The sequence below is a fragment of the Anarhichas minor genome, unplaced genomic scaffold (genome assembly GCF_050575085.1).
Source record: "Anarhichas minor isolate MPS153535 unplaced genomic scaffold, ASM5057508v1 ptg000004l, whole genome shotgun sequence".
Lineage (NCBI taxonomy): Eukaryota > Metazoa > Chordata > Actinopteri > Perciformes > Anarhichadidae > Anarhichas > Anarhichas minor.
In genome coordinates, this window is record NW_027466450.1 from 6566817 (window position 1) to 6622500 (window position 55684).

The window sequence follows — 55684 nt, forward strand, 5'->3', positions numbered from 1 at the left end:
ACAAAATAAATAAATAGGATGCCCGTGAGGAGAATGAGATCCTACAAAACAAACGAAAATTTCCCTACAAAAGTCCTTCCCTCTAAAGATGAGCGTCTACTTTCGTGATACAAGACTTACCTTCAAGTAACGGCATGAAATATTCAGTCAAAATTTGCGCATTGCACTTGAGAAATAAACAAAGAGAAGGAACAACTGACAACCAGGCTATTCTGCCTCTACGCATCCCCAAATATTCAACAGAAATGGACAAAGCTGCATTATTCAGAAAATAATTACACAATAGCATTAATAGTAATATCAATAATACTGTAATAATACACACGACTCTCTTGGAGTGTAGTTATTAGACTAGTGAGGTAATAAAAAGAGCGCAACATAATTTTGGCACACATACACGCACGCACGCGCGCGCACACACTCTCACACACACACACACACACACACACACACACACACACACACACACACACACACACACACACACACACAGAAACCACATATTACAAATGCGTGAGTTTAGGCGCTTCCTGAATCCTTCCCTGAGACGCTTGGTGAGAGGTGAGGTCTGTGTATGTGGGATGGGGATCACAGGGTCCATGATGGTGGTTTCCTGGGATCTGAGCGGCACAGCTGTAGTCCACACTCGTGGATGAGGGGTGGGGAAGGTGGCCGAGGTTGAACATGGGGCCAGAGGCTGGCATGGAATCAACAAAATTCCCACCCACATAAACGGGGCTGCCTTGCAAATTGGCGTTGGCAAAGCTGCCGTTGCTCTGCATGCCGTGGTGCTCATACTCGGAGCCCGGGTACCTCTTCTGTTGCGGGATGCAGCCACCCAAGGGTGCCGTGTACGCGGCCAACCCGTACATGTTTTGCTGGGGTTTGGCGAAGGACGGGGGCGAGGGCGCGTCATAGCTGAGGCTGTTCACGCTTTGGAGCTGGCCAGAGTATCCAATGTGATTTGGGCCACTCAGCGGCGGGCTTCTATCCGGGGAGTGTCCCAGGGGAGAGTGCGCGAGCCCTTTAGACTTCTGGTCCTTTTTGTATTTCATCCTCCTGTTTTGAAACCAGATCTTTATTTGACGCTCGGTGAGATTCAACAGATTTGCCATTTCCACTCTCCGAGGTCGACACAGATAACGGTTAAAGTGAAACTCCTTCTCCAGCTCCACAAGTTGTGCGCTGGTGTAAGCAGTTCTGACCCGTTTGGAGGCAGGTCCTGGTGGGCTCTTCTCGTCACTCAACTCGCCACCTGTAAAGGAACCACAGCATCATCTTAGCCACTTTTCAGCCATGTTACTACCAATGCAATCATAAACAAGGCCCAGTCCACCCCCCTACCCCTTCCCCCACACGCACCATCATGATCTCTACCTGCACTGGTGCAGTTGTTGCCCTTCTGCTTTGAGTTCTGTCGGGTCTCCTTCATCCAGGGGAATATTTGCTTTGTGAGGGTTGGTGTGGCAGTACTGGAAGCGCTGCTTGAAGGGGATTTCTTCTTCTGGGGTGCAGAGCTGTTGGAGCTGGGAGAGGATGCGGACAGTGGTGGTGCCTGCTGCTCCCCAATACTCGTAGCTTGGCTGCTGCTGTTGCTTATACTGCTGCTTTGTCGCATGCAGTCTCCGTTCAGGTCACTGTCTTTGATGGTTGGTGGCCGGACAGCAGAGGTCTGGGTGGGACACACGGAGCCATGGTAGTCATTCTCAATGCTTGAAGCAGCGTAGGGCTGATGAGCGGGGCCGTAGTTGTAAGAGTCTGGTTTGGGGAAGGTGTAGCCTCCAAAAAGTCCAGAGTTATCGTAGTATGTTGCTTTCTGCATTTTGTGGATTCAAAGACAATAAGCCAGTGCAACTCTATCCAGTGGCATGGATGTTGTTTATTCACGTGATAGGTGTTTCCCACCGTTGCTCCAGTCTGTGACCTACAAAGAGAATTATATCAGACTCATCTGGGTTCACATGCATAAGGCCCACACTCATAGCTGCAACGTCTGTGCAAGATTCAGGGTTTAAATTCACAATAAAGCAGACAAATAACTCTGCTTGGCTCAGGACTCGTGCTGCAGCAGCTATTGAATTAGAAATCACAAACTGTCTCTAACTGTGATACATCCCCCAGCCCCAGATTCATTTCTGGCACAACAACAGTTAAAGATTAACTTGCGATAAAAGGACCCTCTGAGGGGCTTTAGGAGTCCCTCAGAAATAAGCTGAATCAGCATTTGACACACACGTACACACAATACCCTTTTCACTAATCACAAGGCTTGACAAAGCCCGTCATGCATTGTTCCCTGCAGCAGAAATATATCGCCCACCAAGGCCGCGCACATGCGTTTGGATCACACGTTTACGCACACAAGAAGCTCCATGTTAATCTCCTCCACTGTTATTAATGTTAATATAAAACTGTAGGTGAGTAACTATGTGTGTGTGTGTGTGTGTGTGTGTGTGTGTGTGTGTGTGTGTGTGTGTGTGTGTGTGTGTGTGTGAGTGAGTGAGTGAGGGAGGGAGTGAGTGAGTGAGTGAGTGAGTGAGAGAGTTGTTGGTAGGGGGGGTAGATATGATATTTGATTAGCCTCTACACATGCCTTAACCCACATATTTTGGTTGGTTGGTTGGTTTTCTGCCTCTAACCCATTCATGCAAAAATGTACCTTTAATTGTAGAAAAGAAAAAAATCATTCTGAGAAAATGTATCAAATATTCTGAATATTTTTAAAAGCAGCAACATTTGTTTTCAGAATATAACAGAGAAACGCACGCCAGCGCACATGAACTATAAGTTGAAACACAAATATCAAAGGGCCCTGTACTGTATGTTGGTGGCTTGAGGAGGTGCAGCCTGCGCCGTGCATAACAATTGCACCTGTCAGTGTGGACCGCGGCAAAATTTATGACCACGAATGTTATGGTTGTAAATGGCCTCAGAGAGGAATGAAAAGCAAAACAGTCCTCAAGACTCGCAGCCCTCAGAAGTGTAAAACTAAGCGTAGGAGGAAGGCAAGGGAAAGAATTTCATACTCGGCGACTTCTCCCATACAGAGGCTCGGTTTATAAACGATGCCCCCATTCTGGCTGTGCGCGAGTCTGCAGCCAAACACCGAGGTGAAAGACTGGAGAGAGTTTGCTGCTTAAAAAGAGACAGGGGATATTGGCGATTACGCATCGGTTAACGTGTGGCAATCGTGGGAGGAAATGGTGAAATTCTCCTTGATTTTACGTTTTATAATTTGCATGTTTTTGAGTAATGTTCGAGAAGAATGTAAACATAATTAATGCTATTTTATATTTGAATGTATTGTGGAAAACAATAGTATTAAGTGCGCTGTATAGTTGTTTTTGTTCATGCAGCGTTGGACATGTTGGAATGGGGCTCTGGCCTGCGCAAATAATTACCCGTACAGGCGAAGTTAAAGCCATCCCTCATTGTCTGTGTTCGTGATTTAAGCCTCCTGTGAAACACTGTGAGCGTTAATATGTAGTCTAATAACAAATCACCCTTTCACCTTGTTAGCAGTTGGACTGTGCTGTCCACTCCCTTCATTAAAGAAATGTTACTCACCGAAATCTGCACAAATCTCTTTTATATCCCTCACGCATTCATCACTGCTCCCACCTCGACCTGAAAGAGAAATTAAATAAATGTTTCTTCACATTAGATCTAATCACATTCAAATATGAGCTTCAAATTCGAGGCTATATGCAGACATATTTTATACAAAAATGAAGATTAATATCATCAAGCCCAGCCTTCTTTCAGAAAATACATGAAATTATATTCATTGAATTTTAACAGCTCCAATTAAAAACACATTTTAATTCAAATAATTCCTGAAGAATTAATAAATACATTTTTGGCCTGTTTAATTTTGACTGAATTGCTTCTGCAATGACCACATATGACGCTTTTTTTTTTCCAAGTCTCTGCTTGAGAGTAAAAAAGTCTTACATGTGCACTTTTTACACAAAGAGCCAGCCCAAATATTTTGCAGTCATAAGCTTTTTTTTCAGGTGACCTTTGGGTCACTCAGCATCAAGCCAAAGTTTAATGAACAACTAGCAGTTTGGCTACAAGTAGACTCAACTCTTAACTAAATTCAAAGCAGCTTTTCAGCGGTGACTGAAACGGAGGAGAAGATGCTCGACCGACGGCAAGAAATCAGAAATTAAAAAGGAAATTTCAGTGAATAGTTTTTGACTGAGTGTGAAACCACGTCTGTTTCCCTGCTTGCGCTGGAGGATAATTACTTCAAATATTATCGTGGAGATTTAAGATTCCTTCGATGTGGAATATGTGTTAAAGCTGGTCGATAATCGCCTGAAGTGCTTTTTGAGCACACTGGGCTACTAGTAGCAGACATGGTCCTCTTTTCAAACAACAGTGTTCTTCGCCTACGCGTTGTTACGGTAAGTTTGGTTCACACAATGGGCCGGACTCAATGTGGAGTGTTATTATCCCAGTTAGTCTTTTCTTCTGGTTAGCGGCTCAAACTCTGTTCATATCAAGTTAAACACCACGTGAGAGGCGTTTTGTTATTGTTTTGAAATGTTTGTTACATGCAAAGAAATAACTGCATTTGATGCAGTGTGGCATTGTTGTCTCTACTCGCTGCTGTTTGTGGAGAAAGCTGTTCAAATAATTCGAAATAACCAGTTGCAGCTGAAGGTTTTGCTATAATGCTGCTTTTTGTAGATTTCGGTAGAAATTCAGCAGCTGTTGTGCACAGACGCACAGTTACTAGAATAAAGATGAAGTGCACATAAATGAAAGCCTAATCCATTGTAAAACAGTTAAATCTGTTAGCATAATATGGAGAATAATCAACTAAAATATACAATTAATACGTTTATATTGTGAGATGGGCCTAATTTCAATTCCCAACACCAAAGAAAAAATATATAAATAATCACATGAGTTAGAATTAACCGCATACAAGTGAACCAAAAAAGTATCCAAATAGTAGGAAAATTAAGTATTTGCCTCAATCCTTGTTCACTATCCAGCCCGGTAATCCTTCAAAACATCCAATATGAATTCATGTATAATATAACGTTGCAGGTTAACAAAGCCATATAGTTGAAACCACATAAATCACGGCAAACGCCACTGTGACGATAAGACAACAAATTAATGTGATTTACGATCCAAGAGTCAAAAAGAAAAGTTCCTCTCCTACTTCTTCCCTCCGAGCCGGTTTTCATCGAAACGTGAAATCAGCTGAAAAGCAGCTGGGCAGCTCGAGCTCAATCTGTCGATAATATTTGAACGGACTTTCTCGAAAAAGAAAGAAAATATACGAATCCGCCTTTGAGGAGAAGCAGTGGACTCCATATCCGCACGGTCGCCGGCGAGAGCGACATTAACAAGCATCACCTCCTTGAGTGGAATAAATCATATATATTTCCTTGCATTATATTAACCCGTGGTTAAAGGTTGCTTTCTGCCATGCGATTGCTTACCTGCGAATCAATTCATCATAAACCAGCTTCCCTCTCAGTCTCAGTTGATTTCCATGCAGTCTCTAGAATAAATCCTTCACCCTTTGTCTGTAGACAATGCTGTCCTAAACCTGATCTTGCTGTTTTTCAGACATTTCCATATACCAATGGAGACAGTATTCCCGAAAGAATGGAAGGACTCGCATTCAACTACCAATAAAAAGCGAACAAGGTATCCTTATTCCAGAAAAAAAAATCCCTGGCAATCAATCACCCATTGAAATATACAGGAATTCACAAACGGATAGGCCTGTACACATTTGGAGCTAAGATTTGGATTTTTTGGGGGGTGTTTCGGAAGCTTTGTGATGACAAATAAAGGCGCTGCCTTAAGATACAAGCATATTTGTTCACGTGATTGTTCTCTTCTACAACCGAGCCTTACCTCACCAATCCATTTTGATAAAGGGTGGCGTTTATTTCCTCATCTGAACTGTGTGAAAATGTTCCACTGCCTATTTCTTTTCATCTCCCCCTGAATTGCAACTCGCCTGCACTTCGGCATTTAAACATAAGCATTATATTATATGCCGTTGCTAAGGTATTAATAATCAAGATATGAACATTCTCCTGCGCCATCAGAGCAATGTTTACAACATATAGGGAAGTGGGTTTGCGGACGTTATTATAATTAATTTCTGAGTATTTAATGTTACAGCAGCTTTGGTATTTCCAGCCTTTTGTAGATTTTCTCTTCATTTGTTTTAAATAAATTTCACAATGAAACTTTCAAAGTGGGCCATAAACGCACCACAGTTAAGTATTTTGAATAATATTACTATCCTATACTTATATTCCACTCCCTATCGATGTCCTATTTTAGTCACACAGTTGCTGCGATGATGTGGGACATGCATTTTGAAAAGGATTTATGAAATAAACGACATGTGGGGATTTTCTTCCAGCTGGGGCTGGATTGTATTCAAATAAACCACATTATCATCTTTTGTTTGTTGTTTCTGCCTTCGCACACAGCTCAAACACAAAGAGTGAGAGAGCCTTGTCTTCTCCTGCATTGTTTTCAGTATCAATCACAGAGACATTTATTTTTTTTTTTAAAGAATAAAAATGGCAGGGTTTGATAACCAATAAATAAATATATTGGAAAAGACTAGAATGGATTGGAAGAGGACGATTTGGAGCCGCGGGGAGCGTCGGCTGTTTCAGCGGTAGGTTATCTTTGCTGAGAAGAAGAAGAAGAAAAAGAAGAAATGCAGGACTGGTAGCGTCGCAGCATATGTTCAGAGGGTAATAAAAGTGAAAGATTTACAGTTTTCGCGCGGCCCCCCAACAGCCTCGAACCCTTTCAGGAATTACTGAGAATGATTTACAAGGCGGCAGAACTGTCAGCCTGCCCAAACTTCCACGACTTCTTAGAAATCAAAATCAAATCACCCCCCACTAACAATAAAAACTGTAGAAATCCAGCTCTGTCCTCTCAAGCAAAAAAAGGAAATATAACCTTTTATTCATCTTATGATGAAAACTTTAACTACATAAATCATGACATGTTCAAACAAATTGTAATTCAACCGCTGTTTCTTAACTATCTAAAGTACCTTTTTTTTTATTTTTGCACTAAAGTGGTATAAATCTGAACAAGGCATTAAATAAAGAGTCAGTGGGCCCTGTGGAGGGGCCACAATGAGCTATGTCCGAAAGAGCATTTATTCAGAGCGACCACCCATAAATACATGTCACTGCCCTTTAGTTTCTACCATTTGCCCTATCAATCCAGCAAGCCAGAACATTCTACCTTTCCTAATATATGATATAAAAAAGAAGACATGCGTACAGCGACAAACCACAGCATGCAATCCTGCTCAGAGCGCACAGATCAAAAGGCAACAATTTATCAAATATCATGACATTTGATATCGTCATTTACCAGCTATGGCAACATGAAAAAAATGCTGAAATATTTACCTACCCAAGCATCCATCGGTTAGGATGTGTTGCTAAAGTGCGGGGCTACGGTTGCGCCGGGTATCGGATATTATTTTCTTGGGGGATCTCTTCAGTTTTCAAGTCTGATAGAGTCCTTGCGATTAATGACGACGCCGTGTTTCTAGGGGGACGTGCTGCATTAATTATTTAGACAATCACGTGGTCGAGAATAGAGAGCGGAGCGGTATAGTCTCTGGATTATATCTCTGAATGCAGACAGCGCACTTTAATATATCTTAGGGGGGTTGTCTGGCTCGGAGAGGCTTCTGCGAAAAAACAGCTGGAAATCAAATATGGCCGGATGGAGAGCGACGACGTTGTATTCCTGCACTGGGTGCAGTGTCATTGAAAATGGCACTGCCTTTGGCTCCCATTTATTGCTGTTCAGACATGTAGGTCAGTGTGGCTGCACACTGTACGTGGTAGTAGGCTGCTCTCACCTGGTAATTGCTGTAGGGAACTGTGTTGCGATATGTTTCATTTCAATTCACGTTTTAATACCAGCAGGTCAGACTCCATATTAAATAGCTTTTAAATAATAAATACACTTTTATGGAATATATAAACAGCACTAGTGATCTCAAATAGTTATGTATTAGGTAGATCAGTTTTCCAATATTGCTAATAGCCCCCCCCCCCCCCCCCCCCCCCTACCCCCCACACTCCCCCTCCCCTCCCCCTCTCTCTCTCGCTCATCCTCTCTTCAGCATCTATGTGCAGATCATTTATGGCAGGATGGTGGATCGGTAGCATCACTTTGTCTCAGCTTCTCTCTGAATCTATATGACACACGCGTATATTTTACACGTACACAAATATATAAGCGCCATGTGCACGCCTGTAGCCCCACGTGCGCTCAGCGGGGATGAGACAGTGGTCACTGGGGATGAAAACCCTGCCGAGTGACTGAAGATTGTCTTTCCTCATGTCCGTTTATGACCACTTTTGTTTGTATCAGCACTGGTTTTGCACTGTAGAGGGTCGGAGGTCAGTGTAGTGGGTCGTATGGGTCTTATTCAATAAAAGGCACAGCCCGTGAAGCACAAGGGGGAAATATCAAATACATAGGCCTATTAGCCCATTTCATATAATAGTTCATCATGTGTGTATGTTTACTTATCGTTATCTGGATTTGCTCATAAAAAGTTTGTATATGTCAGTTTGAATCAGGCAAGTGTATCTCATGTGTGTTTCTATTCTGTGATTACAGACTTGTGTAAATCTGTGCAATAAAGACACGTCAAAATCTTCTAACAACCCAGTTTTCATTGAATAAAATCCCCTTGAAAAGCTCCACTAAGAGCCCATGAGGATGTTTCAGCGCAATCGCTCCTTTCGATAAGAGCTCATAAGTGGAAACTAAGATAAACTCGTTCTTTAACACGTTTTTTTTTAAAGATATGCCACACTCATGTAGACCAATGATATATTTATGCTCATTAGTTTCATGCTTGACACGAGAAGAGGCGGAATTTGCCCATGCAGCGCACATTTGGTGCATTTGTGGCTGTTTTGTAAAAGGGTGCTAAATGTCCAAATGGCTCCACACGCGTGTTACCACCGAAGAAACATTCTGCCCACTAAAAGTGATCCTTTTGAAATTGGCACCAAACGAATGGCACTAAATAACCCCATGAAAATAAATGAAATAAATAAATAAACTTTTGAGCAATGAGCTCATTATAAAATACATACTTCTCAAATGGAGAAAATATATTTTTTAAATCGCGACAAAGTGCTCTCTGCAATTATTTAAATGCATATTCAGTAGAAATCTTTATTTTTCCAATATACTTCTCGCATCTCAATGCACAATACAAGGTAAAAAGCATGTACAAAAATAAAACCAAAAAATTGCATATTGACATAAGGAGACAAATGCACAAATCAGAAGCTTTTAAATAGGCCTGCTGTTGAAACACGTGTAAAAACTATGGAATTCACGCACTGACTCTTGCTTTGAATGCTTTGGCTTTTTAAGTGTGGAAAAAAACCTCCAAACCAAAGCGAACAGCGCCTGGGAGAGAAAATGCCCCTTGTCCGGCGGGTCAGGGGTGTTGGGGTCAGTCCTTGCGGCTGAAATGTGTCCCCTGGATGAACCTGCCACTGCTGCTTTGTCGACCTTCGGTTGAAATACCTTTTCAAGCCTCTCATCGCAAAGGCTTCACAGAGAAGATCTCTTCGTACTGGGAGAGCTTCTGTGCTTTTTTTTTTGTCCGAAGACAATGACGGTATAAAACAAGAAATATCTGTCTTGAAACGTGACGTGAAAGCCCCCCTCGGTTAGCTCGGTGCAAATGAAAAACTAGAAGATTCCCACATTAACTAAAGACTAAAACTTTGCATAAAGCCATGCTAATAATCCACAAGAGTTCAAACATATTTTAGATTAATTAAAGTTGAACGAATACTTTTAATTAAAATTGTATGTGTGCTATACGAAAATGTACACGTTTTTAAACAAATAAATAATGACGTAAACAAATCATATTTTTTAAAAAAAATAAACAATTATACTCCTAAATATTCTGAATTCGATTTTTTCCGATGAGAAACATCCAATATCAATTTGATGCCATGCTGGAACAAATGATCTTTCATATAAGTCTTTCAATGGCACGAGAGAGCCTCTGAAAATGTACACTGTTTACAAAGATGTCAGGAGAGATTTATAAGGGCACTCCGAATAGTATGCACACAGGAATGTCTTGCTTTTAGGAATAATATTTAGGCTAAAACAAATCTAAGCTTTATTGTACAAAATAAGTTAAAACATACTAGTCACAAATAAACGTAGAACAAAAAATTCAACGGGGTTTTTTGCAACTCACGAAAGTAGGTTGTGTTTGGCGTGCTCTTTGCAAATATTGGTTCCTTCAAGTATATTTGTATATATTGTGCATTTAAAGTGAGAATTAAATCGGAAGATAATCGGAAATAATCTCTCTGTGTCTGTGTAATTTGAACCAAAGGTTTTCCTGTTCTGAATAAAGATATTTCAATCTTTAAACCAACGTGAATCCACGTGGGCAGAGCTGCAACACTTTGTTTAAATCCATGAAACCAGCCGAGGTTGATCATTAAATGTCCTCAGGTGGGTAACGTCCAAAAAAAAAAAATGAAAAGTTTCTTTCGATGCTTTTGTGTCTCTTTGAAGAAATTAAAACAATGAAGAACTTTCAAACCTTTCACTCTCACAAAGACTGATTGGTTTTCTGACTCTTGAGTCAACACTGCTGGGGTCTTTGTTAAATTAAAAAAAAAGGCTAAAAACAACATCAGTCCATGCAAAAGTCAGATGCAACCTCTGCCTTTTATATGTACAGTTTATTTCTAAAGGTGTGACACCTTCCTCCTCTCTTATAATGAAGTGATATCAGTCTGGTTATCCTTCTGGATGCTTTGCAGATGGCTGGCTGGTGCGGATCTGCCCTTGGTGTTGGGTAGTTTGTGGTCTTTCTTCCATTTCATCCGTCTGTTTTGAAACCAGATTTTGATCTGCCTTTCGGAGAGACAAAGAGTGTGGGCAATCTCAATCCGTCGCCGCCTAGTCAGATACCTGTTAAAATGAAACTCCTTTTCAAGCTCCAAAACCTGCTGCCGGGTGTAAGCTGTTCTGGACCGTTTGGGCTCAGGTCCTGTGTAATCCGGGTTCACTAGGAGAAAGAAAACAAACAGGAGAAAAAGTCACCAAATGTGGCCAATGCAGCATGCAGGAAAACAACAACAACAATACAACGAGAGGAGTCTCTCTATACCCGGGGCGCTCAAACTTTAAGAACATTCACGTGGAAGCGAGAGCAGGAAATAAGGAGTGATTTTTAACTGAATTTCAGCAGATTTAACCACTATTACAACCGGTCAATACGCGTTTTCCGGAGCTTTCAGGCGCTCACCTAGTGGCCTATTTCCTGAGCTATAAAAATTTATGACTTGTGTAATTGGCGAGGCCTTTCAAAGACTCTCATAAATATTACACTGAATGATTTCTAAAGTACAGGTCTCAGTTGGTCCTTAAGAGAAGAAGAAGCTGAAAACTTACCGTTAGTAATGTGGACTTTCTTCATCCAGGGGTAAACTACTGCAGGCTGCTTGGACTGTATCCCATTTTGGCTCTTTGTGTTTTGCTGCTGTCCACAAGTCCGGGGTCCAGCCACTTGGACCGGGGGGCCGGGTACTTGGACCGGGGACCCGGGCACTTGGACCGGGGCCCCCGGCTCAGTCTCTGCGCTAAAAGAACTCGAGCGGCTGGATCTCGCGTGCACATGACCCCGTGGCTGCACTGTGGAGTCCTGCACAGTGTTGCAGCTGAAGGGCTGCTCCGTGTAGTTTGACCGTGGGTAGATCCCTGGATGCTGAAAGTCTGTGTCCTGCGTTGGACTGAAGTAGCCCGAGCCCTGTTCAGGTATATAGTTATTTTGTGAATATTCCTCGCAGGGAGGAAATTTGGGATCCACATACTTAGAGTTCACCATATACGAACTCATGGCCATTAATTTCTGAAGGTAGAAAATACTAATTTTTCTCGAGTTGTCTTTTTTTTCCTCCCTCCATAAAGCCCTCCTACTTGGTGTCAACTGAATAAAGTTAGCGAACCATGTGACCAGATCGGCCAATAGAGGTGATGCTGTTCCATAAACGGGTAAACATACAACTAAAAGCAATTTTATATGACTTAAGATGTACCACAATTAGACCCCGGGGGCGAAAAAACACAGAAACATCTGCGTGTACATTTGGAAAATAAAAATACATGCTGGGAAAATAAAAATAAAATCACACATAATTCTAACCTTATATTTAACTAAAATTAAAATTGATATATTATGAAGACATAGGAAACACTGACTGTAGGGTTGCTGCAGATATAAAAAATATATCAGTTTCTACGGTCTGACTTGAAGGCATGGTGTTCAACAGAGAAACCAACAAAAGATACAAAAAGCCCCTCGGCATAAAAGCAGCGAATAATGACTGAGGACAATTGATGGACACTGTCTTTGTCAAGAAGGGGTCATCGAAAAGTTACACGACTCTCATCACTTCATCTGCTCCCATCCCTTTGAAAAAAAAAAATCTGTCTCGGGAGCCTATTGGCCAGCAGCAGCAGCCTTTGGGAATCAATAATGTATAGAGACACAAGCGACCCACAGGAGGAAGACGCTACAGCTGGAGTGTGCTGTGGTTTTTTTCTTTCTTTCTTGGAGTAAATCCATGTGGTATTTCATTCCAACATACTGAGCTAAATAGAAATGACTCCTCATTACGTTTGTTTTCATGTGAAACGCTTTGCGTCGGATTTCCTTTAAGCCTCTAGAGTTTCAATATGCCCTGAGCGCTTCTTGTGAAGTGTTGTCAGATTTACTCTCATTCATAAACCAAACACTGTCACTGTAGCATCGGAGAGCACGCCAGGCACCAAACGCCTGATAATAAGATGGCAATGAGTCATTTAGTCGAAGTTTTTTCATCGACCATATACTCCCCTAGAATCGAATCTGTGATTGTGGTTTCATCACACAAATTCGGTTCTACAGGGTATATATAGACGACGGCAAGCGACACTGCCACTGTTAGCAACCAGACCACAGCACTGTATTTATGGAGCACTTCAGCCAAACAAAATGAGCGTGGCTCGCAGAAGCAATGTTACAGAAGGGATAAGAGATATGCACAAGAGGTAAAACACTGTGAAGAAGTCCTATTATAATAATATCTGTAATAATATCAGTCTCAACACATAACATTATTTCTCTCAGTAATGCAGCCTTTTCTTTCGTTTTGATGTGTTTCTTTAAATGTGTTTCTTTGGTACAATTATCTTCTAGAGTTCAGGTCAAAAGCCATGTCAGAGCAGCTTCTGTAAAAAAGAAAAAAAAATGAAACGGTAGGCCTACAGGCTTCCTCCATCAAAGGACAGTCATGTCCATTTAAGCACCAGATGACAAGCCGAAGACACCGAGCATATCAGGCAGTATCTCAGGTCAACCCCTGTTTCTGTGCAGTGGGTCCTCTTCATCATATCTCAAGTTCATGATTAAAACACCTTCCTTTAAATAACGTAAATAACTTTTCACTTTAGTAAGCTGTCACCTCATAATCAAAGATAAGCATTGGTCAAATAAGGCAGTATAAACTCATCAACAGATAACCATTATGCTACTTTGTGGCTAATATAGAGCAGCTTATCAGCACTGCTTCTAAAGATGGCTAGAGGCCAAGGAGGTCAAACTAAATCATTTACAAACTTATCAAAAAGTTCAATTATTTTCGGTCCTGCTGACAGCTCAAAGGGTGCAAAAGTTTACCAATTCCCCTTCAGCCATTAACTAAACCGTCAAGGCGGCTATACTGCAGGATATCTTACAAATGAATTAAAGCTGAGAATGGTGACGATCGGCTGGTTATTTTCCTACAAGACCAGAATCAGCTAAAAATAAATAAATACATAAATAAATAAAAAAAATCCAAGCACACAAAGTCAATATTGTACGAATTAAATTACATCTAAATATTTAGCCTATATCAATCTGAGAGTTTATAACAAAATATGTACATTTTTATGGCACCTATATACGTGACGCTTTGAGTCTGTCAGTTTCAAACAATGAAATAATTATTAAATATTTGATTTGAATGTTTGGTCAAACGTGAGACATGGGTTCACGTGACACTTATTGAAAAGCGTGATTAAAGATTGGGCCAGACATTCAGCCCATGTGTTCTGCTTCAATAAGAAGAAAATAAGCGTGTAACGTTTAACTGATTAGGCCTTTTCACTGGATGGGGCATTAAGTCCTTTTGTTTAATGTAACGTGTTGGTTACGATTTCAGCTTGACTCGTGTTGACAAGTTGAACGTTTCACTACAGGCCTTCAAAACGTGGGAAACAGAAAACAGAAAACAGAAAAAGTAACTTATTTCTACATCTCTTAATACGAAGTAAAGAGTATTGTTATACCGCAGACATTAAATATTCCTGTCGACCACAGTTAAAAGATAAATGATAAAGTCTTTAAAAAATGGTTCTTGCACTTCACATTTCAGCATTAGTTAGACAGCCTGACCTGTCTTTCACCTTCCCCTGCTAGTCTTCAGACGGGTCAAAGCCGAGAATCACAACAAAAGAATGATAAAGTCAGCGTTTTCTGGCAGCTTGTGTTAAACGAAAGACCATCTAGTTCAGCTGGACTCTTTTTTACTCACAAGAACAAGGTTTTGCTACTAAAAAGTTCCATATTAAGTGATTAGTACCAAGAGAAAACATGAGGCCTATTTAATCTAATTTCCGGGTGAAGTAAGGGAGCATGTTTTCAATGATTAAAGAAAAAGAAGAAGCTTAAATGTCCTCTCAACTTTGCTTTAAATATTATTTAACCATTATTAGGTAAATTAACAATGATTGAAGAAATTAATAATTTGAAAGGCTGCATATAAAAAGCATTAAGGCCTACAGTGAATAAAGCAGCAGCCACATAATGTGAAAAATATTTAAAAATATATATTTCATTGTTGTAACCTGTATTGTTGTAATCAATGTTTTTTTTAGCTGTTTACATATTTCAATATTATTAACACTTTAGCGAATATTGCACAAACGAATTGTGAATTATTCAAATTGCTACAATACAATTGTTATACAATGAGATTTAAAAAAAAAAAACTTGTATGGTCCTTGAAACTATTTCCCCAAATTCTTTAGGAATCTTTAAAAACTTTGGTGACAACAGGTTGATCCCTCCGCCTCCAAGTGAATAAGAATCCTAAAGCTATCAAATAACGACATAATAAGGCAGTGAATCAGACCAACAACATGAATAGCACCATCCGAAAAAGCATCGATTGAGTCTTAAGAGGTTTAACTTAAACCCAAACCAGGCTCAGTAATGAGATTAAACACGATTTCCTTCCAGCATTATAGCTATCTCTGGTCGTCTGAGCGCGCGCTGCAGCCGCTTTTAGAGGCAGGAAACAGTACAGCCGAAGTACTATGCGTGTGACATCACACGCCCATACCACGAGCATAATGATAAAACACAGCTTACCACAGAGACCGAAACACATGGCACGCCGCGGAACAAACACATCCACGTTGAAGGAAAAAGCAGCCTGGTACGAGCTCCCTTCCAATTCCAGCTGCAATCCAACCCATCTGCACGCTCTTTCTAATACACAATGAGAATTATATTTTGGCTTGTCAAGTCCCGGGCCATAAAACAAACTTTAATGGCATCACGTGTTTCCTCACAGCCACTCACAACACCGCGCAGGCCCATAAATAATCCTCAAAGTTGCACTTACTCAATAACGGTGATTACACTGATGTGCACTGAGGAAAAGTCGTAGAAAGGAGGAAGCTGGGAGGTTGTAGACTAACCGCCATGATAGAAATGGGAACAGAGGTGCACTGCGACAAAATAGAAAATACTTTATTTGATATTGTAACTATTTGCAGGCCTAAAAGTCTCATGTGCAATTCTTAAACAAACAAGAAAGTCTGATAACTGGGTCTCTGACTATTAATATGAATAACCTTATGACCTGTTTTCCATTTATTTAAGTAAATAATTTCATTTATTGTCGCTCCTCACTGGACATACCTGATGATACCGTTTTACTGGAGCCTCTTGACCTCTAAAGTGTTAAGAAAATTGAACCTGACACGACACGTCTGATGTCATTCATTCTTCCCGGCCAATCCCAGAGTGCGGAGCAGCTTTGCTCCTCCTCTCCTCTTCCTGTGAGCTGCATGAGGGCTGATGGTGTTGAGGTGTGGACGGCTGCCACTGTGGGGCAGGTATGATGAATGGAGGGGGCATCAAATCAGAGGCTTGTCACTTTTTACATGCATGTCCTCATAAAAAGTTATTTCCCTGACGATAATTCGAGGGTGAAACTAGTATATGACCTGGTGTTCGAGCTGCGCTCACACATTTCCTGCTGGTTTAATGGCTTGCATGCAGTTTTATGCATAACAACTAAGTAATTCATTTCCAGCTCCATCAACTTTCTCAAAGACCGTTTCCTTCATCATCGGCATCATCACCATTACCATCACGAGGAGGATGTCATGCACTACTTTCTTGACGCCCAATTATCACGTGTGAAAGTGCACAGTTCATTGACTCAAGTGGTCTCTGGTTACAAAGCATCCACTGTGCTGTCGTATACATTAATGGAAATAAACAAGTGGTTTTGCTGTAATTCACGTGATGGCTTTGAAGATACAAATACAAATCCGACACAGCACCAGATGCAGCATCAAAGCAGCGGATCTCACTTGATAATACGGATCTTTTTTATGGCCAAATATGGCGAGTTGTCTTACATACAATTCTCCAAAACCACTTTCAAAAAACGAACCACATCACATGACCACGTGTCCGGGCCAATCACTGTGCACGGGAACCTGCTAGCAAGAGACTGAATGGGAGCAGAGAGGCTCACTGTTGGGCAACAGCGCCTTCTGCTGGCATTTTAATGGCCTCCCCCCCCCTTTCCCACGGCAAAATATATTCATCAATACTTACAGGTCATTTCACCTAATCATGTGTTTGATGAAGCTATATGCATACAGATGTGCAAGAACGAGGAAGAAATTGCACTTTCCAAATGCAAATTAGTTTATTCCAATTTGTGTCTCCTAAAATAAATTGGCTGATGCAACTGTGGCTAAGTGGATGGCAGGGCCGTCTTTCAATCAGAGGGTCGGCGGTTCAATCCCCTGCTCCGGCTCTGCTAGTCGCATGTCGATGTCTCCTTGAGCAAGACACTTAACCCCAAAATTGCTCCCGTAGTTGTGCCTAAGGTGTAGAAATGTGATAGACTCTGAATTGTAAATCGCTTTGGATAAAAGCGTCTGCTAAATGACTGTAATGTAATGTAACTTGATTCAAGACTTTGATTTAATTGAATTCTTGAAACAAAATGAAATTGCATTTGGTACACTTAGAATCGACTTTGGCAAATTGGCCTTGATTTTCGAAATAGATGTAGACGTGTAGCCTGCATATGAAACGAGGCCATGCAGATAAGGACACGGTATCCAGTGTAGAAGTTATTACTTGTGAAGCAGGTAAACCAAAATAAACTTGCTGCACATGATGACGGTGATAATAAATATATTTGTTGCTAGTGCAAAACCAAAAACTTACAGCTATACCCTTGAGCTTTCATATAACTTGATATAAAGAAACAGTTGTTACAATAATCCAAAAGAATGCAGTGTTGAACTACATCTCCGGGGAGATTTAAATAAGGGTGAAAAGGGAAAACCAGACCCAGGAAACTGCTATTGGTTTTAAATGTGTGCAGGGCTTGCAGTCAGACATTATACATAATTATATATAACAAACTCAGAAACGATGTAAGCTATGCACATTGTCAAATTGGAAAAACACAGAGTGAACCCTGTCTAATTTGCAGGCTTCTACTTGTGCCTGTCTTCCAGGGTCCATTTTGCCGCATTGCAGTAAGGCTGTAAATACTTTCGCAGCTGCCTGTCAGCCAACAGTGAAATACTGTCTTTGTTCATGATGGCCCCATCTCCAGGCAGCTGAAGACAGCAATGAAAACTCTGCTTCTCAAGCCAGGCTTGCATATGTGAAATATAGCAAAGCAGTCTTGTTCTTTGTCGCATTTTTAGCAAATGAAAAACATATTAAAACATAGTGGGGTTTGTCAGATCAATGCAGATTCTCTGGTCGCTAAAGATATGCAAAATGATAGAGCTTTGGCTTCATACACAGGTGGATATATATATATATATAGATATATTTTTAAAGGCTTGTCGATGTGAATAAAGCTACTTCCAACTGAAAACGAAATTTGCAATGTTTGGTTCCATAATCTTTTTTCTAAGTCGTGGGACTGCACTCAGTGATGAGCATCAACAAATACTCCTCTGACATCATCATCGCTGACTTTAAACACGAGCTGCTTTTCTGCAGAATAATCTCGAAGTAGAAGGTGTGAAAACATTTCTAAGAAACATTTAATAATCCAGGTGTTTATTTCTTAAAATACCACTCCTTGATTCGTGCAGCATAACCGCAGTAATGTCACATTTTTCATTAATACTAACACCATTACCCACATTTTCTGCGTTTAAATTGTATAAAACAATTTATTCTAACATGTGAAACAAGTAAATGGCATGAGAGCCATTACCCTGCTGCTAATTTACATGAATAATGACACCGGAAGCTGTCAAACTTCACATGCAGACACATGGGCGTTAATAAAGCCCATTATCACACAGAAGGCTTACCTATAGCCGGGAGGTAATCCATGTTTATTCTTAGAGGTTTACCTATGCAGAGCATTTCGATAACGCAGTGAAGAGCCGGTGCTGCTGTGTGTATGAAGAGGTCAGATGTGTAGAAAGTTGAAACGCTCCTCGTGTCATCCTGGAGAATGAGCAGCGCAGTGCCGCAAATATGTGCTGATCAGACGTTTATGAAACGAATGCAATTTTTAAGAAAGCCGACCGTGGCGTATCGGTTAGAGCGCCATTGACGCAGAATGCAGTGGGAAAAAAAATCGCCTGGGAAATCAAGAAAAGAGCCATGAAGACGTTTGCCTCTCACACATGACCAGTGGCATCCAATGACAGGCGATGGAGGCACATAAAAAGGTCTATTACCAAGTTGTAAATTGTCCTCTCACAAAAAGGAATTTCGACTGCAGCAGTTGTGCATATAATAGCAGAAGCCCCTCCACGTCCTTTGGAGACAAACAAGTGGCTTTCCCCCCTGTGCTTTTTGTTTCTATCACTCGACCAGGAAATATTGTATCTTAAAGTGCAAAAGAGCAATTAGACTAGTTTTAGCTTCATCATAATACAAATTCGTTAATACAAACAAATAAAACATATTAGTATACAAAATGGTTCCCTTTTTCTTGGATATGTGGAAAAATCATGTTGACGCAATGTTTGAATTGATAAAAACAAAACATAATTTCAAATTATATTTTGTTATATATATATATTAAGTATATTTTAAGTGAAATGAGTCTGATCGTTTTTTGCGCATATGAAAGGACGACATCAAGTATATTTATTTTCTTTCCTTTTTAGTTTTTTTAGTAAGCAGCCTCTATATGCAAATGTTGACAAACGTCACGTTATAAAGCAAGCTGTCTTATTAGGCTTAACTGTAGCTAACATAGTTTTGCAAATTAAGAAAAATAAATGTAAATAAAAAATATCATCCTAAAAAATAGGCTATGACATTGTCCTTATGTGTGGACGTTCAATTATTATTCAAGACGACGAAATATGTTTTGAATTGTGTGGCTAAATATTGTTAAACTGTTGTCACGTCCCAACACGTCCATGCACAATTCTGCAGCAAAAAAATATTTTTTTCCATGTCATTCTTGTTCTTCTGGTGGCATGCCAGACTCACTGTGCGATTTATAGTCAAGCTATAGCTCGGCCTCTGGTTTCCTGTGTGTGTGTGTGTGTGTGTGTGTGTGTGTATGTGTGTGTGTGTGTGTGTGTGTGTGTGTGTGTGTGTGTGTGTGTGTGTGCGTGTGCGTGTGCGTGTGCTGCAAGAGATCAGGATGTGTTGCACAACTATGACTTGGACATTATTGTAACTCTAGTCCAGTCAATTGGTCATTCAGATGTGGATTATTATCGCTTTAGTTTCGGTGCAGAGATACAGGACTGTTTGTTTGCTCATTCCGCCTTTTTCCCGAGGTCCCTGCTGGTAAGAGAGTCGCCTCGTTGGTAGTGGACCAATGCACACTAAATGAATGATGGAGAACCAAAGACAAATCTAGCTCCCTCACATTGGCCATTTCTTTTGATTAGGGAGAACAAATGGTGCCTGCCGGTCCGTTAGATAGCCTAATAAGAGCGGCACACATCGAATAGTTAAACCTGCACAAATACAAGCCGACTAGTTAGTAAGTTGGTAGTTAGTTAGATAACCTTTATTAGTGTCATAAGAAAGGAAACTAGACGTCAGTATTGCCCTCCACTGCTTTAGTTTTAAACTCCTGACTGATGTTATTGAAAAAAAGGAAACCTATAAAGCATGGGGTCATCATGGATGGTGATGATGAGGTTGTGAGCTAGGCCTTACATGCAGCTGCAACATTGTTAGACACTAATAAAAGGACTAATAAAGATGTGGCAACCACCAGGACAGCACATCTCACAGAGTAGCAAGTATCCATGTCTGCATATTAACTGAGTCTCCTACAGTATTCCATGCGGTTTAAGAATAGAAAGCCAAAGCAGCGTCTCTTTATATAAGAAAGCTAAGCATCCAAGTAAATCGTCCAGCTCAGTAAATTCGCTATATGTGAGTTGAAATTGCCTCCTAAGGCTTGTTTTGAATTTAAAAAATATTTAAATTAAAAAACTGATTGTTGCGAAAAAAAATGTTTGAAAGGTGTTTAAAGAGAGAGGTCCCTAACAGGAAAGTATAGGTTCCGGTAATGCGACATTATTCACTAAATATATGGTTTACTTTTATTACAGAGCATATTGGCCTAATTTCTGCGTGGCCTGATTCAAACGAAATCAACCCAAATATACAGAGGCTGTTTTATGTTTACACCATGTTGGTTCCACTGACAATCTCAGTGTTTGCGATGATCTGGGACTGTGAACGAATTCAGAATCGGTCATAAAAACGGATCCTATCATCATAGTCTGCTTAATGATGACACAAGTGTGCACACGTGAGTATTAAAGGCTCTGCAGCCATGATTCAACATGCATTCCTAACGCTATTTGTTGCGTTGATGTTTCATTCTGTGTTCCTCCTCTTTGTCTCCAACAGAACATCACCCACACACACACACACACACGTACACACGCACACACACACAGGTCGGGGGCTTCAGAACGTGAGACATCACACAATTCACTCTAGAATACCTGTCAAACTGCGTCATACCTCAACTGTTTCACGGTTATTGTTATTGTTTGTGGATTGGATAGGAGACAATATGACGTAGTATATGTGATGGGATGTATACTATACACTTATTCAAGTACAAGTACAAATTTGAAGTACTTGTGGCGTATACTTTACTTGATTTCATGCTGCTACAATATGCTAAAAAAGTGCAATATTTTCAGAGGGAAATATTTGACTTTGTACTCCACTGCCTTTACCTGACAGCTTTGGTTATTTTGCAGCATAGATTTTACGTCATGCATATCATGTTTTAATAGTTAAATCATGTGTTTTGGAGCCTATATGTGAAATTTAAAAAAACTGCCCAGAATATAAAATACTTCAAATCAGCTCCACCTCGGGCAACTGCAAAGTAAAGTGCTAATTACACAGATGCCTCAGTTTTAATTAATGAAAATAATGCAAATCCCTGGATCACATGGATCATTTTTCAACATTATGAGTACTTTCACTTTTGATGCATTTCGCTGATAACACGTACTCGTTGCCTGCTTATATTTTCAATGCAGGACTTTTACTTATAATGGAAAATCCTAAAAGCCACTTAAAGATATACAGGATCTGTCTATAGCTTTGACAAGAGATATATGAAGGTGAAACAGCCTCACTTCCTTATTCTCTCTCTCTCTCTCTCTCTCTCTCTCTCTCTCTCTCTCTCTCTCTCTCTCACACACACACACACACACACACGCACACACACACACATAACCCTCATACTTGTTTACTTTCACATGTGTTCCCTATCGGTCAGAAACAGCTAATTTCCACAGCTCTTATTTGCATACAGCCTCCACACTCCATACGACTGCACATTTAATGTGTGACTCCGAAGCAACACGGCCTCTGCTATAAGATGACTGTAGCTAATGACAAGAGTGAAGTTGAGTGTATAGCTGACACTCACTCATGACCTATATGGAGAGAAACATATAACGGCAAATGAAGGAAATTGCTTGAGGCGCTTATTGCCTGCGTGTGAACAGCGTGTAATCAAATAATCATATATATATATATTTTAAATAAAGAAGCTGAACATCGTCATTCTGGGGTCAGGTTATCAGCCGTGACAGTCGTCAGTCTACTGGATTCATCACATGTAGCACAATGCACAAAGACGCAAACAATCAATTCAACATTTCCTCGAACTGCTTCAATGTTTTCTGTCTTGTTTCTCTCTGAGCGCTGCAGATACACAAAATAGCAAATAGCAAATGCCTCAGCACTGACGCTTGATGCAGTTGGTTTATATATATATATATATATATATATATATATATATATATATATATATATATATATATATATATATATATATATAAATGCTATTTTCCTCCAAAGGCCCAATACGAACCATGATTGCATTTTGTGACTATTTCCCAAACGGTCATCACTATTTCAGTGATTTAACAAAACAAAACATGGAAGTTCAATTTGAGCGTTGTTAGGGGTAAAATCACAGGGCACAGTGTCGCTGTTACAGCTCCAGAGTCACTATTGAGTTTCAATAAAATATTTGTTTATCATCAATATTTTCACCAGCTCACTACAAGGACAACAAAAGACTAATCGCTGCTATATGACATGCAACATGCTAAAGAGGAAGATGGCCTTTGAATGGAAAATGTAGAGGAACACATTTCCTAAAGTTGTCTGCAATACTTCCTGTTGTTTTTATCTGTAAATTATGACCACCTAAGGCTGCTCCTATTTGCTCTATAGATTAAAACTGGCTGCTCTGTTATGCAAATGTTTATGTGTCGCTGAGATGTTGGGTCTTTCAATTATGCAACTGTTGAAAGAAACCTGCTATTTTCAGTGTTTTAAAAAAAGAAACAGCTCTTAATTAAGGACAGAAAGTATTTTTTTAAAACCGACCCCTGGACTTTTAGATGACATGTGTTGTCTTGCCAACTTGCTCTAGCTGTGAATGAATTGCTGTAACTGAGACTAAAAGACCAATATCGCCCTCTAGCGCTCTCATTACTTTTACAATGAAGCATACTGCTCCAGCAGATTGTGTTTAGTTCTGCATACTTCAGGGGTTTTCCATTTGATTTTAAATAGTGCAGTTACAAAAATGTTATTTATTAATTTGCTCAAATTTAAGAACAATTTAAAATTACCAAGACGTATTTTGTTTCATGTAGTGCAGCCTGTATGAGGTCAAATTAGGACACATTGGTTTTACATTTCGATATAAAATAAATAAGAAGTTACAACTGCACCGGACACCACTCAAAGTTAAGTTATTTTTCTCACCAGTGGGAAGTGCAGTATAGGAATAAACGTGACCATTAAGGTGGGGGTGATTTCCTCTAAAACAATTCATCGGCCAGACACCCTGTGGAAAAGTGTCTGTTGGTCAGCAACAGACACAAACGCCCCAGAAAAAGGGGGTTTCAAAGGAGAGCGTAATTACTGGCCAGGGCCATAAACTCATTTAGGCCAGACGTCTAGCCATTTCTATGGCTTTATTGGACCGCGTCTCTTCCTGCTTTAAAGTAATTATTCGTACAAGTTGGACAATAAATTGGAAATCCACCGCAACACCTCTCGCAATCGTAAATACTTTATGACTTGTTCTTCTATTCAAATCCACCGTTTAAAAAAAAAGAAGTGAAATTCAACACGCAGAATGTAACCTGTTAGAATTATAGAGCGATTTGAATCAATTAAATCTCTCTCAATCAATTTGTTGGCTGCAAAAAGAGAAAATGGTAAATACAGTGGCACACTGACTAGGGTTAAATTGTGTAGGCTACATGTTCAAATTGTGCGGCTAAAATAAATTGGGATTCAGTAGCAGCCGTACTAAAAACTAAGGTTTGGGGGATTTTTTTATTTTGTATTAATAAAACGAATTACGTAAAGGAAATAAACCAACAGTATGCAACGTACAGAGACACGTGTTAAATGCATTAAAGGAAAAATGCTGATCAACACATTTGTGTTTGGTTTTCGAGAAAGCAAAATGCACGCCTATGTTTTTCCTTCACACTTATTAGGGCGACAATTTCAAGGTAAAAGTATTTGCGAAGAATTGGGTCAATGCAGGATTTAGTGATGCAGTATCTCCATGTGTGTGTGCCGACAACAGACAGCAGTCGTGCAGCTGTGAAAATGTTTTATATACAACTCCAAATTCTTAACAACTATAAGCATTACACATAGACACGTTTCCAACTGACAAGGGAGGCTCAACAAATCTGACAAACTTGCTTTTGCGGTTGAGTGAAATGCAAAACAGGGGGAAATATCAGATGAATCTGTATTTTGACGGATCCAGTCTGAATGTCACAAAGACAAACTCCTGCATATGCGATTTCGAGGCAAACACTGTATGACACAGACACGCAATATTACTCTAGAGGTTCTAAAAAAATAAAATGGCTACCGATGCTCCTACCAAAATGAATTTAATTGTTCAGATGGCTTCCAAATGTGTCAAAGGGCAGTGATTTCATAGCAGCTCTCTGCCGCTCCTCTCTCTGTTCATCTTCTTCATTTTCATCCTCCTGTTCTGGAACCAGATCTTCACTTGTCTCTCGGTTAAACTGAGTATGCGGGCCACTTCATAGCGTCGGTCTCTTGTCAAATACATGTTGAAGAGGAACTCCTTCTCCAGCTCTAAAGTCTGATATTTCGTGTACGGGCATCGCTTCTTTCTCGTGGAGCGTGCGTGAATCCAGTTCGCTGCAGGGTTGTCTGAAAAAACAGATACAAGTAAAACACACGTGATGAGGATGTTTATCGTTTTAAACTTCATTAGTTGTTATCAAATTGGGGTTCGGGAAGCTGTGAGACACATGCTGTCTAGGAAATGAAAAGCAATATCAGAAATTGTTTAACAACGTGTTGGGGGACACGGTGTTGTTCAGACAATGCGCAAAGATTGATATATATGGCCTACATGTTTTCCTGTTATTACTAGGTAGAATAAGGAAGAAAATAACACCCAGACATATCTGTAAAGTCCATCTCGGGTAAAAATCTCATCAAAAAGGAGCAACGTGTTTCTATTTTGGGTCCTGTGACATGAAAAACTTTAGGATCCGCTGTAATAACCCGAGCAGGGCGGGTTTTCCCCTTCCCTAGCCAAGCTATAGCAGCCATACGAGACACTTTTATAGGTTAGTAAAACCTCCGGTTTTACACACCCAGCTCGTACAGTTCTTACGGTTGTAAATCAGGAGTAGCTATTTCGTTTACTTACTTGGGTCAAGTTGTTGTTTCTCCTCTTTGGGCTCGCTGTGGATCGAAAGTTCACTTCCACTGTGCTCTTTGGTCGCTTTTTCCTGACACTCCGATACTCCGCATGCGAATTCACCGGCGAGCGGCCGAGCCTCTGCCTCCAACGCGTCGCACTCTGTAGCTTTCGGTGGCAAGACCTCGGGCTTTGTTCCGTACGAGCGACTGCTGGAGTGAAATCCGGCGAACGAAACGTGGTTGGAGATGGGGTCCATCCAGGAGCGGACGCCCACATATCTGCCGTCCGAGGCGGGGAGATGAGACTGGTGGTGGTGGTGGTGGTGGTGCATGTACGGATGATAAATTCCCTGCGGGTGAACCGAGGACCACGACGACGAGAAAACGGCGGACTTTGGTGCAAAATGGCAAGAGGCGAAGTCTGCGTTGTCCCCGGCACCTGACGGCCTCGGGGTCACCGTGTGCGGAGCCTGAATAAAGCGAGCACCGTACGCATCCTCCGGCTCCTGCCCCATTATAGCGTCCACATAGCAGTTACTGAGAGTGCCACTGGAAGACATTTTTGATCTCTTCCTACTCATATAATAAGGGTTGAACTGTTACGGGAAGCGTCCCTCTATGAACAATCATAGTATTTTTGCTGGCCTGCATCTACAGGGATTGGTTACATGGATCACGTGGTCATATTTACCAATACAGCGAGTAAATCAATCCTGCCCTTGCTCTCTTTTTTTCCCCGTCAGGTTTAATTTAGCTTTTCATTTCACATATAATAAAAAAATAACCCTCAGATGTGACTGGGGGAGAAAAAAGTCGCTCAAATGATCAAATGAATGCAAATGTCTATGTGTTTTTTTTTGTTTTGTTCCTCCTCATGTGCGGTGGCTGCAGGACGCTGCAACAATACAAGCAGCTTAAAAAAAAGGATTAAGACACATTCATCTCACAGTCCACCAACACCCTGCATCTTAATGTTGGAGAAAACTCTCCTAATATCATCCTGATACCCCCAATGCTTGTAAAATGCTTTATAGACTTACGGACTCCTCGTAAAATAGATGTAATAACATGTTGTAAAATAACAGAAGCCATTTCCGTTCACAATGCGGTGTATCCTTTGTTATTATTCGGCGACCAAACATTTTTCTGGGTTGGCTTGAATTTTAAATGCTGAACCGGAAACGGCAGTTGTGAAATTATGGAATTCATTCAAAGGAGGGCAATAATGTCTTTATGCATCAATAAATGTTTTATGAGGTGCGTGTGATTATACATGCCGTCAATAAAAGAAAAAGAAAAACATAGGCTTGGAGAAGTCCGTCTGTGTGTTGCTGTCTGAAAGGTGTAAGCTCATTTTAAATAGAGGCTACATCTCGCCTATTTTAAAGCAGCAATTAACGTTTGAGCTGCTTATAAAAAAGAGTTTGTTGACCTTCAAATATGTTCAAAATCTAGGTCAGATCTGCAGACTGGATCAGACTGACAGTGACGTATCATTTCATCACCGATAATCATAAAATAGGAAGTTAATCTGTACAATGAAAAGTTATTCTGTACAATGAAAATAACTCCAGGCTGCTGAGGCCTGTGTGGCACAGACGGAAGGCAGAGCCGAGACTTGTTTGTGAAACTGTGCTTGAACATAACAATCCCGTCTGATGGTTCTTCTAGGCTGTTAGTTTAGTCACAAACAGAACTAAGAATCAAAGCACCATGTTTATTTCATTACACGACCCCCGCCTCTTTGCGTCGCTCTGCTGCACTGGTTGTACACAGAAAGGGACATTTTGTGTTGTCTTGTGTTGATTTTGTTTTGTTCTTAAGTTCACAATTAGTCTAGTTTTCAGTTTGCCTTCGGGGAGCTGGAATGTCTTTGAAAGCATGAGATAATAGGCAAACTATTGTATCACAACAACTAAAAACCGCATGTGTTAAAACTGCTGGTATAGCCCACAAACTAAATATTTGAAGTGAAGCTTGTAAGTTCATCGTCAGCTGCAGTGAAACAATTATGCTCGAGTTTAGTAAAACTACAAACGCATTAGGGGTATTTTTGGAACACAATTTCTTTTTTTTTTGCAGTAAAGTGCAATAGGCTCGTTTATTTATTTTCTCTTCCTCTTCAAAGCACTTTAAAGCAAACTAATGCCTGCGTCAATGCAGATAATACCGAACGTCTACAGTGAAATAGCAATGTACCTGAAGTAATTGAAGACAACAGACTTTGATAGCATAAACAAACAAAACAAGATTATTTTACAATTTATTGCAATATACATGCACAAACATGCAATGAATTCACAGATTAACATTGTTTTCCGCCATAGAAACATTTCACTGGCAAATGGCTTGCACTTATACTGTAAAACAAATGTTGCACGACAACGACAATAAATGTGCTTTCATGACTGAAAATAAGAACTCTTTTCCAAACGCAACACAACAGAACATCCACGTCTACTGGCTAAAGGGAAGACATGCTTCTCCAATAATTCAAGACCCAAAAGTGTTACCCTGTGATGAAATAAAACAAACACACGACGAATTGGCTTATGCAGTCACAGTTTCGTTGAAATTGAAGATAAACGTCTGATGCGGAAGCATCAAACTGAATGTGAGAAACAATAAAAAGGCAGCTAACCACGGATACATGCAAGCTCACGAAAAGGTGAGATTTGAGGTCAGTTCACGGATGCGGTTTTCTCTGTTCATTTTCTTCAGTTTCATCCTGCGGTTCTGAAACCAGATCTTGACCTGCCTGTCGGTCAGGTTGACGCCCCTGCTGATCTCTAGGCGGCGCTCTCGGGTCAGATACATATTGAAGAGAAACTCCTTCTCCAACTCCAAGGTCTGGTGCTTTGTGTAGGGACATCTTTTCTTTCTCCCACTTTTTGCAGTTAACCAGTTGCTCGTCGGGGTGTCGCAGACTGCAAAGAGATTAAAATCATTGACAGCTTTCAGTATTTCAGAGATTCAGCTTGGACTAACTCACCTGCTGCTTTGGATTTTACCTCTGGGAAATAACACATATGAATATTTTCCCAGAATAAATACCATGCAGGGGATGTTATTAGTCACGTAGACAAGACACCACTAATGAAATAGAAATATAATTAAACAACCCCCAACTGATCAAACCGCGCACCGGAAACACATCTTTACACAGCTTGACATATGATCAAAAACTATTATTTTGTATCAAAGATTCAAATGTATTTACATGTTTGATTACATTGTTACAATTATCAACCTGAAATAAAATATCAAACTAATTGTGTCATGTTCTAAAGACAGAGGCTCAACTATCCTGAATGCTGCAAATGCACCAATTTTAGAAGCTCCTGCAATGATTAAATTTTGCATTTATGCAACAAGTATATGGCAAAGATTTCAGGTTCTGAAAACCGTGCAACATGCCCAAATATAAGACAACAAAGTGAAATGTTTTTTTAATGCACATTATTTAAATATCTAAAGAAAGAGGAACACAGACATGCTGCATGGTAAAACCATTCTCTGTTGCCCATTACTGCAACCTGAGAAAGACTGTCATTAAACATTACGACTTTAGGGTTGTTTGTGTTTTATACTTGGTTTTATGATGCTGGAGCCTTCTCAGCACTGCAGCGACACAAGATAAAAGCTTTCATTATAGCCAACCCACCTTTTCCTTCCTTCTGTTGCAGCTTCGGACTGGACACAGAGGCTTCCATGTTGCACTTTTTGTCCCCGGAGCTGGACTGGGGATCCGGACTTTCTACGGGGACCGGTGTCCTTGAGGTCTCGTGGTTTTGCGGGACGTCCTCGCTTTTCTTTTCCACTTCTGCACAATTTGAAGGCGCCGATGAGGGCTGCGGTTTCGGGGTGACCCGGCTGAGCTGCGTCAGTGTTTGGTTTGGACTCGGCGGCTCGTGGCAGTAGTTTTCCTGATGTTTCCCATTCGCATAAGTTTGACTCAGTCTGAAATAGCCCGGAACCGGGATCTCGGGACCATCGACAGGACAAGATTCGGAAATAACGTTAGAATATGCGGGGAGCTCTGTCGAGCTGACTTTTTGTACTCTCTTATCGGAGTACATGCAGCAATTACTCTCTTCCTTTATGCTCTGTGAAAATGTACAGTTTGACATCTGGTTGGAAGGCTGTATTCTGCAGGGTCTATTCGGATCAGTCCAGTTATCTATTTGAGGTATGTACGAGTGGACATTCATGCCCATATTTTGGTGGTTGACCTCCCCTCTTTTGCCGAAAGACGGCAGGAGTCCACAGGTTTGCATTCCGTAAGTTCCCATTTCTGAGGCAGACGGCATATACATGTTGCTGCTGGAGTAAAAGCTGTCCGACCTGCAAGCACCAATTAAAGAGTCCACTAAAAATGTATTTGCCGCAGGAGAGCTACTGGGAAAGGACATTTTGGGGGGTTAAGTTCTTTAGAGGAGAGAGATGTCCTTTGTAAGATGACATATCTAGGAAAAACAATCTCCGCGTAAGTCAGGATGCCTCCCGACCACATGACAAGCCCACCAATGAGATTTGAAAATGGCCTTGAGACGCAGCCTCCTCTCCCTGCACACACACACACACACACACACACACACACACACACACGCACACTCGAACTGCGGATGCAGACGTGGTCAACAGCGACACCTACAACACGGACTTGAAATTGGTTTACAGGCTTAACATGAGGCTGTTCAAGCAAACTGAGAAACAATCGCATTTAAACAAAAAAAAAAAAAGACTATTTGAGTTACATCCGGATGTAGTTCACCTTCGCGTGGATCTTACGTATGTAACACGTAAAACATATGTGTGTGAAACTCAATGAAATGTTTTCAATGAGTTAAACGCTTCAAAGGATACGCGCGTCTTTGTGTAAGAGACATGAGTGTGTGTGTGTGTGTGTGTGTATGTGTGTGTAAAATGCTGCTTAGCGCGTATAGGGGACAACTGCAGACCATCCAAAAGAATGTAACCATCTCTATTGAATGTATTTTTTTAATCAACCATTCATATCAACAGAGTCCACATATTTGCATATATTTACTGTCTTGAATATCGTTGAATTAAAATAAGAAATAACAGTATAATAAATACACATTGTTAACATAATATCTGCTCTGTCAAGCTCTCATTATTTCAGGGTTTAAGGGGTTTGTTTTATTTCTTGCATTGTTTTTTTTCCTGTTGATATTTTTCAATATATCAGCACCAACCTATTCAATGTAAAGACAACGGCCACTTAGATTTCCTGCTACATGGCAGCATCAAAATAAATAATCTAGAAGGTAAAATGTGTTCCCCATCCACACATTTAAATTGATAAGCTTCCATAAGCTCTGTGTGCATGAAGGTCAACTTCATAACCTTGCAAGGATTTACCTTTCAAATAAATTCCACTTATAACTGATAGAAAACTGGTCCTTTATTATTTGCACGGATTATTAAGCACAATATATTTCATTTTATTCACAGGTATTTCCGATGTTCAAAATAAAACCCTGCTGGTGTACAGCCTGGGGATTATTCAACTCGGGGCTCCATTATTTTAGTCTACAAGGAAGTCAAATGCAAATGTTTGCAACAGTGTGCCTGTTAAACTCAGGGGGAAAAAACAAAACAATTACATGAAAATATCCACCAGCCACAAATATCAACGACCCACAGGTCTTTTGCAAATTAAAAAAACGCAGTAACTGCAGCTTTAAATAATGATATCTTTGGTATTTATGTGAAAAGCTTTAAATAATCCTACACATTTTAGAGAGGCTGTGTAGTTCTGTCTGCAAGGCTCTTAGATATTTACATTTGGTGGTAAATTTAATCACATAGTATGCAAATCATCTCGACATCACAGACAAAATAACGGCTCATTAACCCAAATTTAATCACTGAGTAAGTGTTCAGTTATTTAAAAAAAAAGTAGCCTAACAGACACCTCTAAACACTGGCACCATTTTTGTTTTAATAACCATGTTTCAAATAATGCAATTTTTAAAGGGTAATGTTGGTCTGGTTTGCGTCTCATGTGACGCACTGGGCTGAAAGAAAAACTTTACTCAAATATGGAGTATATTCTTTAAGTACAATCAGCAATTCATATAGCAGAAAAATGTAGGCTACACAAGAACCGTCAAAGTGGAAAAGAAATTGGACCTCGGGTTATGTAGTAATAATAATAATAACAATATTAATAATAGAAGCAATAATAATCTAAGGCAAATACTGATCCACTTATATTTCAAACATAACGGTACAGCACATGAAACTAAAAAGTATAGCCTGAGGGTATAGTTAAAAATGACACTGATATGGTTATTATCATTATCATCATTATCATTATTATAGATTCAGGCGAAAACGTTGTAGTTTTTTGCAGCAACACTTATATTTTTAAAAGCAAATAGCCAGACGATAAACAATAATATAATAACAGTTATACAGCTGTAACAGGAAATATGAAGCACATCAATAATCCTCCACAATGCCAGAATATCTGGAGTAGAGACAGATTTCAATGGCCTATAAGGTTGTGCTGCCTTAAATCTGTATTTAAAAGGTTCAGGTGACAAAGACACGGAGTTGAAGTATTTTTATTTAGTTTGTCCTTTCAAAACACTTGAACATGACTCTTAAATGTACTTGCCGTCTGGGAGACAAGAGTCACATCAGATAAACGGCACCGATTGAAATAAATAATGTTTCAGATTAACTGGGTTTATTTTCTTAAGTAATCTGTAGCCTGCACTGTTGAATGGTTTGATACACTAAAATAAGCGATTTTTGGACGTTAAAAAACAAATCAACAAATGCAGGCCTTGAATCGGTTGAAAACACTAAACAATTCGGGCCACTGGATGCAGTTGGAATTGAAACTAAAATGTAAACAAAACCTGTGTTTAACGGATTATTCCTCCACCGAATGATTTGCATGCAGGTTAGATGATGAATTTGGCTGAATTCTGCGTCTCCACTTGCAGCCAAAGCTGCAAGTCTGCCCTCATGTGGATACACCGAGACTATCTACACAGTAGGTAGGGTAATTTCACTGTAGGACATGATGACAACCCAATTAAACGCTTAATGAAACCCCAGTTTTCTATAGCCTTTTTGGGAAATAACCGTTGATGTGATGAACCGCAAATGAAATAAACATTAATCTCCAACTACTTTTGTTTTTCACAGAGGACGCTGGAAACAAGAGTTGCGATTGTTTCTGCACAAGTGACAAATAATCACATGAATGATCCACAAAGTGACTGTTTGTGTGGAATGAATACGTTTATTTACTCCGTTCTTTTGATTACAAAAATAATAGATATACAATACGCTGCTATGGTAAAGCAGCCTGGGATCAAGTGGAACTGCACACAGATGGACACGTTTCACCTGCATTAAGTCGGCATGGAAACGCGCTTTTTTCGACAACAATTATAAATCTTTCTTTCCCCTTTGCAGCAATTTTAGAGGCGTCAAAGCCACATTTCGCCTATATGAGAATCCTAGAAAAGCAGATAAACTTAAACATTACTTATCCTGTCATATAGCGGTCCTTCTTAGAATATCCTCCATTTTATCCCAGCCAGCAACTTACAAGTGCCCAGAGATGCCAAAAGCAGCTAAATATGGACGGGAAGAAATCTCTTAAATTCTCTAAACGTGTAGCTTTGAGACAGGAAAGAGCATCAGAGCTCTTGTGGTCTGGGGGTTGGGACACCAAAGTCCAATAGCCCCCTATTTAGACATTTACAGCTACGTTTATTATTCTGTCTAGACGGTTCAATGTTTAGTAAACAACCCAGTGTTTGAAAGCAGAGGAAATAACACGACATACATTTCTCCATTGATGAATATCGAGAAAAATCGCCCTTTGCTCGTGTTATGTTTGTGGACTTGGTTAAGTTCATGTGACAAGTTTCGTGACTATGATACAACATTTGTCGTGTCTACTTTATTTCACACCACAACGTGCATTACATGCGTCTTATAAATGGACATTACACAAGGAAGAAGCCTACATACATTTGATATAAATAATATGTAAAGCACATATTGCTCTTTGCTGGGATATTTGCTGCCAATAACACGAAAGTATATGAACACAAATAAATAAATGCAGAAATTAAGAAAATATGACATATTGTTTTTTTTCCAAATGCTAGATTTATGTTAAAAAAAACTGTTTGAACAAGATGATGAATGTTCAAATATGGCGAAGGGACCAGTCTTTAAAACATGTGTGTATAGCTCCTATTGTACTCGTGTGTGTGTGTGTGTGTGAGTGTGTGTGTGTGTGTGTGTGTGTGTGTGTGTGTGTGTGTGTGTGTGTGTGTGTGTGTGTGTGTGTGTGTGTGTGTGTGTGTGTGTGTGCATCAACGACAGGTATCAGAATAAAGGATTCCCAGTGAAATACTGTAGACGGTCGCGGTTGAGCTTTTTCTCTTTCATCCTCCTGTTCTGAAACCATATCTTCACCTGCCGATCGGACAGGTTTAACATCCTGGACAGCTGAAGCCGCTTCTCTTTGTTAATGTACACGTTGAAGAAAAACTCTCGTTCAAGTTCTCGGATCTGGTATTTGGTGTAAGGACACCTCTTCTTCCTGGATTTGGTTGATGAAGCTGCACAACAACAACAAGAAAACGGAAAAAAATATATAAGATGAAGTTCTAAAATGTTGACTATAATGCAGTTAACAGGTTGAAGGTTGCATTTATTTATGTAATTGATTATTTCTACACAAAGGCTCCTCGCTGACGCACATACACACAATGAGATTAACAAAAACAGCTGATTTTCCATTCAAATTAACTGAACTAATTTGTATAGGACAGTATATGCATGGTACACTATTGCATTCCATAAAAGTGTAATGCCTGCATAACATTACCTATAAACCAATATAATAAACTTTAATAAAACGATTTTCTTGAACGTATCCATACAAATCACTTCCAGCCACACTGTCTAGTTATTAGACACAAGGCAACCTTTAAAGTATGGTTTACATAACGGGTTCCCATTGTAAATACCTTTACAACCGTAAACTAAATCTTATTGGGATATAAAAGCGTTTGCATGCATATAAAGAGCCACATAACCCTGGACGGTCTCGGTGGTTGACACACGGCAGTTCAGACAGCCTATTGTTTAACGTGCACATCTTATATCCGAGACAAAGAGGCAAATACTCACTCTGTTGGTTCTTGTCGCCGCAGTTGGAGGATGAGTCCTCGTCGACGCTCCCGCTCGGGTCAGCTTTGTCCTGCTCTAGTTTGGTTAAAGCCTGATTGTTATTCACAGCATCTGTGGGAGCAGCAGAGTCTGTCTTTTGTTTGGGGAGCTCCGCGTTGGGCTTGTCCGAGTTTTGACTGTCCAAAAATTGGTCGAAGACCTGGGGAAGAACCCCATTTCGGCCGACACCGTTGAAGAAATTGCACGGCGAGCTCGTACCACCGTGGTGACCGTACAAAGACTCGTTTTTGAATATCACATCCGCCCTGCTGCTGGAGGACTGGATCAAGTCCCGGTGCATTATCTCGTCCGTTGAGTAGTAAGACGCGTAATTGCCCCTGTAGTGCCATTTGCTGGGATGGTCCAGTCCATAATCCCTGAACGCGACTTCTCGGACAGGTTGGACTTGGGCAATGTTGGGCGAATAGGGGAAATTAATCTGACACGAAGTAGTCTGCGGTAAAAAGGAGGAGACTGATGTAAAATCTGGCGTCGAAACGTAATAAGTACAGCTCGGTAAATACATATTTGACGCACAGCTGCGATCATCGTATTCCGTCATATCTCTTCTTCCCCGTTTCCTCTTTGCAACAGAGGAGAGGAATTGGCAGCTTGGCTGTGTTAAACTTTGTCCATCTGTAGCACCACAGGCGCGTGGAAAGACCCCGCCAGGGAGAACAAATCGGAAACGTAGGCAGACCTGCAATACATCTTGATCGATTCTTGAGGTAATTGTGTCATGTGATCCAGCTAAAGAATTATCATACATCAATATCAGTCATTAAAAACTGTCCGGAGAAACTCATGTGAGCGCATACCAGGGACTCCATTGGCTCCCTGGCTGCAGAGGAAACTCCTCTCCAGCCTTCTTGCCCTATAGCTCTAGGAAAAATTAATTTGTGAACCACCGCTGGAATATTTAATTGAAAGCTTTACAGCTCCATCGTCATTGTATAATGACATGTAATAACATTCACACGCGCTCGAATATGCGCACTTTGGAGTAGGTAACGTGCTTTTATAATAGTTAGGTTGGAAACGTAGCAGTTCAGCTCCTCATGTATTAAAGTGGAGCTTGAGGAAAATGGCACCAAGGCCACCGTGCATGCACTTTCGCTGCACCACAAGCCTGTGTGATTCACAAGCGACTCATTAAGTCACTTTTTTATGCAAATACATTCGAGGGTTCATTAATCACTGCGCACCACGATGGTCGGAAGAGATTTAAATACACGACAGGGAAATATTTGAAGTCATCGTTGGATACAATTGTATTGGCCTGCAGCATGCAAGCAGGCACAGGTACCACAGAAGAAATAACGAGACCACAAATTGACTGCTTTTATACATTATTGTATGAATTCCACGGCGAAGCATGGATACAAGCCCATGTGGGACTCAACTTTGAACTCTGTGTTAGAATTGTGAAACCTTATATATCCTGTTTGCTTTTTCATTTCTTACAGCTAAATAAAAACTGCGGATGAACGAGGGCGAAACCAGTTTAAACGTCCCACAGTATGCTACTGCAAAATGCAGGAACGCTGATTGTGGATGCCACAAAAACATAAGCTAAACCAATCGCGAGCATTAATCACTGAGCACATTTAGCATGGCCAAGTCCAAAACAACTGGATTTGACCGTCTGCGGTCTAGGTGATGTCCAGCAAGCATTCAGCAACAAGCCTCTGTTACCAAGTCATTTTATTGCACGAAGGCAGCCATGCCTGCAGAGTTTAGGTCCCTCTTCTCGGTGGAGATCAACGGAGTTAAAACACTGGTAAACGGATACACGTCGGCAAGCCTCCGTCAATACTTTCGGTTTGCCTTTGTGAGTATGATTTGCATTTTCATACGATATTCTTTTACTCGTAAGAAAATAGAAAAGGGAAGAAAGATAGTTAAAGACAATCTAGTAGTTCACAGTTTTTGCAGGCCCAATGCTGGACCTAGAACACCGAACTATCATGCAAATTGTGCAGATCCAGTAGAAACGCAGCTATTTGAAGGCCAGTATTGTAGTCAGAGGACAATTAGATTGTTCAGTACTTTAGGTCTGAAGGTCACGCACAATGTGGAAATACCTCAAAGGCGACTGGGTTTATTGTTATTGGGGGTAAAATCAGCTCTGTGGTCCGGTGCTCTTGTTTTCAACCTTTACCACACTTCATGTTAAAACCACTCACGCCATGCAAGCCAAACCAAGTCTGTATTTATTTAGAAAAAAAACCTAACAACTGAGCAGTTCTTCAACTAATTTATCCTGCGGTTGAAGTTTGAAGATTGCAAAGATACAGCTTTAGACATCACCGACAATCAACAGTGTCATTTTAAATAATGTAAGACTAAATTGCTTCGTTTTCAAACAAAGTAAAGGCGACCTGTTGCTTCTGACTTGGGACACTGTTTCGTTTAGATTGTGGCTGCTATTGTCTCCAATTACCGGTTTGCTGTGAAGCATTTTGAAATGTCGATATAGCTATTAGTATTATCATTATTAGTTCTCGATCCGTTTTGCACTTTTGGATTAAAATATGTGATTTTCTGTGACTGAGACGAAAAAAGTATTATGTTCACTTGAACATTTCACATTTCCATCTTAAAAGTTACAATTAAAGGTTTTCAGGGACCAAACTTGAATTCAACTAAAATTGTCCACTACTAGAATTTCACCAAATATAAATGGGAAGCTACTTTAAAATGTCCATATTTAGTTGAACTAAATTCTACATGTTGATAATTAGCTTGGTGCTAATATTGTGGCATATAGCAATGCACAGCCTAACTAACTAACTAACTTGACCTTAACTTTGTTTGGGCGCCCCCACGATCTGAAGTTGCTACGCTGTGTGGCTGCATTTGGCAGTAAAGCAATAAAGCAACCAACGCTGAAGAAAAACGTTGCGTATCGAACGCATAAACACTCAGTGTAGCCGTTCAGAATAGTCTGAGCAATAAAAACTAATAGGTGAAACATGTGTGGGAACGATTTTAAGGTGAGAAAAAAAGACAAACCTCCAGTTGGGACAACAGGCCCGCAGCGTCCGAGTTTGTTAATGTCGATTGTGTGCAAAATAGTATTGAAATTATAGCAAGATTGCACCAATGACACACTAGCCAGAACAGATCTACAAAAGAAAAGACCAAGATAAAAAAAAAACTGGCATCTGTGACAGTCACTGATGGAAGAACCCTCTCTTCGCTTTTCATTACAAATGACTGGTTTGAAATTTGACTCCTACTTAGCCTTTGATATGACTGAAGTGGTGAATTCTTGTTGCAGTGATGCAGCGATGATGACGTGATAATGATGCAATGGGAGGGTCCATAATTAGATTCACTCTCATGTAATGGTGCACGTACATTACTGGCTATGTTGGTGGTTGGCATAACTTTTTGATCGTTGACTTTAAACTCAGTCTGACCACCTGTAACCTGTAGGTCTCAACGTTGTCATAATGTGAAAACTACAGTGAAGTAGGTCAATATAAACAATGACACAGCGAGATATGCACATACACACACACACACACACACACACACACACACACACACACACACACACACACACACACACACACAATACGCACATAATATACAAGACTGTTTTTGGTGTGCGTAAAGTTCCACTAAATTAAAGGATTCATATATGTTCTTTGAATTACACCAGATACATTTGGTCATATCCACGGTAACCTCACTCTGTCATGTGGAGGTTTGCCTGTGTGTGTGTGAGTGTGTGTGTGTGTGTGTGTGTGTGTGTGTGTGTGTGTGTGTGTGTGTGTGTGTGTGTGTGTGTTTTGCTGTGCTGCTTGTTTGTATTATTTCTGAAAGGATAATGCACATTAACCAACATAAGCCACCATGTAAATAGATTTGGCCATTCAGGCTAATTCTGGCAGCGTCTACGATGAGTAGAAAAGCTAAACAGAAGCAAGTGACAAATATGAAAGAAAATGCACATATGTTAGTAAAACAATACTATTTTGGAGTATTTGTTATAAGTTACAACCAATACGGAGGATGATTCAAACATTTTTGTGAAGCAGTCGGTGATTTTGTTCTGCTGCCTGTGAAAATATTGTATTTAATGTCCTGTAACCTTTAAAGCCGCTTGAAATAAGTAAAGAGACATTTACTACAGCGTTAGCTGAATGCAGACAAGGACGTGTCATTTAAAGTGAGTGGAGGATTGTTTCAAGATGATATTAAAGTGTCATAGCCTAAATGATAAAAAATAAGTTTCTTCGTGCATCATCGCTTTATAAAGTGAGGAGTATTCAGTTTATCGTAAGTAAAAGGTTACAGAACACGCATGCTGGTCTTTCCATCACTGCAGGCAGCCAAAAAACAACAACATTGAGGTTTCCAAAATAAATATTCCAAAGTAATACCTTTTTTAGTCTATTTTTTAAATCAGTCAAATATGGTGGAAGAGGTGCAGACTGTTGCACATTCAGATTGCAGGTACATATAATGATCAATAGGTCCTGAATGAGCATGAATACGTATCTCAACAAACTTAAACCGTATGCCATTCAATACACTAAAACACAAAATTACTCACAAGATGTACAATAACTCGTCTTCGGGTAATTTCAAAATGATCTTTATTTACAAATGTATTGATCTGCATGCTGCGTCCATTTTACAAAACGTGTGACCGTGCGTAAATAGATGGCTGGTCGAATGCGTATTCTTACAAATAACGTGTTTTCCTTGATCCATCATTTAATCCAAAATGATGCTTCATGAATTATGTATTTAAAAAGACAGGATCAGAGCAAAAGTTATTTCGATTCAACTGATCTGTAATTGTGCAGGAGCCGTTTGGATAGCAACACAAAACCAGGTCCGCCAACAAAAATCCACTATTATATTACTACAGTTATAAAGCAGTTTAAATCAACATCATCATAGTGTTACTCATCACATCATTGTTTTTTTTGCACTGGAAGTACACAGCTTCTTGCACTAAATGAATTTCCTCCACGGACTGACTTTGAATGTTTACGCGGCCATATAGAACAAAAACAGTTTATTTTCTCATTTATTCAGATTTACAATTAATTGGAGGGGAACCCGGGCATTTAAGTGAACAACAACAATTAGGAAATAGACATGCAATCATAATATATCTCATAATACCGACTTGCTAATATTTTATCTGTCCGTAAACATGAACTTGACTGTTTGCTTCCACATTAGGCCCCCCACCACATGAACAGGCCATCATACAAAATACACAAACACACAGACCAATATACCTGTTTAAATATGCAAAAGGTTTCGTTTTGATAGAATTTGGAGCTGGATGAGAAACAAGTTAAAGGTATATCATTATCCGCAGCTACAAGCCAATCAGGAGCCAGGGCCTGCTGCGCATTTGGAGAATCTCAATATCACAAAAGACCAATTGGGTAATATCAATGGCATCTCATAATCTGCACTGCGCTTTCATTACTATTATTATCATCATTGAACTTGGGACTAAGATACAATTGCAGCATATAATGTGACAGGAATATAAACATTTTTTACATATTTATAAATACAGGTCCATGCCACAATGTGCACATGTGATGTGCTGCAACATTCATAGTACAACACATGTGTCACGATCAAGTCCAAAGGTCATCAGTACGCGGAGAAAGCATGCTCGCGCATCATGAGTCGTTTCTTCTTCATCCTCCGGTTCTGAAACCATATTTTCACTTGTTGGTCGCTCAGGTCCAGTCGTTCTGATAAATCTTTCCTTTTCTGTCTGTTGATGAATTCATTCATCATAAATTCATTCTCAAGTTCAGCCAGCTGTAGCTTCGAGTAAGGTTTTCTCTTCTTCCTGGTTTTCACTTGAGACGAGCACCATGGGGCAGCTGAAGGGGAGCAGAGGTAGAAACAAGTTTTATACTTTAAATTAACACCAACCTCAGAAGCAGGGATATAGACTGAAGGGAATTAACTGCTCCCAATAGTACTACTTAGTGTTACTCATATCTTAGGAAAATGGTTTAACACATTCAATATTAGAGGGCTCGCCTACAGTAGGAAATATGGCTAATATTACCATGAATTCCAGACACAGCCGCCTATATAAGGATATTAAAATAATAAGACCACGGGAGATATAAACTGAACATAAAATTGATTAGATAATGTCAAACACCAACTGACTCCCTTATAACAAAGGCTATTCGCCAATTTAATATTAGTAATGATGTGACAGGAGATCCGAGAGAATAGGCATAAAATAAGAAGTGAATCACAGCTCTATAGTTCCTGCTGTGTTATCATAATGAAATATAAATAGTTATATAAAACCGGATACTTACCTTCTGCAAAAGTCGTCCTGGAGCATGTGTGACTTGATGATGAGTGAATGGGATTCCGCTCCTGTTTGGTGGCGTTCACATTCAGCGGATCTGCTGAATCCGGATCGAGCTGTGCCGCGGTACTGTGAGACCGACTGTCCAGGTCCGAGTAGCCGCGGTCACTGGCGGCCCCAGGCTCCCCGGCGTAAACCTCATCTCGCCTGGTAGACTCCTCCGTCTTGTGGTTTGTGACCTGAAAGCATCGGGCCGACTCCTCCAGATGCGCCTTGACGTGGCCGCTGGAAGGGTTAGTATTTATAGACACCGAGTTGGACAGAAACGGCGGACAGTAGCCTCCAAAGGCGCGACTCTGAGGAGGTACCGTCGGTCCAGACGTGCATGCACTTGATGAAGTCCAAGGGAGCGTGCACACATCTCTCCTGTTGTAAGGGATCTGGTGCAGCCCGGGTATGTGGGCTCCATTTCCCCGCAAGTTGGAGAAATACAGGGACTCAGGGGAAGTAAAATTCAAAAGAGAACCAACATAGCCAGGATTTAAAGGATTCCGCTCACACATTTCCATGGAGCTTTCCTCAAACGCTTCTCGCAAGCCTCTTAGCAACTCCTGAAGAATAAAGGGTAGGTAATTGTTGATTTGTTAATACAACGTCACGTGATATGCAAATTATGTTGTTCCGCCCCACCCTTGCTCCCAGAACTGCAAAGCAAAAATACTCCATGAGGAAATATTTTGGTATTGAGTGGGTGGGGGATGAACCTCGATTCTCAACATATGTTTAGTCGAGAATATCATAGGAATGTTTGGCTCATGTCAAATAAAGTGTCAGGGGTTCTTATTTGAAAAGCACATGCGCGGAATCTCTTTTGGCATCATTGTGCCGACATTAAGAATAGCAAGGTGACTCTGTGAACTGACCCACATGGTACAGGAATATATGCACAGGAGATCGGAGACAATGACTGCATAGACAGGCTTCATGAAATATACTCCCAGTGCAAAATTATTGAAATTATACAGAATACTTTAGGGATGAAGGCTATTATTCAAAATGTGTTCTTTCATTGTCAGAAAACAGTCCATCAAAACACAGTAGGCCTACAGACCGAAACATGTTCATGAAAACAAGAAATAAAAATCCCATTTCCCCACGTGCAATCTCAAACTACCATTTTATTATTATATTACAGATGTGATGCTTTTCTTGTGGCCACTCCCTTGTAAACAATGTCGCATTCATTCGTGCGGCTGCAGAGTTATAAAGACTGAAAACTAAAGAAGGAAATATACTGTATATCCGCATTTTGAAAATTCACACGCGGCATACAAAAACTCGAATTAGTTTTATAACATTGTTCTGTGTTTACCATGAGAGGTTTCTACAAAGGCTACCTCATTGTCTTATATTTACAAGGCCACATCTCAAATTAACAGAATCTAGGCTTCTTGAGCAGTGTCTTTAAATGGAACATTGGTTGTTTTTTCCTGAGTGAAGAAAAGGACCATTACAACTGTCATCTCTGTATACAAGCTTCTACTGTACAATTACGACCTAGCCCAATGTTAGCACCTGAAATTAAACTGCAAAAATGATATTATCGCCTTGCAATGATAACATTATTGTTTGAATTTAAAACAGGCATTTAAATTCCAAATACTGCGTAAATGTAGTTATCCAAGTCCAAGTGCATTTCACCAGCAGTACTTAGTGTTTTATCAAATATTGTCCTAAATAAATATATCCATACGATATGGGGACTTAATAACGTGTAAACTGTACTGTGTGATTTATAATCACCACTATTATTTCTATAATATAAACATAGACATCTGATAACCTATCGGAAGAAACTACTATCAGGCTTACATTAAGATATGTTTCTTTTCATCATTGGAGATTTTCTGCAATACACAATGCCCCCTTCTCACAGACAAGGATTAGGTAAGATTGTGTGTGCGTGTGTGTGTGTGTGTGTGTGTGTGTGTGTGTGTGTGTGTGTGTGTGTTGGGGGTTGGGGGTTCAAAAATACACCGACACTGAAGACTTGGAGCAGTTGGTTTTTCAATACAAAGAATTTCATAGTGGGGGGAAAGCGCTTCTGGGTGTTTGTTATGATCACAAGTTACTGATCACTTCAGAGACAATAAAGTAATTCTATTATACAACACAAATCTGTAGATTAGCTTCCTTATAACTACACTGTGTCCGGTCAAACTCGCCAATTGTATCTGTTTGCATAGAGCCAATCATTCTAAATACATTTCGCTGAGATTGAAAATATACAGGGTTTAAATCAGGCAAGTTTCTGAAAATCTAAAGTAATCATGAAGTAGTTGCGGCTGTAACCCAACAGGTGGCAGTATAAGTTCGTATTTGGTCTTCATCCTGCCATGCTGTCTTTGCTCTTTTCATTGTTTGTCAGTTGCTTAATTCTGCAATTAAACATCAGCAGTTTCAGTCATTGCTGGAGTAATGTAGATTTACTACTTGTCTGAGGGACCATATGCATGCAGTGTGTGCCTTTCACAACATCATCAGTCAAGGTAAGAAAAGTGCGAACATGAACTTGTATTTGTCGCAAATCTTTGCTCCCAGTATATGTTTGTTGTAAATTACTGTTCCTAGTATGTTTAAATCAAGAAAAAAGAACATACAACTGCAGGCAAAATATGTGAAATAGCGACACACGTGCAGGACAACGCAACTTCAAATTATATTGTAGAAAAATAAACAATGCTGCAAAAAATGCATATACAAATTATTAACAAAGATAAGGATATTACATAACTGACGACACTCTCTAAAGTGAACGCTTGTGTTTTTTCAAGTTTTTTATGTATATTTTTTAGTTTTGTTTAAGACATTTTAAAGCTATATTCAAAGGTTGGCAAAGTGTTTTCAATATTCAGGCCTAAATACCTCATTATGTAAAACATGTCTAAATCGCATTTGCCCCCATGAAGGAAACAACTGAGAATTAAATTACAAGCAAATTGTATTTATCGCATCAGGAAACGTGTGAATAAACTAATTCCAAATGAAAGAAAACAAATAAACAATCGTTTCCAAAACGTGGCGTTCTATCACAAACTGTGCAGAGCTCCATGTGGGCAAACTGAGCGTCAACATTTCTCTTTAAAATATTCATAATTCATAAGGGCATTCGGGCTTAAGGTTAAAGTTAGGCCAACAGTCAGACAAAGGAAGATAGGCTCCCACAATTACAAAATTAGGAGACGGGTTAGTGTTCGGTTTTGATGCCATTTACTGCTCTTCGTCCTTCATGTTTCGGGTGTCAGGAGCCATATTGAGGAGCTCAGTCTGGTGGATTTCCAGGCCCTTTGAAGGAAGCTATCCGCCGTCTTTTGTCCTTGGTCATAAACTTGCTGCTTCCCTCGTTCAAGTTCTCTGGGCTGAGAAATAAAATAAAATAAAATAAAATATCAACAGAGTCAGTGGAAACCAAAGTGGGTTTATCGTTTAATTCCATTTAATATAATTGACACAGAAGTCGAACAGGTTACAACAAGAAAACAAGAGTTTTTTGCATGCAGAAAGAAACATGTTTTCTAATTATTATCTAATTACGTCTATTTGACAGAAGCTACAGACCCTCAGACGGTTTTACAGAGCAGGTTCACACGTGTGGAATATGTTCAGCTTTGCATCGCCTATTTCTTCACTATATAGTATTTCTTTGAAATGTCGAAACGGTTGGTTGAGGATGTGAGAAAACTGACAACCAGAAACTGAATCATTTCAAGTAAAAAGAAACGTGATGAGATTTTAGGAGTTATGTGAACGTATATAGGCGTATACATTAAATCCACGGTTTGAAGTTTCCCACGGGGACTTTGGTCAGCTTTCAAAGTAAAAATCCGAGATGACATTTGAGACACACCTAAAAGAAAAGCCTCAGCAACTGTATGCACGTGATGGATAATATCTATAAAAAATAGCCCAAATAGAATATACAAATTCAAACCAACGTAACACATGTTGCACTGGTCAATCACTTTCAATCAAGTTGAGTTTGCACCAACGTGGGCATATACGATCAAATACATTATCGCCAAGGTCATGTTTAAATACAACCACAATTAGCAATGCGACAGTGTGGTAAAACTGTTATGGTACCAATAAATGAGTCATAAACAAATCGACAGCAAGTACAAATCAGTCTGAATCGAATCACGAGTTACTCGTGAATACTAGCCTGTAATAGACTGTAGATAATATGTTTACTGAAATAGTGATATCTGTTATAAGGCACACTTGATAACTTGCTGATAAATGACAATAAGCTAATAGTCTACACATTTACTTCTGATCATATACAGTTATTTACACTGAAAGTGAATTCTACTCATTAGTCGCTATTGCTGATAATGCAATATTATTAGTGTCTCAAACAGCATGTCCCCATCAAATACTGAGTTTTTACTCTGTTCGTTTCTTAAAGACAAAGCCGAGAAAGCAGGACATTGACCAACGGTATTTACATTTCACTTACATTATATTTGTTTATAGTACTTTTTCCATTTTTTACACTGTTTTGATTGTTGTTGATGGTTTAATGTTATGCACCACCTACCACGTCAAATTCATTGTATGTGCATTCCGATTAAAGATAAAGACGCAGAAACATGAGTGAATATTTAAACAAAGTTTACCAACTTTTTTTCTGGGAAAATTACAGTCGCCTTTTAGGCTGCTCTGTAATTATACGTTTATATTGAGTGAACAGCATCTTGCTATTGCCAGCATTATGATATCCAATCTCTGCGTTGCCTAATGTTTCTGATCTGACTCAGTGATGTGGAGCAGTCTGTAAAGACATTTGTTTCATCGATCACGATGCAGGGCAGAAGAACACGTATTGTATGCCTTCCTGTGATTTACATATCTTTAAGTCTTCATGTTTAAGACTGAATGGGATTGTCAGAGGTTGGAGCAGCAGTTGGTTATGTCCCCGTTCTGTTATTTGGTTTGTTTGCATTCACAACATATCGCCGCTAGATGGCGCTCTCGCTTAAGGAAAGAACTGGAGAAGCGAAGGCACAGTTGTGCAAACACCGCAGAGGCACAAAGCAACAGCTTCATTTCGCTTTCAACACTGACACTTTTGATTAATGAGTTGGTTCAGCTGACTGTTGAATTTGAATCAAAGGTACATCTTACGAAATAACTAAGCAACCGATGCTTTCTCTATTACACAGACTTAAAAGGGGGAGAAAAATCAGCTTCATCATAATTACTAAAAAAAAACGTGTTTCAATCAGTTCTAAAGGCTGACTGGCTCCAGCTATTATTTGGGTTGTTTCTTTTCACTTGTTAGTCCTCTTTATCAGAATAACATTCTTAAAAATAGTTTTGGGGGAATCGGAACTAAAATATGTAACATTTATGCAGTGATATGCTCTTACTTCAACAAGATGTCCACAAGCGGGGACACAACTCCACATTTGTTGTCATTATACATTATGAATGTATTATATATGCATCCTGTACTGAGTATGAGACTGTAGGGGATCATGACGGAGACCAGTGCTGAAAAAGGAACATTGTGTACAATGAATGCAAAACATTTATACTTTAACGATACTGTGTATTAAACAGTAACACTGCTTGGAACCACAGCTCATTAGATACACATACAGTAAAATGCATATAGGTAATCTGGAATAGAGTTTGTGTTTCAGTGAGTAATGTCTTGTTGACAGATACACTAGATTATTGATTACTGTTTGGACAATATGTATATTAGACTGTGGGCATTGTTTGAAGTAAAGAGTACTTCCAAAGGAACATAGTGGCTTTAGTGAACACCAAATACTTACTTCAAAGACCATTCAGAACACAAACAGGCTATAATTTGGCTTTATCAAAGAGAGCGATAACAGGATGTCAAACAACAGGTGAACAGGTTAAACTAAGTAAAGCATCACACCTGAATTTCCTGGTCAGGCTACAAGTAAAATATATTTTATGTGCGATGGCTTCTATAAATCTGCAATCTATTACCAGCCATTGAACAACATATCTTTTTCTTTTGTATGTAACTCTGTTAGGATTAAGCAGAGATATCTGGCTCCTCTTCATGTGGTTTTGGAGAGCTGATAAGTAAAGGGACTATTCACTCAGTCCCAGTTCTGTTTTTGCGCAATGCTTAAGTTGTGGCTGTTCCTATCTGGGCACACAGAAGATTTAGCCTCTTGCAAAACACGCACTTCAGGTAAACTAGAATACCGCCTCACATGCTATGACTCTGCCAACCAGTCAAGTTTCAGTTTACGTCAATGTCATCACTTCATCATTTTACCCTATTAGAGATTTGTGTGAAATTGTCATAATTAGCATATGTTCATCCATGAGGTCAAGTGGACGGCTGTGCCAAGATTTGAAGACATTCTCTCCAGACGTTCCTGAGACATCACAAGGATGGGCCGGACAACCCGAAAACATAATGCAATACAAACAACAGGGCATCTTACATTTCAAAACACATATAAGACTCATAAAACATTAAAAGGTGAAATTATTTATATTTTTGGAATGTGCTTTTAGGTGCAGGCAACCTGATTTTTCAACGTCCTGTTATATGACCCACTTAGTATTAATTAACACACAGCTTCATCACATGAACACCTTGTCTAAATCATCAAGTGATAATCAAAAGAAAGTATTACAGAGTATGCATCAAGTGTCACAAATGTCAAATATACTAATATTTTTTCCCCCATGGCTACAGCTGATGTATCATCTGCATATGTTGTGTGATTCATTTTCCATTCTCTGATGCAGTTATTAATGGTAAAGGACTGCTCACATCTGCCCTAATGGTTGCACTCTATTCTGTTCTACTTAGCTGCAAAGCTGTCAAGTTCAAGGGGTCAACGGATTAAATCCGCTTTTACACGAAGTAATCCTGCAACTTACAAAAATAAAAACACTGACGGATTTCTGCAACTCTAGCAAGTTTTAAACCGCTGCCGTTGTTTCCACATTCAAAAGATAGCTAGATGATCAGCAGTAATGTGGGTTTTAGTAAATGTGACAACATTTTAGAATTGCATGGTAAAAAGTTGCCAGTTACATATTCTTGGTGAAAACAATGCTTTATCAAGTCAATCCAGCTTTGTTTTGCGCATCTGTGCTATTTTTAATTAATATATATATATATATGAATATAAATGAATATAAAAGTTGCACTGCTTTGACGAGCAATAAAAACGAAGGGTTTGCTTTGTGGGAAATCTGAATATGGGTCACATTTTTGTTGAACTGGCGGATATTTATATTGTCAAAAAACATGCAGCATTTGAACATTCTTATCCATAGTTGAGCTATCTTGAACTCATCATTCACTTTTGACAAATAAGAATACCAGCACATAAAGTGGTTTTTTTTTTTTGCTTCCTGCTAAAAATTTCAAGGGGGTCCCAGGTTGAAGGGAGGCCTTCAGAGAGGTATGGTTCTACTGCCAGGGGCCCAAGTTCACCCCTAGAGGAGCCAACGTGTGCCTTAAGATGCAGTTCCTCTAATGTCCACTAGACGCTGCATCCTGCAACACTGACTGCATGGAGGTGGCTGAGAAATCTCCCCAACTTCTCATTGGAAACACAGTCAAGGTAATCCCACATCTTCTTGTAGGTCTTTATCATAGATGACATTTTGACATCATGTCACAGTTGGGAAAGCAAAGTGAATTATATAAATGAAAGACATCTTTGAAATCTTTATGTTAAAAGACACATGCACACTCTTTGTAAACACAGATTTTAATCATTCATCTGATAAGTCGCTTAGGTCTGTGTGGGTATGTCCTTGACTCTCCTGTTAGCTTTGTTGCACCGTTAAGGTGGGACAACTATCACCAGCATTACTCTTACAGGTAGATGGATGCAACTCCCATCATTAATCTCCCACTTTTCACTTGTGCAGAAGCTTAATCCACAGAAAAACTGAAAATACATGTGTTGGTGTATGCAGGGGCCTTTAAGCTTGAAGGTAAAGGTTTTCGGGGGTTTTTGCTCGATCGACAGCTATTTCAGTCATTCAAAGTCAGCCATGGTTGCTGCTGGCTTGTCCCACTTCAGCCCACTTCAGCCCAATATGGTCCCTCCTCTTTGTCCAGATTTGGATTTTAACTCTGATTTTATGCTTCATCTACATCTCATTACTAACTTCTGCTATGCATACTGTGTTCAAAATGTGGTTATTTACACCTATTGCTCATTTCTGCTTCATATTGCTTTGCATGGAAAAATACACTAAGTAGTGGATGTTATTGCTACATTATTGTATCTACGTTTTATACCTTCTGTTTTGAGAAAGCTGATTTTGTTGCGGTTCTTGCAACTTCGGCGTATTTCTGAACCCGTCACTTCATTGGGTTAAGAACATTGTGCCAAAGGACTGCAGTTAAAAATCAGCCTGCTGGCTAACACAGGCACTTATGGAAATGCTAATTAATGTGCATTGTCATTATGAATCAATAAACTAAACGTATGACCATCCTTTTTGAGTTGCACTTCCTTGTCAAGTCTAGCCAACTTTACAGATGTATACCTTTCTGTTGTGTTTCATATTCATTTTTAGAAATGGGTAAATAATAATTGTATTTTTTACGAATAGGGAACAGTGTTCATTTCCAATTAGAGTTAATCATTATAAGTATTTAACATATGACTTTCAAAACAATACATTTTTTGCTTCATGCTTATTTTATGACAGATTAGCAAATTATGATTTTACTACCACAGAAAAAATAATTTTTAACCTTAATTCACAGGATTTTGTTGATGTTTTATAAGCAATTCTGCACAATGGTGGATCCACAGGAAGAGCAGTAAAATGTAGATTAAGTTAACTGAAACTAAAATGCTGAGAAACCCTGTGACCTCTGCACGATTGCCATTCACACTCAAACTTTAGATTCAAATCTGTGGATCCAAAATGTTCGTGTGTATGTAAGGATCCATTCAGAGTGTGCTGTTGTTCATGAGTGCAAGTCCACATTTCAACTGAAGAGCATAAGAAACATGCATCTGTGCCATGAATCAGCCTCTAAAGACGAGCATTAAAGTTACTTCAAGTCTTAAGTCATAAACATTAAAGACTTCATGTCCAGGTATAAGTGTATGTTTTGGGGAAAGACCCTCTGTCTAAAAAGTCATGTATAAATCTGCACTCAGTTTTTTTTTAAAGAAAATTGCAATGTTGAAAAGTGAATATTAGTTGGCTTGAGGAACTCAATTATCTGTTCATTTTGACCCAATACAGTGAAAATGCTTATATTTGCTTTGCTCCAATACTTCAGTGATATGCAAACACATGAGTCTTTCATCAAACAATGTGACCAATAAAAGCTGATATGACGTATTTTTAGCAGAATAGCGATATTTGGTCTATTATGCTCCACAATATACCTTAGTATAGGTCAGGAGTAACTAATTTATACAATTCAGAAGTGTCTGCAATGTACAAATATCTTACAGTAAACTCTTTATAGAAAGATTCATCAGCTGCGCAACATGTATGCAAATGACCTAATTATATGAAAAGTAAATTCCCAAAGCTCTTAGGAGATTGCAAACACCAGTGTCTTAATTGACTGCGATGTATTTTTTTCATTAAAATATAAAATAAAATATTGTGTTCACTAATGAAGCGATGGGTTCATTTAACTAAATTAAATGTATTAATTGTTCTTATCTTGTGAGTAGTAAAACATGATTGTCTTAAAGATAATATTTTACATAAACAGTTTCACAAATGACTAAGTGTATTCAAATTATGCAGAAGTTGATGTTGAAATTCAAGCTGTAATTGGTTCTTATCCTGAAGCCAACAACATCCAGATCCTCTTTAACTATTTATATTATCTATGAATTCCCTTCTACACTAAGCTTTCCTCTAAATGCTCCAGTTCTCAGCAGAGACAAGTCAGGACACTAGGTAAACTCATAGACTGTATATGGTAAACCAGCCCACACAGTCAACACCTCACATCAATGAGAGCAATTAATATTAAAACCTGCAGGAGGCGCCAGAGGACGCACAGAGGATGATCTGACGCCTTTAGTCATTTCACATCGAGAACTGTAGGAGTCCATGCATGGGTGTTATGTCTTTACACATCGAGTCTCCGGTATAGAGTTAATATGATGCATACATGTGGCAGCTTTTTCCCTGTAAATACACAGACTACAATGCATAATAACGGTTTTGACTGGGAGGAAATGACTTCAAACTGATAAGAGATTCTGTTAAAAACGTAAAATATTAAGTATACGCTTTTAAATCTGAGTAATTCGTTTAATTGTAACATCAGAGGATATGATGGAAATAAACAAAGAAAATGTGAATAATGACCTGTAACGAAATGTAATTTGAAATAATAATGACTATTCATTGTTAAATGATAATTAAAAAAAAGATTATACGTGTTTTTAAGTAGCCAGCTAACATACAAATAAGATACATCTACATGCATAATATATATAAGCGTGTGCTGTTGTCGGTACTAATGCAACCGTTATCACCCCATCAAAATGTGCCTTTGACGAACTGTGTGAAAAAACGAGAGAAAAGATATGAAATGTACTAAAAAAACATATCTTAGGAAAAACATAATGCTCTTAATCTCCCATCACACACTTGCACTTTAATCATAATGCACTTCACATTCGGATTAAAGTCGCAGGAATTGTAAAAGCAAAAAAGAGAAAAGAATTAAGGAGAATAAATAAAAAGAACAACGATTGCAGAGGTGGAGGGTGAAAAGAGAGGAGGGGAACAATAGAGAATCAAAGCATAATAATATTCCTAAATGAAGAGGGAAATGTTGCACCGCTCATTTTATTAATCAGACTGTCAATTTCACCCAAGAGGCCAAACCCCAGAGCAATCTAAAACAGACTCATATCAACCCAGGGACAAGCACCTCGCTCCTCACTCCTCTCTTCCTCTCCACTTGGATATTATTCGTCTGACCGAAGGCCGCCTCCATCATCAAGTGACAGCCCTCTCCTATTTATTTGCTTATAAACCTGTTACAATAAATGATCATTGGAGCAACGTCAGCCGAGCATTTTAACAACGAACAGCAACCACTTTTGATGAATGACATTTCGCTGCTGTGAGGAGGATGCACGGCTCGTTTTGAGCAGTCGCTCGTCGATTGCATTCAGATTCTTTCATTTTCTGCGTCTTGCTTATAAAAAGGTTTAGAGACAGTTATTTAGAGACAGTTGCTGAGTTGCATGCGGATTTAAGCTCCGACACAACTCATTGGTGCTCCAGCCCCCCTGGACAAGTGTTGTGTGTGTGTGTGTGTGTTTTTTTTTTTTTTTTTTTTTTTTCTTCGTCTTGCACGGCTTAATGATGGAGAGGATAAGAAAAGAGATGATATTGATGGAGAGAGGTCTGCACAGTCCTGTCGCAGGCAAGAGGCTCGCAGACACGCCTGGAAATTCAGTGCTGGAGGCCCTGGAAAACTCTCAGCACAGCGGACGGCTAAGCCCCAGAATAACTTCGGCTTCTCTTCATGGGAATCTTGGGGACATCCCGACGAAAGGCAAATTTGAAATTGACAGTATTTTCGGTTCACACCACAACAGTGATAATACCTCGTCGGCGGAAATTTCTTCGTCAGAAAGCCGGAAGAAAATGAGCCTTTACTCCGAAGTTTCGCCAGATTCAGATATTAACAGTGATGTGGAGGTGGGATGCCCCTCGCATCGATCCCCGAGCCAGCACAAGGAAAACAACAAAGGTAGCCTAACATTTCATTTTTCTGCATATTTATCGTTTTTCAATATTTCTGCAGTTGCATTTGAATGTTAATATAGCGGGTTTTAGCCACTGTTATTATTGTCTTTCCATCCAAAAACCGAAATGAAGCTAAATTAAATTATTGTAATTATTAAGTCTGTCATTTGTATAATGTTCTGTTATTATTGGTAGTACTTTTATTACTATTATGATTATTTTTATACTCCAAAGGGTAAATGTATTGTAATATTAATTTTTAAAGAAATATTTTGCATTTGCCTATCGACATAAATTTGACATCAACCTTAAGATTCTTATAATAATTGCCATTCCGTTGTCAAATACAGTAGGCCCACACACGTTTATTATTTCAGTATTATCGATAACAATATGCATAAGAATTTGCTTCTTTCCGATATTTATTTTAGGTTTTTCAGATTCTGGATCTTCCAACATAAGCTCGAACTCCCTACAGAATATGAACGGTAATTCATCGGGAGGATTAAACAATTCAAATAGCGACCAAGTGAGAAGATATCGGACCGCTTTCACCAGAGAACAGATCGGAAGACTGGAAAAAGAGTTTTACAGGGAAAATTACGTTTCGAGACCGAGAAGATGTGAATTAGCCGCAGCGCTGAATCTGCCCGAGACTACGATTAAGGTACAGATTAATCTTCATTATTCTTGTGTATGCCTGTGTTTGTGCAGAGAAAGCAATGCTGTGGGTATGAAAAGAATAATAATCATGATACTCTGCAGTAGAAAATGCAATGAATCATGATTTGTGCTCATGGAATGTTGCAGTGTAATATTCTGATTTTAACCTGTAAACAAAATAAAGTTTTTATTTACTAGTCACCCCATGGGTGCTAATCAATTCACCCGGTATGAGTCATTTATAACCTGCCCATTTAAAATAATAAAATCCCAAATAAAACCCAAAATATTTAAACTGTTATTATATTTTGCAGATTTGAACTGCTTCTGCGTGGGGAAATTGTTCATTTTCATGACTAGCATTTATAGGGACATTTAGTAGAGCCTGAGCACGCGCTGAAGCACACTCCTTAGGGGTCTAAATTTAGAGCTGTGAAATAACATGGCAGCTTCAATATGTGCCTTGTTTTGACTCTGTGTGCAGGTGTGGTTCCAGAACAGGCGGATGAAGGATAAAAGGCAGCGCTTGGCGATGTCCTGGCCCCATCCAGCAGACCCCAGCTTCTACACCTACATGATGACGCACGCGGCAGCTACAGGAAGTCTACCTTACCCTTTCCACTCGCACATGCCTCTACACTACTATCCGCACGTCGGTGTCACGGCAGCAGCCGCCGCCGCCGCGGCCGCCGCCTCCAGTGCCGCCTCGTCACCTTTCGCCACTTCCATCCGCCCCCTCGATACCTTCCGGGCACTCTCCCATCCCTACTCGCGGCCAGAGCTTCTGTGCGGCTTCAGGCACCCGGGACTCTACCAGTCACCCGCAGGCCTGAATAGTCCGGCTGCGGCGGCCGCGGCAGCTGCGGCCGCGGCGGCTGCGGTCGGCGCCCAGTCAGCCACCGGGCCCTGTTCGTGTCTCAGCTGCCACAGCAGCCAGGCAGCGAGCGCGCTCGGCTCGAGGAGCGCCAGCGCTGACTTTACCTGCACAGCTTCGGGGCAAAGATCCGAGAGTGGATTTCTGCCGTATTCTGCCGCTGTGCTCAGCAAGACCTCAGTCCCGTCACCAGACCAACGAGAAGAAACCTCACTTAACAGATAACTCATCATGCAGCCTACACGACCGTTTCCTATTCTGCTCTAGTCCTATTACGGGGATAGGCCTACTTTAAAAATCACACCTGTGTAAAGAATTCGATAAGCAACATTGTAAACACGCACACACACACATTTAGATTCATTTCTACAAGTCTGTTTCAAGTCCAGATGACTATTTATAACGAAAAACACATGAATAGTATCGCACCGAAAATTTTGCAACTCACAAACAACCTTTTATAAAAGCTTGTGCTCTTGTGTTGTGACAGTAGAGCATTTTTTATGCTGGATTAATTTATACATATTTGGAAAAAATAACAGACCATGCAGTGTGTTCATTCTGTCCCATGCCTCACTCAATGTGCCATTTTAAATGTTTTTAGGCTATTTATTTCTAGAAATACAACTGTAACTGAGTCACATTCATAGGCCTATTCAAAGGGCAATATTCAGCGTGAGGAACCCATCCTACCTTTGAGTCCTCTGGTTTCTTTAGATTCAAACGTAAGCTAATTATGCTTATTATATTTGGAGAGCAGAAGGTCCTACTTTTCTGCCCAGCAGCATATCATTCTTCACTAGGCCTAATAGACTGAGATTTTTGGCAGGGACAGCTTCTCCAGCGCCCAGCCTCTGTAGCTACTATGGGGACCCCCCTAATCAGCAAGGAGGGTGCATATCATTTTGCACCGCGTCTTTCGTGTCAATTTTTATGTTAATAAAAAGAGGATCATGACAAAAATTGCCAATCATGTACCTAGATGGACCTCCTTTGAATACACGACTGCAAGAAAGTTGCTCGTTTTGAGACCCGCTGTCAAGTGCTAACAACCCGCGCAGGGAAGTCATTAGACATACAAAAGACCCGGAACAAAGCGATAGTCCTGGTACACAGATGCACTGTAAAAAGGATGCTGTGTGACACATGCAGGGTTCCAAAATATTACACATAAAGCAGCCTATAAAGAGACCCTCAGATAAAGTTT

At 39.8% G+C, this 55684-nt stretch overlaps 7 protein-coding genes across 10 annotated transcripts; 1 reads left to right on the top strand and 6 right to left on the bottom strand.

Moving 5' to 3' along the window:
• Nucleotides 1-503: 503 nt before the first annotated feature.
• Nucleotides 504-1822, bottom strand: hoxd3a (homeobox D3a). Of its 4 annotated transcripts, none has more exons than XM_076103539.1 (2): nt 1390-1822; nt 504-1255 (listed from the first exon to the last, which is right to left on the bottom strand). In XM_076103539.1, exons 1-2 carry the CDS (start codon nt 1820-1822, stop codon nt 504-506), a joined length of 1185 nt encoding a protein of 394 aa, XP_075959654.1. The 4 variants fall into 4 exon arrangements, with proteins under 4 accessions (XP_075959654.1, XP_075959645.1, XP_075959637.1 ...); XM_076103530.1 differs by having other exon boundaries at nt 1384-1822; XM_076103522.1 differs by having other exon boundaries at nt 1378-1822.
• An 8190-nt stretch (nt 1823-10012) lies between these two features.
• hoxd4a (homeobox D4a) lies at nt 10013-12764 on the bottom strand. Its single transcript, XM_076103552.1, has 2 exons — nt 11494-12764; nt 10013-11107 (listed from the first exon to the last, which is right to left on the bottom strand). Exons 1-2 carry the CDS (start codon nt 11942-11944, stop codon nt 10812-10814), a joined length of 747 nt encoding a protein of 248 aa, XP_075959667.1. The 5' UTR covers nt 11945-12764; the 3' UTR covers nt 10013-10811.
• An 11899-nt stretch (nt 12765-24663) lies between these two features.
• On the bottom strand, nt 24664-26178 carry hoxd9a (homeobox D9a). The gene is made up of 2 exons (XM_076103563.1): nt 25605-26178; nt 24664-25096 (listed from the first exon to the last, which is right to left on the bottom strand). Exons 1-2 carry the CDS (start codon nt 26176-26178, stop codon nt 24852-24854), a joined length of 819 nt encoding a protein of 272 aa, XP_075959678.1. The 3' UTR covers nt 24664-24851.
• Nucleotides 26179-28255: 2077 nt separating this feature from the next.
• hoxd10a (homeobox D10a) lies at nt 28256-30468 on the bottom strand. Its single transcript, XM_076103574.1, has 2 exons — nt 29262-30468; nt 28256-28524 (listed from the first exon to the last, which is right to left on the bottom strand). The coding sequence occupies exons 1-2, from the start codon at nt 30007-30009 to the stop codon at nt 28256-28258; spliced, it is 1017 nt and encodes a 338-aa protein (XP_075959689.1). The 5' UTR covers nt 30010-30468.
• Nucleotides 30469-33985: 3517 nt separating this feature from the next.
• hoxd11a (homeobox D11a) lies at nt 33986-35603 on the bottom strand. Its single transcript, XM_076103585.1, has 2 exons — nt 34796-35603; nt 33986-34221 (listed from the first exon to the last, which is right to left on the bottom strand). Exons 1-2 carry the CDS (start codon nt 35601-35603, stop codon nt 33986-33988), a joined length of 1044 nt encoding a protein of 347 aa, XP_075959700.1.
• A 4868-nt stretch (nt 35604-40471) lies between these two features.
• On the bottom strand, nt 40472-41728 carry hoxd12a (homeobox D12a). Its single transcript, XM_076103596.1, has 2 exons — nt 41167-41728; nt 40472-40710 (listed from the first exon to the last, which is right to left on the bottom strand). Exons 1-2 carry the CDS (start codon nt 41726-41728, stop codon nt 40472-40474), a joined length of 801 nt encoding a protein of 266 aa, XP_075959711.1.
• A 10579-nt stretch (nt 41729-52307) lies between these two features.
• Nucleotides 52308-54702, top strand: evx2 (even-skipped homeobox 2). The gene is made up of 3 exons (XM_076103608.1): nt 52308-52944; nt 53372-53607; nt 54088-54702. The coding sequence occupies exons 1-3, from the start codon at nt 52551-52553 to the stop codon at nt 54700-54702; spliced, it is 1245 nt and encodes a 414-aa protein (XP_075959723.1). The 5' UTR covers nt 52308-52550.
• Nucleotides 54703-55684: the final 982 nt, after the last annotated feature.

Coding starts and splice junctions, on each gene's coding strand:
- hoxd3a (XM_076103514.1), bottom strand. CDS start 1,822: ATGCAGAAAGCAACATACTACGATAACTCTGGACTTTTTGGAGGCTAC. Junction 1,256..1,362: donor TGCAGGTAGAGATCATGATG/GTGCGTGTGGGG, acceptor GTTCCTTTACAG/GTGGCGAGTTGAGTGACGAG.
- hoxd4a (XM_076103552.1), bottom strand. CDS start 11,944: ATGGCCATGAGTTCGTATATGGTGAACTCTAAGTATGTGGATCCCAAA. Junction 11,108..11,493: donor GAAAGTCCACATTACTAACG/GTAAGTTTTCAG, acceptor TCTTTCTCCTAG/TGAACCCGGATTACACAGGA.
- hoxd9a (XM_076103563.1), bottom strand. CDS start 26,178: ATGAGTAGGAAGAGATCAAAAATGTCTTCCAGTGGCACTCTCAGTAAC. Junction 25,097..25,604: donor GAAACAACAACTTGACCCAA/GTAAGTAAACGA, acceptor CTGTTTTTTCAG/ACAACCCTGCAGCGAACTGG.
- hoxd10a (XM_076103574.1), bottom strand. CDS start 30,009: ATGTCCTTTCCCAGTAGCTCTCCTGCGGCAAATACATTTTTAGTGGAC. Junction 28,525..29,261: donor GCAACAGAAGGAAGGAAAAG/GTGGGTTGGCTA, acceptor ATCTCTTTGCAG/TCTGCGACACCCCGACGAGC.
- hoxd11a (XM_076103585.1), bottom strand. CDS start 35,603: ATGTATGATAATTCTTTAGCTGGATCACATGACACAATTACCTCAAGA. Junction 34,222..34,795: donor CGGCGACAAGAACCAACAGA/GTGAGTATTTGC, acceptor GTTGTTGTGCAG/CTTCATCAACCAAATCCAGG.
- hoxd12a (XM_076103596.1), bottom strand. CDS start 41,728: ATGGAAATGTGTGAGCGGAATCCTTTAAATCCTGGCTATGTTGGTTCT. Junction 40,711..41,166: donor CAGGACGACTTTTGCAGAAG/GTAAGTATCCGG, acceptor GCTCCCCTTCAG/CTGCCCCATGGTGCTCGTCT.
- evx2 (XM_076103608.1), top strand. CDS start 52,551: ATGATGGAGAGGATAAGAAAAGAGATGATATTGATGGAGAGAGGTCTG. Junction 52,945..53,371: donor GCACAAGGAAAACAACAAAG/GTAGCCTAACAT, acceptor TATTTATTTTAG/GTTTTTCAGATTCTGGATCT. Junction 53,608..54,087: donor TGCCCGAGACTACGATTAAG/GTACAGATTAAT, acceptor CTCTGTGTGCAG/GTGTGGTTCCAGAACAGGCG.